The 72,089-nt window shown below is 36.1% G+C and overlaps 1 protein-coding gene and 1 long non-coding RNA gene across 2 annotated transcripts; one reads left to right on the top strand and one right to left on the bottom strand.

Moving 5' to 3' along the window:
- Nucleotides 1–21,099: 21,099 nt before the first annotated feature.
- LOC141374673 (uncharacterized) lies at nucleotides 21,100–25,989 on the top strand. The gene is made up of 5 exons (XR_012381751.1): nucleotides 21,100–21,231; nucleotides 21,574–21,692; nucleotides 22,393–22,544; nucleotides 23,039–23,710; nucleotides 25,562–25,989. It is a non-coding gene; the product is annotated as an uncharacterized lncRNA (long non-coding RNA).
- Nucleotides 25,990–45,670: 19,681 nt separating this feature from the next.
- On the bottom strand, nucleotides 45,671–47,545 carry LOC112840857 (ATP synthase F(1) complex subunit alpha, mitochondrial-like). Its single transcript, XM_073880980.1, has one exon. The coding sequence runs from the start codon at nucleotides 47,492–47,494 to the stop codon at nucleotides 46,562–46,564; it is 933 nt and encodes a 310-aa protein (XP_073737081.1). The 5' UTR covers nucleotides 47,495–47,545; the 3' UTR covers nucleotides 45,671–46,561.
- Between the last annotated feature and the right edge of the window lie 24,544 nt (nucleotides 47,546–72,089).

The raw sequence follows: 72,089 nt of genomic DNA, 5'->3' as shown, positions 1-72,089 counted from the left end.
TACTGACCAAAATGACCTTGACATTCCTCTCAGCTTGACTAAACTTTAGGCAGTTTTCTTTCTGACTATAGACTCCTGACTGCCCTTTTCTTAGAGTATTTAGCTTAGAAAACCTGCAACTGTAAGTTCTTTCTCTGCCTCAAAATGACTTTCTCAAGATTCTGGAAACCATCTCTTTGAAATGTAATCATCGAAGAAGATAGCACCTTTATCTCACAGTTTCTGTGGCAAGGTAGGATCCTAACTTCAAAAAGCAACAATTAGTTAAGTGTAGATTGCCCAAGCACATCGATTAGCCTGCCCCTAGTGTCCTGCAGTATTTTTCCATTTGCTCAGCCCAGAATTTAAAAATCCTCCCACCATTTGTTTTAGCAGAGTTGAGTTCAATCTCTCTCCCCTATTGCAATAGTCTCTCTGCCCTACTGAAATATTCTCCAATAAAATCTCCCTTGACTGTTTAACTGGTCAGATGCAATTTTTCTTTTACAGTACTCAGTTGTTTTTTTTTTTTCCTCAAGAGTGAGACAGATGCTCAAGCCTAATTACTAGCTACTTGTCATTTGCATGTGCATGAATGGCTTTACAAAATGAAAATGTCTGGCTACTGCTGAAACTCTTTTGTAAGAGATGGATTTATAAAGATTGCAAGCTACCTTTGTTTTTTTATGGCTTTAAGATGAATAAGTCAGTTCAGTACTGTTCCAACCTCTTTAACTTGAATACATCTACATAGACAATAATCCCAACACTTCTTTTTGACATATTGAGTATGAGTCCTACTTGCTTCCAAGATTTTTTTTTTTTTTTACCCCACCTCCCCCCTTCAGCCTCAGGACACTATTCTATCCCTCAGTTCTTAATGAATAATTCTGATTGATGCTTACTGAGGATGAGGGTACCAGTGAGAAAGAAGTCTGAATGAAGATATGAGAAAATAATTTGTCCATTATCTCTTTAATGATTCCCTAGTTGTGTCAATTCCCTCCAGTCCTGTAAAACCAGGCAGGAAAGATAAAAGTATATTCCTGCTGATAAAGTCTACTGTGATATGAAGAATGAATCTCATTGTGGCTGACGGCAAAAGGTTAACAAGAAAATGATTAAGTTACATACAAAAGCTTCTTCCTCTTCTTGTGCCTTCAAAGTCTTCAACATAGAAGTAAAAGACTGTGCCAGGAAGGAAGAAGCCATTTATGACTTTCTTGCGGAGATGCTAATATTTTGCTTTAATTTACTAATGTCATGTTCTCTTTTATTTTTATGAACTTGTAAAGTCAACTAAATTAGGAGCAGAAATGTGTAACTAAGGTAACTGCTTTCATAAATCAAGGAAATGAAAAGTAGCAGCAATAAATTAAACAAAATAAGCAAAAATGTACTAGAAGTATATTCACATACGTCCAAAATTTTGAGTATTAGTCTCATTCCCTAAGAGTTCAAGACGTCACTTATAACACTTGCACTTGAATGATGAATGATGTGTATATCACATGCATCCCTCAACTATTTATATCATGTTGTGTATGTGTGCACATATGCATGGTCTAAACAAAGCCATACAGCTGAATTAGTCAATGTCATGAAATATTCTCTAGTGTCAAAAGAGCCAGTATTGATTAAAATTTACTTTTATAGCACAGGAGAAATTCCACATAAGTCAGATTGTTCAGTATTAATGCATACATACTTAAATAGTATACAGAAAAATAATTATTTATGTACCTTTCAGGAAAAAGCATATATTGTACTTAATTAATTTTTAAGAGTAATTAATCTATTGAAAAAAATCAGATATGTTAGCATCTAAAGAGTCTAAAATCTCAATGCCACCAGATATAGATATGACTGTAACATATGTGGGTGAAGCTGTATACTTCAAAAAGAAGAATGATTCAATAAGGAGTATTATTCCAGTTGTAAACTGGAAGAATATACCTCTCCCAGGGCATTCAAATTCATTTTTAGAACCGTCTCCAGGCCTTCACAAGTCTGCTGCCTAGATATGTTACCTTAGCTCCAAGTATACAACTCCTGAAGTATTGGATGACCCTGTTTTCTGCATATGAAATGTAATATTTGTATAACTGACACCAACTTATGATATAAAAGTCTGTTCTAGTTGTAATAGTCACAAGTCAGGTCAATGAGTTGTATTTGAAGTGGTAATTAGTTTGCAAACAGAAGTATAAACAGAATATGAGGCGCCTAGGTAGTTCAGTCCGTTAAGTGTCTGACTCTTGACTTTGGCTCAGGTTATGATCTCAGGATCATGAGATCAAGCCCTGCATCAGGCTCCCCCTGTGGAGCCTGCTTAAGATTCTCTCTTTCCCTCTCCCTCGGTCCCTCCCTCTCTCTCTAATAAAAGACAAAACAAAACAAAAAAACCCTGAACATTTTGATAATTCTCTCTTTGCCCCTTTGGTCACTCTCTCCCATTCCTGATGCATGTACCTGTACATACATACTAAATGCCAATGTACCCATCTTCCCCTATTACTTCTGAATTCTTTCCTTTGGATGTATTTTTTGGCATATAATTACCACATAATCTCAACAAATTCATGACGGATATTTTCGAAATAGATTTTACTTCCACGTCCTGTCGTTTGAAATGTTTGATATTAGATGATTGGTTTGATCTTTAGTATGTTGCAGAAACATTCACCCAAGTTCAAATCATTATTTGCAAAAGTGCTCTAAGCACTGGGACTTCGAAATGGGAAGGAAGCAAGCCTAATGAGTCCTTTTGGGGTTTACAGAAGCAATCAAAAACTTGGAAGGAACAAGAGGCAATAAACTGATTGATAGTCCCTGTGTACTGTAGCATTCAACAGACCCTTGAGGAGCTCATGAGTGTGTATTCTTTCGAATCTATAGGAGGCTTTCAACAACTATTTAAATTATATCTCATGTGCCCTAGCAGCAGTGTGGGAATAGTAATTAATAAATAGCCATGATAATATGTAAATTGCATTTCTATAAAAGTAGATATCTTGCAGCACTTCTGAAAATAAAGACCGATTTAGTTACTACTTAAATCTAATTATAGAACAGATTTTGTTCTCACTAAAACTAGCTTTTATTCTACTAGCTAACATTTTATATATTTTGCCACTTGCCAAACTCTGTCTCCCAGAGCAGTTATGTTGGACACTCCCCCAAAGCTCTCCTAAACAAGAATTAAATTAAAAGTCTAAAAATCTCTGTGTAGTGTGTATCAGGAAACAGCCGCGACATTCCCGGTGAAGAGACAGCTCAATGAAAAGCAGCTACTATCTTCACAATGTGTCTTGATCAATTTAGGACTTTGGGTCCTGGGAGCCCAGATTCATGCCCATCTGGCAGTGCTGAGAGACACACACTTAAATATCAGATGTGCAGCAGAGCTAACATTACCACACAGGAACTAGGCAGTCACTCACTCCTGATTTCCACCCCTCACCAAGTGCAACAGATTTCCCAATTTCGCTGCCCAAAACACAGGAAAAGCAGCAAGGAAGAGGGAGACAAGATGGCAATGTAAGAAGGAGCTAATAAAAGAACCAAATGACTCACGAGCAATCTGGCAAACAGTGATCAGGCCCATTGCGCCTCTAGTTCACAACTCTGAAGACAAAAAGGCTTTATCTTTCCCAAAACAGAAAATGCTCCAATTAGGTTTTTGTCCCTGAAAGCTAGCAGACATTACCACAAAATGCCCCTTACCTTTTCTTAGAATGTAAAGGCAGGAGGAGTTAGTTTGTTCTTGTGTAATTTCAGTGGACTTTATTCTTGCAAAATGTTCTATATTCTTATATATGCATATAAAAATATGAATTTCTCTTCTTTGAGTACAGTTAATTTATTTTGCCAATGGCCCCAGGTATAAAATTTGACAAATATTACCCTTTTTACTAATAGTGTAATAACTTTATAATTTAAAATATGAAATATTTCTCTTTTATACTTTATGTTAACACACTTAAGAAAAAAATAGGTATCACTTTCATTTTCTTATTGTCTGTGGATATGACATTTGGTAGTAACTCTTCAGCATTTACTTTAAACGTAAGAAGTGTGCACTGTTGCCAGGGTGAGGTGATTGAAAAGAAAGGCCCCTTTCCTTGAAATTATTCCATAAAGCATTTGATACAGTTCTAAAGTTTCTTTATCTTCAAGAGTCCCCAGTAGAAGTATAAAAAAACACACACAGTGCAAAATCCTACAACTATCCAGTAAAGATACACAGACTGGAGTAAACTTGAACTAGTTGCCATTTAATTACAAACTCAGAATGAAAATAAAAGTATGGATTTAAATATAGACTTTACTGAGATAAGTCAAGTACTTTCCATTTCTCACTTAATCATGGCAAAACATTTCCTAGCCATCAAAAGTGATTTCTAGCTTTTGATACATGTAATACATTAAAGATATTAGAGGAAAATCTTAAATCACAGATATTCCTATAAATCTGAACCTCACATATATACCTTTTTAAAAGAAAAAATATTTCCTTCCTCCTTCCCTTCTTTCTTTCAAACACATGTACTAACCTTCTGAAGTGCCAGACACTGTTCCAGGTACTTGAAAGACATCAGTGAACAAAACGGTGACTCTTGCCCCTGTGGAGCTTACAATCTAGTCAGTAAACAGACACCTCACGAATACCTGCTGTGTGACCTTGAGCAAGTCACTTAACCTCTCTGTGCTTCAGTTCCCTCATCTGCAAAAAGAGGATGTTAATAATATCTACCTCATGGGCGCCTGGGTGGCTAAGTCAGTTAAGCATCTGCCTTTGACTCAGGTCATGATCTAGGGGTCCTGGGATCGAGCCCTACATTTGGCTCCCTCTCAGCAGGGAGTCTGCTTCTCCCTCTTCCCCTCACCCCACTTGTGCTCTCCCACTCTCTCAAATAAATAAATAAAATATTTAAAAACAAAAAAAAATGAAAAAAAAAACAAAAAACAAAAAAAACAAAAAAAAATGTTTAAAAAGATAGTATCTACCTTGGGGCGCCTGGGTGGCTCAGTCGGTTGAGCGGCTGCCTTCGGCTCGGGTCGTGATCCCGGGGTCCTGGGATCGAGCCCCTCATCTGGCTCCCTGCTCAGCAGGGAGTCTGCTTCTCCCTCTGCCCCTCCCTGCTGCTTGTGCTCTCTCGCTCACACTCTCTTTCAAATGAATAAATAAAATCTTTAAAAATAAATAAATAAAAATAAGAAAATCGTATCTATCTCATAGTATTAAATGAGTTCATATGTATAAAGTGCCTTGCACAGAGTAAGTTCTACATAAACATTAGCTTTTATTATCATTTCTGTCTAACTTGTGCCAATATAAATGTACAAAAAGACAAAAGTATCAAGCTGAACCATATGAAATTGATATTTTTGTAGGCAATGGTGTACAGTTCAACTTATAATTTAAGAGAATGGTTATATCTGGCTACACTTTAGAGATATCTAAGGGAACTTTTAAAACTACTAATGCCAGGGTTCACCTTCTCCCCAACCCAGATCTATTAAGTTACAACTTTGTGGGGGAGAAGCTGGGTATCATTTTTTTTTTTAATTATCAGGTAATTCCAATGGGCAGCCAGAGATGAGAATCACAGCCTTTTTTTTTTTAAGATTTTATTTACTTATTTATTTGTCAGAGAGAGAGAGAGAGACTGAGAGAGAGAACGTACAAGCAGGGGGAGTGGGAGAGGGAGAAGCAGGCTTCCTGCTGAGTAAGGAGCCTGATACTGGACTTGATCCCAGGACCCTGGGATCATGACCTCATCTGAAGGCAGACGCTTAACCACCGACTGAGGCACCCAGGCATCCTGACAGCCTGTTTTTTAAACACTTTATTCCATAGCAAGTAGTAAGAAAATCAGGACAACATGACGTCAAGGAAAGCAGAGGGAAGGAGGAATGAGTGGTCAATGATGCTAAATGCTGCAGAAAAGTCATATGAAAGGGAAATTACCTTACAATAGTTAGGGAGGCATATTCACTCAGGTGTTCCTTACAATAATGATGGTCTCCATTGGAAAATATAACTACTCTGCTTTTGCTCCTGTCCCTTACGATACTCATAAGTGGTCCAGAGTACAGGATTTAGTCAATTATGAGAAAATGTTCATGAGAAATAAAACGGAAACATTTCTGACTCAACTTATCCTGTCACTGCAGCAGAGCCCAAAGTCACAGACTCAAACTTTAAAGAAAAAGTTTGTAATTGAAAATAAAATATATTTAAGTTTTTATTAAGAAGTCTCTGTGTATCACATTTGAAAGTATAAAATAAGTAGACAGCATATTTTCAAAATTCTACCATTCAGAAACAAAATAGTTATGCTGTATTGCAAGACTTTTCATAGGGCAAGAATATCAGCATCTACCAGTCCGTGAAAAGTCTGTTGTGGTTAGCTACTTTAGAGTGTTCTGAGTTACTTAATGGAAATACGGTTTTTACAGTATAATGGGTTATTCTAAGAAAATCTTTATAATGTAAACTGTTCATCATCAACAATATGGAATGTTTATCTAACCATACACTGGGAATCTGGAAAAAGGTCCTCAAGATATGTCCTAAGCCTCAGTCATATACTCAGTCTTGTACTCTCCAACATTTTTAACATGAAGATACAATTTTTAGAAGTTTATAAAATCTATGACCGATAAGGAAAGTTTGAAAGCAACATAATTTGTACAATAAAGATCCAAATAAATCTTGACAGATGTGAATAACAGGCCATATCTAAGAGGATAAAATAAAATTAAAAAAATAATTGCTCATCTGATCCCTGGGCTAAAAGCCTATTCTCTATGTTACGGCACCTTCTGCAGATCTCAGTCTGCAGACATAACATATATTATGTTAACATAATATATTACATGATGATATTCCACAGTAGTTTGAAATTATAAGTTTATCTGTTATTTCTCCAGAACAATACATTTCAATTCATCCTTACACCTCAGGTCATCTATCATTGATCAACTCTTGCAGAACTGAACAAATGACTGAATAAGTTACTACAACAACAAACACCAATTTAAATAGCATGAAAAGATGGCATGAGTGAATCAAAGAAAGTGTAAAATGGACATGGTTTCACCATGGTATGATAGCCACCTTCAAATATTTGAGAGGTTATCATTCAGAAGAAGGCACAGTACCACTCTTTATGATTTTAAGGTAGTAGAACTAGTGGATGTGTAGTATTTACCAGGACATAAATAAGAACCTTATATCAAGAGAAGTGAAAAAAAAACCCTAAAAATCAAAGTTATGGCCATGTATTGTTTTGAGTTTCCTAGCAATGATGTTTTCAAATACATATCAGTAACCACTTATTGTAGAAGGGAATCACTCATTATTCATTTTTTCAGTAATGTGCTCGGCTGTGTTGTGGGTATAGTGCTGTGCTCTAAGCACACAGAGCCTATGGCATAGTTCTGTGCTCAAGAAATATACCACTTAATGGTAGACATAAACAAGTACATAGGCAATAAGAATTATTTGTGACAAATGTTACAGTGTGCAATAATGAGAAAACACAGAAAAGATAACCTCCTCATGGGAGAATAGGAAAAAATTCCTTCCCCTGACTCTACAATTTTGAAAAACTGAGGTAAATAATCTTTAATTTCCTTGAAACCCTGGTTTGTCTAATTCCACACACCCCACCACTTTGAGTATTACCAGCAGGAAAAGTTAGACTACTTACTTACCTAGTTGAAGATGTTTTTTGCCTGAATGATAACCCTTCAAAACTAACTTCTGTTAGTCCTTCCTATGCTGTACCAGCACTACAGTTTTCATTACACACACATATATATAATTTGGCTATTCCTATTGGTTTTAATTATGTTGACTGGCATCTGACAGACAATATTCTGAGGATACAGTAACTCTGCTTTCCTTTTCTAACATAGTGTTATCTCTGAAAACAACAAAAACCATAACTTCACAATTATGTTAAAGGTAGAACCGCCCTAAACCCAATCCCAATCCTTTGGGATTGGGTTTAGGGCCAAACCCATTTGGCATCTCTGCGGGCTGGGAGGAGCTGTGACATACAGTGTGGTAGTCTCTAATGTAGGCTACTTCCCGTCATGGGGAAACTCCTCCTACAGGTTGGTAGGTGGAGTTTTTGACCCTACAAGGTTTGTACTGAACAGTCATGGCAGCCTTTCTCCATGGATTGGGAGGGAAGGGGGGCAACTGTATCCATAATGCAGATGCATTATACCAAGTCTAGGGGTTACCCTGGGGCAGAGGTGGAAGAGGAGAGCCCACGCTCTGCACCTGTGGCTCTTGATCTGTCAGACCCAAGGTCTTGGAAGACACAAGGTCAGGATGTTGTGTCCCTGGGCTTTTAATGTGTAGCTTATTTATCACCGTCCCTGCCTCCAGCTCCTGTCTCTATCATTCCCCTTCAAGGACCTGGGCCTCTGCCTCAGGGCGTTTCTTCCCGTGGCTAGCCTCTAGCTTCTACCTAACAAAAACAATGTGTCTTGGGATTTTTTTAAAACATGGAAAATGCTAAGAAATATTTTCTGTGTCCTTTGTATACTTCTAAGCTAAAACAACATGTTTTACCAAAAATACGAACTGAGAATTAAAATGTAAAAAGCTAGGGCCTTTCTGTGTATACATTTCACAGACAAGTAAATGAACAAATGATAGTTGGGGACAGTTGGGGTCCAACTGACATTTTCTAAATTTAAGAGACAGTTGGGGTCAAATTGACACTTTCTAAATTTAAGAAGAAACCCTTTATAAAAGGTTACACAATCTGACAAATTAGCATATGCCGAAACAGATTTTTATTTGAATTTGATTAGATAAAATATTTAAAATAAAACTATTATCCCTTATTATTCCCTTAGATTATGTAATCTAAAGTTCATTTCTATATGAACTCAGATGACAATAGCCATATTGCTCCTTAAACCTCCTTAGGCTGTTATAGCATATAAACTAGCTCCTTGATAGCTATCATTTTCAAAGTTATAATAAATATTTTAGGACACTGGATCAGATCAGGACACTAGTACTCTGATACAGTAGTTAACTGAACTTTCAGCTACGTCTCCTGCACAACACTGCAACATGAGAAATCTGGCAATTCTTTAAAGCATCCAGAACAGTCTTGGGGACAGAACAGGAACACTCAAGAAAGGTGTGTTAAGTAAGCCATTCATTAAATCTTTTGTTAATCGGGGCTTAACTTTCACTGGAAAACATGGAAACTGTTATCATAAGCTCTGCTTCTCATGGTACATAGATAATTTTAACTCTTGTCATTTTATTTTTTCAGATCTGTATTCTGACTCAGCATCAACCTGCTTTTTGTAAGCAATTACTACATATCTGGGGGCAATGTAGCTGCTCCTGCAGAAAGAAGGGAAGAAAAAAACCTGACAGAACATCATCAAAAGCCTGGAAAAAATGTTAGAAGACTTATGCCTAAAAAATATCAAACATATTCCCATTATGCTGCTTTCTTTAAAAAAAGAAAAGGACAGGAAAAAAAAGTAAATCTGCAGCTCTTAGAATGAAAAAGTGAGAGTAAAAGCAGAGATACAATAAGAAATGAGAGAGCTGACAAAAAAAGGAGGCTCTGAATATATTAAACTGAAGATGAATAATTAAAAGTACCAGAAGGACAAATCACACTTCATAATAACTAATCAGAATTTAAAAATTAATAATTATCTGTGAGCTTTATAATTAGACTAGATATATTATAGAATTCCAGCTCTGTATTCCCGTGCCTTTTGTTAATGCCCAATTATAATGTAAAATAAGTAAATAATAGGGCATTAAATATACAAAATGATGTATATGTACATAATAAATGGAGATATATATGTCAACTATTTTGAATTACCACCTAATGAATATTCCAGAGTATGCAAGTGATTAAGAAAAAAGCCAAATTTGCTTTCATAGATTAACAATGCCTCTAGGATGTTATGTGACAAAAAAAGTAAAACCAGCTATTCAGTGTCACACATAGTGATAAAGGAAAGGAGAATTTATAGGATCGCATAAATACTGAACACAAAAAGGTAAAATACAATATGGAAATACATTAATAAAAATATTAGTAAAGTAATATCCATTTGCAAAATGCTTTAGAATATACACATTGGGTCTACTCAACACAAACGAGAATTTTAATCATCTAATTAAATTGGGACATAAAGTTTGGCAAACAAGAAATAAGGATTAAAAAATATATACCCAGCAAAAATTCTAAATTATCTGGATTTTCTTTCTATGTGGACTAATAAATGTCAATAGCATATTTGCCACATTTATTATCTCTTTGTTGTATACAAACAACCCTATGCCATGTATAAAGAACCTAATTCAGGATTGTCGGTCCTTTCATTTTATCTATCTTTTCTCTAATGCTGAATTATATTACAGATTATAAACTAAGCATCATATTGTATTATGTAATTTTTACTATTTTTATTATAGTAAAACATAATATATTCAGGTCTTTCTTATAAAGTTATCCAAAGATATAAAAAGATTAATCTGGACAATCCAATCATAAAATAACATCCTTTTTTAGTTCACTTTTTCAGAATTGTTGGTCTGAGTCTTTTAAAATTAGTTTGAAATTATCAAGTGCCAAAAAAATCTTAAAGTCAATTTAGACTACCCCTCTCCCAAGGTATTTGTTGTTGTTGTTGTCATCAACATCTTCTCAAACATTTAACAAATTTTAGGCCTTTAGAGTGAGTTTGGTCTATCGAGCATTAATGAAATAATAAAAGGGAAAGATTCTAAAGTTAGGATCTTTCTAAATTATTTCTTACTTTTAAACCAGATTATTATTTAAAATAATTTTCTAAATCTCTACAAAGATAGATAGATAGGTGACAGAAATAATATGCACACTCACCCACACACGTACATGCAGATACATGCACATACAAAAAGAGAGCTCCCAATATACTGAAAGATAGGTCTGTACTCATGAATATGAATGTAATTATTACTTTAATATATAAGACAATGATTTTAGTATATATATAATAAGACATGGTATAAAAGAATATTTCCCCCAAATTTCATGTTTTAGTCCTAAAGAATTATAATCAGGACTAATTAGGAAATATTGGGCACTCAATGTACATTCAATAAAGTTAAAATAACTGGGTTAACTTACAAAACATGCATTAAATCTTTTCCTTTGGAACTCTTATGTTCATTTGTTATTCATCTCTTCAGCATAGCTCTTACCTTTGGATTAATATTTAATTTAGAAGTGTCCTTTCACTCTGATTTATGCTCTGTCCCCTCCATGCAATACTGATGTTAGTTCATAACATCAATCCATCCCATTCTGGGCGTGATCTCTTAGGGTCCCAGAATTTCCTGGTGTATGCATAAGTCAATGGGCTTACTAATTCACAACTAACTTAACTTACTTTGTGAGATCCAATCAACCCAATAGAGCAAACTTACAATAGACTTCCCATGTCCTCCTCTTCCAAAATACCATATTCATCTACTCCCCATATGGAGCAGAACAAAAAAGGTGGGAGAAGACTCTGATGTTTGCCTTTGAGAAGGTTCTTCGATGTTTTCTATGATCAGGCCATGAGCCTCTTAGAGCATCATATATGGGGAGTTCTGAATTATATAAATGTCATATATCAAACAGGAAAACATACATTCTTTATCTTTATCAAATAAATTCCCGAAATCATGGTGGTTATAACCTATCTCAAGACAGCAGGCAAGCAGAACTTCTCTTTGTCACATTTTTTTTAATTTAATGCAGAAGAAATTTATTGTGCAATCCAGAATCAATCAAGGTTAGTTGACCTTTAATGATGACACACTGCCAGATGCCTGCCAGAAAACGACAGAGAGCACAATTTAACAAGCAGTCTATTTTACAAGTTGGGCGCCCACAGAGCTTACTTCAAGTCTAACTTCAGCCCCCAAAATTCTTCAAATATGTTTCAAATCCCACAGACTTCAAATGGAAATAATCTATTTGAACAAAGTTGGAGAAATATGTATATCTTACTGTTGAGTTCACAAGTGATTTTATATATATATATACATATATATATATATATATATATCTCACATATAATCACAGTAACCTTGTGAGATACTCAGAACAGGAATTTTCATTTTAAAAACTAAAAAGATGAAATCCAAAAAAGTTAACCAAGTAGACATATATATACACATATATATTTTTTTTAATCATCAATATTTGTTTCTCCTCTGTACTAGCCCTGCTCTTGTTGAACTTATGTTCTACAGGAGGAGTCAATCACTTAGCTAATTACTTCATCAAATAGTTCATTATGATTCTGAAGGGGAAGTCCAGGCAGCAGTAAGTACAACCACAGCCAGGGTGATGGTGGCAGGACTGTAGTCAGGACTTGGAGGAAGGCTTCTTATGTAAATGACTTCTGAGCTAGCTGATAAAAGGCAGGGATTATCTGGATGAAGGGAACCAGTGTGGAGGAAGCAGTTTGTGCTAACACCCTGAGGTGGGAAGGAGCGGGACATGACAATGTGATAGAACAGAGAGCAGTTGGAATAACAGCGCCAACATCAGAGTGGTGAGAAGGCAGGACAGATAAAACAGGGCTTTGTAGACTATCTTGAGGACTGTGATCTTAAAAAAAGAAAAAAAAAGATTTTATTTATTCATTTGACAGAAAGAGAGAGAGAGGGAGCACAAGCAGGGAGAGGGGCAGAGGGAGAAGCAGGCTTCCTGCTGAGCAGGGAGCCCGATGCGGGACTGGATCCCAGGACCCTGGGACCATGACCTGAGCCAAAGGCAGACACTTAACCAACTGAGCCACCCAGGTGCCCCTTGAGGACTGTGATCTTAATTCTAATGCCAGGAGGATGTCATGAACAGTTTTAAGTGGTAACATTTGCATGTTAAACTTGAATGTTAAAAGCCTCACTGTGGTTACGATGTGGGGTGCAAGGAGATCTCTCAAGAATCTAGTGCAGAAATTTAGGCAAGAGAGTAGTTTCTTGAGTTCGGTTGATATCAGGGAAGAAGAGAATGGGATGATTTGATGCAGAATAGGCAAAATTTAAAAAAAGTAATCATTTTGGATGGGGGAGATATTAGAATGACCCTAAATTTACATGTTTGTGTAGCATGAATAGTGGCAGTACTATTCATTGCAGATTTTAAATATTATTAAAGAACAAGGATTGGAATCAAGAGTTTATATGAGGACATGTTGAAACTGGTTGCTTCTGTGACCTCCAGGATTTGGAGTAAACAGAGCTGGAGTTATGGAAGGAATTTGGGCTAGAAATAAAAATGTGAGAATCATCAGCATGTAGATGGTATATGAACCTGTTTGTTCCTCTGTGGGGAGAATATAAAACACCGATGTTTAAAAGCCAGTCACAAGGTAAGACAGCAAAGCAAGCTCAGTAGGAGCAGCCAACAGAGGCTAGAGGAAATACAGAAGAGTATTAATAGCATTGCAAAGCAAGGGAAGAAATCGGGAAGAGGGAAATGCTCAACATCTGTTACGGAATGCCAAATAGGCTACTGGGATTATCTCTTTATATTCAATTCACATTCTGCCAAAGGAGTAAAAAGGAAACACACACACACACAGTTCACATAAGAGGAATACAAATCGAATCAGAGCGTAAAAAAGAATGCTTAAGCACACCAACTATATCTATACAATGTTTTTAAAAAAACTATGAAACACTTTTTTGTATCTCTATTAGCAAAAGGCAAAAGTTGGAAAGGTTGCAAGAAAACTAATAAATTCATTAACAGTTGTTGTTAAAATTAATCAGTACAATAATTTTAAAAGACAATTTAATAATACATATAAGCCTGAAATTGCGTTGATGTTCATTGGCACAAGTGTCCTACTGCTACGTGGAAAAAATTTAGAAATCCCCAAATGGCAATTACAAGAAATAATTTTGCTGGAGACAAACTCACAGAATGTTAACAATGAAGAAATAATGTATGTAGTGCTAATATCTTCATTTTTCAGATGAGCAAACTGAGACACGGGAAGGCTAAGCAACTTTCTTAAGGTTGCATGGTGGTAAGTGGCAGAGCAGAGATTAGAAAACGGGTGATCTGAACTGAAAGCCTGTCTCTACTCTGATTCTGCCATGCTGTTTGGCACGTTTTCCCTTCTGGGCCTTGCTTTTAGTTTTCTACCTTCTATTTCCCTCTTGTAGCCCTATAGCAGACTCATTTTTTCCCCACAGTGTATGGGGAAATAGTGTGTGGAATACAGTAAGTGTTGGATAGTTTTGTGGAATAAGCACATGAATGGATTCATGAATCTTAAAATAAATGAATAAAGGACCCAATAGCTTACAATTTGCGATTCCCGTTTCTGCCTCCAAAGCTTCTCCTCTACCACCACTGCTCCTGCACCATTACCACATCTTCCAAAATCTCACCAAGTCATCTTCTTCACATCATTCAGTTCTCTAAAAACCTCAGATGCACTTGACTCTGAACATTCGTTGGGCATTTTTTATATATGAGACACTGTGCAAGATCCAAAAGAAATAAAGATGAATTCCATTCAATACTGTACTCAGAGAGCTCACATTCTTTAGGGGGAGGCAAACATGTAAACCTCCTATTTGTGTGCGTGCACACATTCTATGTAATGTTACCTGGAACTATGTAATAGAGTCAGTATCATAACAAAATTATGCACAGGGTACATGAGGACCAAAAAGGAGGATTACTTGGCCTAATCTGGGGGTCTGGGAAGGTGGAGATGATGCCTGAACTGAGTCCTGAAACATCAGTATATATTATCCAAGTGAATGTTAGAAGAGACAAATACATCCCAGGTTAGGAGAAATGGCACAGTATATGGAAATGATGTGTGTGTGTCTGTGTGTGTGTGTGTGTGTGTGTACCTTAAGGATGACAGAGGGAGCAATGGAGGGGGGATGTTCTAAGAATTACTTGGAAAAGAGCCCTAAATTTTCCTAAGATACTACCTAAATGTACAATCCTAGGTGCTGCATCTTACCTACTAGTAAATACATTAATCCAGTTACTGTTCAGAGCTCAAAATATCAGATTTGAAATGCATATTACTTTCAAGAGGATTAGCCTTATGCACAATTATAGGAAAGGCCTGATTTGATGACCTCCATTTTGTAACATGCATCCATTCTTACTCTAAAACTGCTTTCCTTCTTCCCAGAAGCCAAGTGTTTTCATGTCAACCCCCTGCCTAAATATTTTTAACCCACACCCCCACCTAAGTTATTCATTGGCCTAATCAGCTAATATCTTGAAATAATTTGAACATTGGTATTATCACTTTAAAATGGCATATTTCATTTCTAATGGACAATTTCTGTGTTTCAGCTCAAAAATGTTAATCCTACCATGAGTTTATCCCTTTAGGCTAAAATACTTTCACATATAATCTCAGTTGATACTTACAGCATTGTGATAAAAGCAAGGTAGCTATTATTATGCTATTTTTTAAGATGAAGATAATGAACTTCAACTTATTCAAAGTCACAGAGTCCTTGGTACAATCAATACTAAAGCTCATTTTATTTATGTCTTAGTGGGAACATTTTACCCCTGCCACCTTTTACCTAAAGACAGGATTAATGATGTTGCCACTAGAGCAAGCTAAAGATATGTACATTTGAGAGTCCACTGGTTACTTCTTTACCTGATACCAAATAGGCAACCTGCTACTCTAGCTACCCTACCTATCTCTGTAGGTTCACTACTTCTGTCTTGGACGGCAGGCACATAATTTGACACATCAATGTCTTGCTAACAACATCTCATTTAGAAAGAATTATACATTTGCTCTTTGACAGTTTTAATCTTAAAAATCAAACCCATTTGCAAAGACATAGTATAACTTTTGACTGTACCAATCAATGGCCTTATTATTTTTTACTTATGGACTTAAGTCGTGGTAATATTTTCACGAGGTTTTTTTTTCCCCCTTAAGTCATTTTTCCCTTGCCTTTCACTCACAGTGACTGAAAGAAAATTTTGACAGGTAGATAAAACCCTGTGAGGCAAAACCATGGAAAATGTCAAAGAGTACTCACTAGTCAGTCAACAAGAAAAGAGATAGAGGCATAGGGCCCATTGGCAATAAGTGGGCCCTGCAAGATGCCTAGAGAGAATATCTCACTGTCCCTTTCACCCCTTAGGCAAATCCAACAATTATGGTTTCATTTAAAATGGATTGTTCTCATTATTTATCTATAAACAAAATCAAATTCATTACCCCTGCCCCTCCACAGTCCCAACCAATTCTTTATTCTCCATTTCAGTTAATCACATGAGCCTTGCCAACACAAGCCAGAAAACTGAGTCATCATGGAACATTCTCCTATTTTCTTATGCTAAATCTTCCTCAAATGTGTTTCTCAACTTCTTTCCATACTTGTTATCCCAGTTCAGGACCTTAACATTCCCACTGGGATTACTATAACAACCTGAAATTGGATGTCTGAGTCACATGCCCCTTACCTCCCCACCTCTGCCCTGACACCTCAATTATCTTTGACAACACAGATCTTTTCATGCACCTTCTCCTTTAAAAGCTTTTGATGGCTCCCCAGTGTGGCTAAGTCTTAAACTCCTTTAAAGTTTTTATGATCTGGCCCCAATCACATCTCCAAAAACATACTTGCCAGTATCAAATGTACACACCCTCATGCTGGAGAAATAATTTCTGACCTAAGGGCGCCTGGGTGGCTCAGTTGATTAAGCGACTGCCTTCGGCTCAGGTCATGATCCTGGAGTCTCTGGATCAAGTCCTGCATCGGGCTCCCTGCTCAGAAGGGAGTCTGCTTCTCCCTCTGACCCTCCCCCCTCTCATGTGCTCTCTCTCTCTCTCATTCTCTCTCTCTCGGATAAATAAATAAAATCTTAAAAAAAAAAAAAGAATTTCTGACCTAAGCATGAGTCTAAGCAAGCTTTATAGATAGAGAATTAGAAAGTAATCTGTATGCTGAGATTTCGGGGATACAACTTATATTTTCTTCTTGACAAGAGTTAGCCCATCTCAGGCTGTTGTTAAGAGATATATTTATTTAGGGACAGTAATAGATATAGTCAGATTGGTCTTCCCTTTAGCAAATCAGTTGGCTAAGGAGACGATTTAGAATGCATACTCCCCAAGCATTTTGGGGTATGGAATAGTATGCTTCTAGGACATACTTGCTTAACATCTCTCGAACTCATGACAGAGTTTGGGCGAACACTAGTATACACTGTGTTCACATTAAGATTCAAATGATTTCTCAGAAAATAAGGTTTTTGAGGGGGAATAAATGAAAGTGAGAAAGCAGAAAACACAGAAAGAAACCTGAGATCCTGAGGTGCATGTGTGCTGGATGGGGGAGGGGTACAGTCAGTTGAGAAGTAGATGGGGTACCTGACTCTGCATCTTTGAAAACAGAAAGAGGACTTAGGCACCTAAATTCAAATTTCATCCACTTCTTGTACACCCCCTTCCTTAGAAGATTAATCTGAAATGTAAATACTGATAAAATATTATTTAGAATACATGAATATTATATATATAAGTAAAAGTCAAATATTGACCTTTCCTCCTTAGATAGCAATCTTTTGACACTATCAAAAAAATGGATACATTAAGCATGGACACCAACACTACAGTTCTAAAATATTCTTACAGGGCACCTGGGTGGCTCAGTTGGTTAAGCGACTGCCTTTGGCTCAGGTCATGATCCTGGAGTCCTGGGATTGAGTCCCACATCAGGCTCCTGGCTTGGCGGGGAGCCTGCTTCTCCCTCTGACCCTTTCCCCTCTCATGCTGTTTCTCTCTCTCTCTCTTTAAAAATAAATAAATAAATAAATAAATAAATAAATAAAATATTCTTACAGTCTATAAGATCATAGCAGCTTTTATAAGAATTAGCCATGAATAGTTAAATGTAAATACAAATTCATTGTGTGAACCATCTATCAAATTTATCGGTCCTGCTCATTTTGAAAACTTTGCTTATTCATGCCAATATCACTTACACCAATAAATATGCCTTTCAAAGTGAACATTTTCAAAATAAGCAAGTCAGAGGAATTAGATTAGACATTTGAGCACTACTAAAACCATCCTCACAGCATTCTAAGTTTTAGCATTTCCAAGTTAACTCCAGGCAGGAAAAAATGCACATTGTGCAGTCAGTTTCTTGAAAATAGACTGACAGTAAAAACTAAACTAAGTTTTGAACATGCAATTTAATTTAGGGGTCAGTGGGAACAGGCTTGGGCTTAATGTTAAAGCAAATGTTAAAGCAAAATAAACTAAAGGACCAAGCATTATTATTGCTGGGAATAGTTCAACGACAGCAACAAAAAACTCTGAACACTCTACCTTCAAGGAACTTGAGTAAATTCTGGCAATTTCAGGTTTTGCATTTCAGAAATAACCCAGCCCTCATTATTTTCTACTTTGCTGCTTCTAAGCTGGAAGAATTTAGGTCAGAGTTGAGAATGAGTTAGTCATGGTAACTGTCAACAAATAAATCTCTGCCCCATATTTCATTCTTCATGAAAAATAAATGAGTGTGGGGCAGGAAAATTGACAATCTTATAGAGACAAGAATCTGTTAGCACCTGTATTTGCATTTTAAAATTACTTTTGAAGAAACGATAATAGACTTTCTACATTCTTCCCCAAACACTAAAGATGGCATTACATAGTGGCCCATATTTGCTTTCCCATGTCCCTAATAACTAACTATATGTATACTTCCTTCTTAGGCCCCAATATAGGTGAAATCAGCCCCTAGGGCAGCAAACAAACTCTAAGAGAAAATGATTCCAATTAAGCACCACTCTGAAAATGACTTTTTAATCTTTGCATTACCTTCTGTTGTCAAAAAAATATCTGTTTAAAACAGCCTGAAAATACTATAACAACAAGGATTTTATGTTTGCATCACTCTTGGCGTCACAAAGTCAGTGTCTGAAATAATGCTTCATTTTCCACTCCTACTGATTTTACTTTGATTTGCATGGTTTGTGAAAATTTCCCTAATTTGGTCAAAGTCCATTTATTTGCAACAGAAAAAAATCTTTGGAAGAGTAAAAAAAAAAAAGTGTTCTGCAAAAACTTCAGGGCACAAAGACAAAAGGAAGGAACTCTATCTCAGGCAGTGCTGTGAACTTCAGGGCATAAAACACATCTAATTAAAAAACAAGAACAAAAAAACCACATCTAATTTGTCTCAAGTTCAGTACGAGGTTCCACTCCTGGTGAGGAAGAAAGAGACTCTGAGATCTCAGCTTTGTGTGAAATTTGAAAATAGGTTTTTTCAGTCTTGCTCATTGTGCCCTTTATGCTTCAGTTGGGCTGCCCCGCCTTTCCCCTCAACCTGCCTAGGAAAGCTTGTTGGTCACATTCAGACTGTAGCTGTCCCTGGTACTTCAAAGTCTGGGAAGGACCAGACCCTCCATAGTCTGAGTTTCTCTGGTACCAGTGAAATACAGATCATTTTCAAAGTGGATTCCTTAGGTTTCTGGGGATGAAACCTATGATGTGGTGAGATTGTCCACATTATTTTTCTACTATCTGGGATCAGATTCCGCACCCCTCTTTTCTATATTTAGAGTCAGTGGCCATGAAACAGAAAGCTGGTGCATCAAGAAAGAGACTGCATTTCGTGGCTATTAGTGTATTGGTCACCACACTTTCTACTGAAAGTTTCAGAAACCTAACTCAAAATCAAAACAGCAATTAATCTGCTAGTGCATCAAGGAGAAAGGCTTTAAAGACAAGAATAATGGATCCATTATCACTAAGACCCTCCCTCTCTATCCACCCTCATAGCTCAGCTCACCTTGCCTGTTTTTCTTCTTTATATGCTGTTCACATTCTCCCCTCTTCCACACAGGCCTTATTTAGGTAGTGGTAAACAGGCCTCCCAGCTGGCCTGTGAAGACACCACACCAGGTCATGTAACTTTACCAACACACAAATGTATTCACCAAGTTCCTACTATGCGCCAGTCACTGCTTTAGATCTTCGCGATAGAGTCAAAAAAAAAAAAAAAAGAGTTTCTCTTCATGAAACTGAGAAGAAAAATAGTTTAAAAATGAAGATACAATATGTCACATGGTAATGAGAACTATGGGGAAATCAGGAGGGAGAGGGATGGAGAATAAGGGATGGGTACCATTTTATTTTGGAAGATGAAGGAGTCTCATAGAAAGGAAAATTTGTGGGGCACCTGGGTGTCTGACTCCTGATTTCTGCTCAGGTCAAGATCTCAGGGTGGTGAGATCAAGCCCCAAGTAGGACTCCAAGCTCACAGGGAGTCTACTTGAAATTCTCTCTCTCCCTTTCCCTGTGCCCTTCCCTGCCCACATGCATGCTGTCTCTCTCTCTTAAAAAAAAAAAGAAAGAAAGAAAGGAGAAATTTGAGGAGATTTGAAGGAGTTAAGAGAAGGGACAGTGTGACTATGAAAAGAAACATCGAGAAATGAAAGTAGAAGGAGTTTACAGAGAGAGCATGGTTGACAGTTTGCAGAGGACAAGCAGGCCATACACTGTTGTGCACTACATGGGTTGTATATTTATTCTTTGGTCACAAGGTTAAAATCTAATTTTAGAAGAGGAATAATAGGAGACTTTTCTGAAAGATAACAATAATAACCATATACTTGTCTATATTAGGGGATGGATGTTGTACTGGTTCAAACAGTGTCCCTTCCAAAATTCATGTCTAACCAGAACCTAAGAATGTGATCTTATTTGGAAATAAGTTCTTTGTAGACATAATTAATTAACATGGGGACATACTGGATTAGGGTGAGCCTTAAATCCAATGAATGGTGTCCCTATAGGAAGGACATGTGAAAACACGGAGAAACACAGGGAAGAAGGCCATGTGACCACATAGAGAAAGATTACAGTAATGCATCTACAAGCCAAGGAATGCCAAGGATTGCTGGCAACCACCAGAAACTAGGAAGAAGAAAGGAAGGATAGTTCCCTTACCACTCCAAAGGGAGCATGACCCTGCTGACATCACAATTGCAGACTTCTAGTCCCTTGGAATCTGAGAAAATAAACTTCTGTTGTTTTAAGCTACCCAGTCCGTTATACTTTGTTGCAGCAGCCCTAGGAAACCTTTCAGGTTTCCTCTTCTTCCCAGGGAAGAGAGTGCTGAGAAGACAGCACTGGCCTCAATCCAAGGGAGCCCAGAGCTGCACTGGCACGGTCTGCCTGAACAACTTGGTCTGGGGTTTACCTCTCATATATTCACCCACTGTCACCACTGAGTTCAAGTAATTACTGCAGTGCTGGCTAGACATGTCAAACTCCCAGCTCCATTCCCTAAAGTGGGCAGGCACAGCCAACTCATCACCTTGAAACTTGCCCAGGTCCTTCAGTTGGCTATTCATTAGAGGTTAGAGGTTTTCTCTGTTCTCAAGAACAGAGACTGTTCCTCAGCCCTGGTATGTCAGTAGGCAAGCCTTCACTCTCCACAGGTTGGGATGGTCTTGCCCTTAGGTACACTTCATTTGCACAGTCTTTATACTAGCTCTTCCTCCCCTCCAGTGACTCAGCTATGGTGTCCAATTCATCAGCTACAATGAGGACCAGAATTGGGAAATCTTTCATTTCAGCAAGCTGCTTCTCTTTCTTCTGGTTATGAGGAGCTGCTATCCCACAAGGAGGTAGTCATGGAAAGACTTGGAAAGTCATAAGGCAAAGTCATGGAAAGACTTTTTCATGGGAGGAGAACCCAAAGTTTGTTTTCCCCAAGTATCGTTTTGGCACAGGGAACCAAAGGTAGGCAGCCTAGCTCTGCTACCTGTGTGAAGAGTTTGAGGAAGATTTTCAGTGAACCTCCCCACAGAGTCGACAATTCCCCATGTGTGATCCCACAAAATGTGAGGGAAGAGCCCCAATCCCTGCTTCCCAGAGAGCCATAGAAAGTCAGGAGCACAGCTGACATAAGCAGACTGAGGGAAGAGAGCCAACAGATTGGGGCAGAAGGTCTCAAAAGCTCAAGACCCTGGTTTACTAATGGGATTTCACCACTGGGGACTCTAATCTTCTTCAGCTGAGGCCAGATGAACTTCTAAGGACTAAGAGCTATAACCAAGTGTCCAAGTGTTCTTCACACTTAGCTGTGGCTATAGTTAGGCTACAGGCCTTTTGTTCATGATGAACACCAGGAGGGAAGGGGAGTAAAGATGAGGACTCTGAAACTAAAATGGTTTAGTCACATTTAGGTCTATGCTGAATGCCAGCCCCGTGCAGAAAAGCATGCAACAGCCTAAATGAAAAGTTAAAATAAGACTCTAATAGCCACATGGTGTGGGTCACTCAGAAATAACAAACTCATATTTTTGTTGTTGTTGTTGTTTGTAGTTTCCAGATTTTCTAAGAAGAGCTTAGGAAAGAACTAACACATCATTTCCATTTTGTTAGCAAGAACCAGCAAAGGAAGGTGATCTCAAATGAGTCACTAGCAGAGCAGATGTACCACATTTTGTATCCAGAGGCTAACTCAAGTTTAACAGGTAAAATCTTTTTGAAATATGTATGTCCCATCTGCCATTTTTAAAAAGAAAGAGGAGATTTCACATCAAGAAGTATATGACATAAGTGATTTTTCTGAACAGACAGCAAGAGAGAGGAGAAAGCCCAATCCTTTCTTTGGTAACTGTGGAATGAAGACAAGAGAGTTGGTAAGAAATAGATAAGAAGTCATGTAGATCCTGAGCACCCCCCTCTGCAATGAGGTCATGGAGAGAGGACTGCATGAGATAGGGGTTGACAAGAAAACCATCAGATAGACGGGTTTTTGTCCTGTTTTCCATTAGGAACTATAAGGAAAGCCAGTTGCACAGAGCATAACAAAACAATCCAGGGTAGCTACAAGGTTAGGGAGATAAAAATCCTGACCAACCTGCCTTGGTCTTCCTAGAGTCCCATTTGGTACCAAAAATATTGGCAGGCTCATTTGGGGGAAGATTGTGGCAATGAGAGATAACCATTTATCTACAACCTGCAGGGTATACCCAAGGTGAGAGAGCAAAAAGAAGTTATAACCCAACCTCAGAGGGGTCTGTGGAGCCAAGTCTGCAGGAAGGACTCCTGACCAACCTGAGAAAGAACTACACAGGCAGGAGCTCCCAGCTACAGTCTGAGGATGCTAACGGGGCACTCAGCCACCAGCTATGGCCATCACTGCAGAGATCAGAGGAACCAGAAAACCAAGCAAGGTCTTGCAGATATAAATATTGAGATGTGTGTTCCCTACCTTGCTGCCAGATCACATAGCTCCCTGTGAGACACACATCACCTCGGAGAGAAGCAGGGAAGAGGAGAAATTCTGTAAGACCACGTATTCAAAAGAGACAAATACCTGAAGAAACTGAATTTATGAGTCTGAATCTATCCGGGGAATTGAATTTAGTTTCATGAGTTTGCTTGCTTTTCTCTCCTCTTGCTGCACTGCAAGATCACATCAGATGCATAAAACAAAGAAGCCACATTGAGATTGTACATAGGAGTGAGTGCACCTCCGGTCAAGGGAAATCATAATGCATGATACAAGAGCCAAGCACCAACACTGCTTGCATTACTACAGGATTTCTTTAATTCTTCAAGGAAACTTCTGTCACAGTGACCATTTACAGATTGAATTCCATACTTTCAGGAAGCTAACAAACCAAAAATAAAGGTGAGACAAAGAAGTTGTTGAAGGCATAAATTCAACTTCAATTGACAGAAGGATAAGGAACTATCTCCAGATTTATTTCTAAATGTTACTCTTAATTGCTGCATGATTAAAACCATGTTAAAAAAAATTAGCTGTTCCCAATGGGGAATTGTCAGTGAGGACTCAAATGGGCAGGTCAAATTTCTCAAAGGTCTCTCCTTCCAGAGGGTAAGTCGTTGTTAAATACAGTGCCAGCTTTAAACAGTCGGTCTGACCTAAGGAATGAGATCCTCTGAGCTTGAAAGGAGCATGAGCTAATCTATTTAGAAGATTCAGCAACAAATTTTAAAGAATAATTTTCACAAATGGTAACTGTTGGTAGGTGTAAAGATTGATCAGCGGAACATTAAGCTATGTGCTTTCTATATGTAAAATTATTCTCATTTTAGTCAAATGATTTATGTACAAAGGATTACAACAAATGTACACCTTACAAGGCACTCATATTTAAAGCACATGATAATCCTCAGTATGCAATCAGCTCTTTATTCTGTGAATAGAACATAATGGAAAAGAAAATAAGCTTATTTTATGGGACCTGAGGTAATTTCTGCTACAGAGGTACTTTGCTATTCTGTATTTTCCCCCTAGGGCAATACAAGTCATCGTGTTAAAATTATAAATTTCAAGTTAAATGATAATATTTAAAACAGCATAGAAATGTTAAATACAAGGGAAATAAGTATTATGGAAGAGAAATATGCTTCTTATTAGATATGTCTAGGAATGTAAGCTACTCAAGACTTCTAGACATTTTTTTTTCAAAGTAAATTAGAAACACTTCACAGGACTATAAAACTTTTCACATTCTTAAATGTGCCCTCTTCCTGTTGAGAACCCAGAACCTAGTTTCACACAAATTAAATGCAAAACAAATACATGTTGATATAATTCTATTTGTCTTAAAGGATAATACTTCCTTTTTACCAAGTGCATATGTGTATGTAAGTTTCAAAATTAGAAACCTTTTCTCAAACCTATTAAGCCCATGGCTCATTTTCAGCCAACACTAATATGACTTTCCTAAAATTACAGATTTTAAACTTTAAACCCTAAACTGTCATCTGGATTTTGTAAATAAATTAATAAATACAAAAGTTAAAATGCATTAAAACAGATTATAGAGATTTTATTTATAAAGCAGCCTTACTCTTTAGAATTTTCACTTTTTAAACAGAAGTTATTCTCAGGCATTGCTTTGTGTCTGTACTGAGCTAATTTCAGAAACAATCAGCTGTTTGCAGTCCCTTCGCGTGCCTACAAATATCTGTAGGTGTGAAAATGTCACAAACAAAAGGAAAAGTTCCTATATTAAGCCCACACCTTACTGTGAAATGAATTAGATCGGAAGATGAAAATCACAATTTCCATTAAGTATTTTCTGCAGTCAGGTTATTGAAGCATTTATTGTTTTTGAAGCAATGAATTTCAGATAAAAGAGACCCAAACTCTGAAATTATCGGAGTTTTTTTGTTGTCAGTTCTATCTTTGTTTGAAGCCAACAAAAGTCCACCAGCCTGCCTCTTTACTGAGAAGAAAGAGAAAGAAAAGAAAAAAACTCATACTTTTAGAAAAGAACTCCCTTCTTTGATTACGCTGAAAATTAAAATAACCAACAGAGCAGAATTAGTACATGTTTATTTGTCTCCTCTGGTTTGCCCATACCACATTTGCTAATGCTGCAAGGTATGGTGAGTTCAGTTAGTTGTCCTTACTTAGCAAGGGAAGTTTCAGAACCAAGGAAATCTGTAATATTTACCTTTACATGAAAATTATTAGAAAAAAAAATCATTCTCATCTTTTTGATCACAGCAGATGAAATTGAAGATTTAGTACCTGTAATTAGTGAACTGAGCATTACTATTAAAAATGAAGACAGAAGAAAGCAAGGGAAGAGATTATTTATAATTAAATAAATAAAAAGCTCATTTTAAGAAATGAGTCTTCCACCAGCGAATATGGTCAACTCAGTGTCAAGTTATCAAGAAGACAAAACTTCCTGAAACTTCTAGAAACACAACATTTAAATGCTTTTCACATGTCAGGTCCCATTAAGTTGCTGAATGGCAATGTATAAGGAGCTGTCATGCCAGAGAGACAGCCAGCCACCTGTTTTGCATTCCCTGGCCTCTGTAGTAAACGCCTGGGGATCACATTCTTGAGGAAACTCAAACCCTAGAGATTATTACGGAAAATGTATATGTATTTTATAGAAATGATGTAACTCTACCACATTCTCTCTTCTTGCTCAAATGTTAAATAAAAAATTTATTGGAAAAATTCAATCTGGGCTTTATATAAACTCTCTTCTTTAGGGGAAAAGGAGGTGAAAATGATATTTGTTATGAAAGTATGTCCTCAGAAGGAGAGAGATGACAACTTACTACTCGAAATTCTTGTTACAAGCTTGGGCACTGATATCAGAGGCCCCTGATTCAAATACAGTTTCCTACATTCAGAGCTGTATGACTTGGGGAAAGTTACCAAAGTTTTGTGAATTGGAGTTTCTGCTTCTTCATGATTCTTTTTTCTTAAATAGCACTTTCCTTTTAGAGTTGTTTTATAGACTGATGCTTCTATCTCCCCAGCATTCACGTGTTGAAAACCTAATCCCCACTGTGATGGCCGAAAGAGATGGGGCCTTTGGGAGAGGATTAGTCATGAGGGTGGAGCCCTGATGAATGAGATTAGTGCCTTTATAAGAAATCCCAGAGAGTTCTCTCACCCTTTCTGCCATGTGGGGACACAATGAGAAAACTCATCTATGAACCAGAAAGTGGGCTCTCACCTGACACCAAATCTGCTGGTTCCTTGATCTTGGACTTCCCAGCCTCCAGAACTGTGAGAGTTAAAATCTGTTGTCTATAATCTCCCCAGTCTATGGTATTCTGTGACAGCAATCAACCAGGCTAACGCAAGTTGTAATGAACATAATACTAGATTGCTTATGTAAAATGTGTTGCAGAGTATTTAGTATATGTGTGTACTTATTTCTATTATTGTGATAAGCAAATAATTTGAAAAAGGATAACTGAGACAATAATCATTGTGTAATCGATCATTGTTGATACACTGGCTTATACCAAAGGTCACTATAAATTTTATTTTATAAATATATCTGTTTCTGTTACAACTCCCTGAGGACACAGTAACAAGAGCAGCAATGATCAGTATACAAGGATAACAGCTAGTGCTTACTGGTATCAGCTCTATGGCAAGCACTATTCCAGGTATTTTAACAGTTTAAAGTAGAAACTGTAACAACTACCTTTTGAGGTAGATCCTGGCATATTCTCCATTTAACTAAAGAAACTGGGCCACAGAGATATGCACTAATTTAGTCAATCTCACACAGCTGATGTGTTGGAAACTGGAGACCACCCCAGGTAGGCTATTTCCAGAACCCAGGCTCCTTTCTGCTTTCGAATTTAATCGTAAGCAGTTTATATTGACAATAGGATACGGGAATGTGTTTGCTGCAAGAACAAGTATAAATATATGCAATCTTACGTCCAATATTCCAATAGATGAAACATCTATTACAGAGTTATCACTGAGGATTTAACCATACAACTCCCACTGACATTGGGGGCAATTATGCAACTGAGTCACTAGGTACTTTTTAAGCAGTTTGCCCCATCGTGTTATATTAACTTGTTTTAATGTAGGCATAATCCAAGAAAGAGGCAGTAATGTGCAGTGATATGCAGTAATCCAGTTATTTTTAAGCTGTGTTGTTCACTAAAGAATATAATTATTTCTTAATTACAGCAAGAGTCATGTTGACATTATATTTATTTTTTTATTTTATTCTAGCATTAAAAATCTTGGGAGAGGACACTAAAGTGCTTAGTGATTACAATGCTAAATGCAATTCTAACCCAAGCACACATATTCACCTATGCACATACCTACTGACAAACTCATATATTTATAAATAATATGTTTATAAGAATGTAGTCCATTTTAGCTACCCATAGAGTCAGTAAAGTCCAAAACTTATGGATCAAAACTCCTGTCTACAATAATTCTCTTTATGCAATTTCTCAGGTGAAATCTACCTACCTGTTAAGCTAGTAGAGAAATTTCACTGGAAAGGAATTTGAACTCATTCTGTGAATCTTGTCCCTCAAGGCTTCCTGAAAATTTCTTGTAATTTATGAGCTAATGTAATTTCCTAAACTGTTTATAAAATTGCAAGGCAATATTGCACAATGGTGAAAAACATTTGGTTTAGATCAGATGGAAAGGATAAGATTCCTAGCTTCTAGTACTTTTTAGTTTGGTGATTTGGGCAATTTATTTAATCATCTGTAAAATGGGGATAATTAAAATCTAATTTAAAAGAACTAGTGTGTGGATGAAAGCAAATGATATATATACACAAATACTAAAGTGTAAGTCACATATAAATGCTCAACAATTGTAAGCTGCTGGTATTACTAATTTTTATAGTCTTTTGGCTATATATTTAGAGTAATGTTATTATGCTGCAAGTAAATGTGTTATATTTTCTTGGACAACTCTAAGTACAGCAGGTAGAAAAATGTTTTATTTATACTGGATATCCTGCTTTACACTTTCTCCATTCCTTGGCTAAAAACAGAAATCCATTTTTCTCCTAAGGATTCATCTGCAGAATTTGTTTCCTTTAGGCTGTAAGTGATGGTCATCTACAATGAGCTTTTTCTCAAAGGACCTTATGGTGGAAGTGGGATATGAAATAATGTCTCTCCATAAGGTCGTGATTACTAAACGGGCAGTGCATGTTCTCATGCCTGTTGAATTTATGTTGCACAGCCTAAGCCTTTGAAATTAATGTTTTGTATTTTTCATTGTTCTCAAATTATAAAAGAATTCCATTCTGATTTATGATCTATTGTCTACCTGCTAGGAAATGAATAGCTGAGATATTCTTGTTTGGGAAAAAACAGCTATATTTGGTACCACCACCTATGTCATCTGAGTTTAGATCAATGCAGGAGTCTCAAATTTCAAATCCCAAATATTAAAGCAATGAGTCTCAGAACTCATGCATAAATCTGAATGCTAAATGTCACCACGGAGTTCTAGGTATTCTTAATTTAACTTATCTTACTTACTCCATTTAACTTTAGCTCAGGCACTAGAGCTCTTCCCACAACTTACTAGCATTGAGTTGAAGGTGCAATAGAAGAATATTGAAATAAATAGAGTTACTCCTATAAATAATAAACAATTGGGGAATCATTACAAAGTGACATAACTAAGAACACAAATGAACAGAGTATTAATGATGTATCTGACTAAATTTGGCCACAGAAATGATCAGATGAGACCAATTTAAAAAGCCTCCTGGGGGAAAAAAAACAACAACAACGCATGTTTGAAGTTGGAAAGGCAACTGCCAGAAAAGTCCAGGAGACAGAAATATACCATCATGCAAACCAGAAGATTCCACGAGAGAGTAACCAGACATAAACTTGATAAAATACATGTGAATGAAGATAAGACCTTGAAATGTACTTTTAACAAGTAGTTTTCCATAAAAAGATCAGAAAATACCCTTGTCTCTAGTCAGCGTTTATTGAAAATGCAAAGGTTTTTCAAGAGCTGGTGCAGGCTTCTGAACCATGTGTATTTTTTTTTTCTGAAGGATTGCTATAGTATTTCAAAATGACGCACGGCATTAGATCTCTTTAGCTATCCAGTTAAAAAGCAATCAGCAAACCATGTAGCTGAAATTATTCCCCCCACCCCTGCTGCCAACCCGTCCCCCAGAGAAGCCATTTCTGGATACTATTTATTACCTGAATGATTTTACAATGTTGACGAAATTGTTTTGTCAATGCTTGCAAACTTCCATGCGATCAACTAAGGTTTCAGCAGAAAAGGGATTGATTGTATGTTCTTCAATGTGCTAAAGCATCAGGCACCCACAGAATGAAACTTCATTGATTAGAAATTATAATCATACTATGACTTTCAGAAGTTACCCATGTACCCACTACCTGCATTAGGAGAGCAACTTAACAAACGTCAGTTTCATTAGACTTCTGCACTGCATCGGTAAAAGATATCGGACCTTAGCTGAAAACAACAAAACCATTCTTAGATCAATTGTAAAACTCATGCTCCTCAGCTTTCTTGGGTAAAGTTTCAATTTGCTCAGGAGAGAAATGGATTTCTTTTAGATGGAGCTAGTCCCACATGAACTGACAGGTATGAACTAAATGACCCAATTTTGAAGACCTGGCAGAGATAAGGATTTCGGGACTAGAAGTGAACCTGGCACTTAAACGACTTTTATCAGAGATCTATCTTTCGTGCCATTATAATGTGTATTTCATTCAGAAAAATATCTGTGCAGCGATAGCAACATAGATTACTCAAAAATAATGCTTACAGGAGATAGTTTTAACTTAGAATTTAGGAGGACAGCAAAAGGATTTGCTGAGAATGACTAAGTCACAGTCTAGCTAAGAATTGTAAATGACTGCAAAATAACACATAGTATTATATGCAGCCATGATGGATCTCCATCGACGTGTGTCAAATGCAGGTATGTTTATGTGTGTGTGCACACATACTTCTAGTTCCTCCTCAATAAGAAACTAATGGGGCCTGTTAGCAAGTATTTTTATTCACCCTGGAGTCTTCTTCTTCCAGACTCTGCAGAACCACACTTTTAGATTCACTGCTCTTCCTATAACACACCGTTTACTCTAAGAGTACTTGTTTCCTTATTTTAGGACTCATTTCTATTTGCAGAAGTCTTTTGTCATTCTATTTGCTAAAGCTCATTTTGCATACAGACTTCTTCAATGGATTGCATAAAGGCTTTGCTTATCTCCAATGTACTTTACAATATGTGAGCAGCCTGCTTTTCTTAATGAAGCATTGGACGCTTCAGACCCCTATAATTCTGAGCACATGATTTTGCATGGCTTCTCTGTCACAGTCATAATCCTCTTCAGATATTTCACTGCTGAAATAATTATATCTATCCAGCGATGGCAGGTACGAACCTGATTGTGGTCTACACTAAAAAGCAAATCTTCCCTCCCTCATTATCATCACAATGACCCTTCTTGTATTACTTTAGTAAATATCTCTGCGCCACCATCCCCATGGAGAAGCTCAGGGCCATTCAAGTTTAATGACTTTAAACATGCCAAGATGTGGGCTGCCACAGGATATTTTTAATTTTCAAAATATTAAGAGTTTCAAACTTAAGAATCAGGTGTCTAGGAGGAAACAGATAAGTAATAACTAACAATCTTGCCTACAAAATTTCATCTTACAATGAAAGAAGATAAAGATGGCAAAGAAGAAAAATAAATAATATATACCCATTAGTACGAGACCTCATAAAAACACCTATAGATTCATTACAGATTTAGGGCTACCCTTCCCTTATATCTTATCATAAATTAGACATAGTGGTCATACACTGTAAGATAGAGTTGAAAGAAAAGGCTATATATAACACAACATATACATTACATAATATATTGCAAAATCTGGTCAAAGTGGCTGGTTCTAGAGAACATATTGTCAAAGTTGAATGGAAGCTGAACTGTAACCGCCTACAAGGTGTACGGGAGGGGAGGACAGTGGAAAGCAAGCTGATTTTCATCATAAAATATGTGAGATGCAGGATGTAAGATGGAGTTAACAGAAAAGTCCACTTAAGACAGATCCATCATCTAATAGACCCACCTCTTTTAGGTAGAAAATCCTCAGCTTCAGTTTATTATTACTAAATTCAGACCACAGGTATAGTGACATATCTTCAATTCTATTTTTTTTCATTTGTGGTTGTTGCAGTGCTTAAACTTTTTGAATATCGGAACCAATATCCTTGGTTACAGTTACTCACTATTTTTATGTCCAAAGCTAAGAAAATTAACAAATGTTATCAGATCACAAAACAGATAGACTTGTATCTATCCTTTAGACTTATTTTTGTTCATGAATGCAAAAGGCCTGAGGCAACAGATTTTTCTGTGTGATTAACTCCCCAGAGAAAATGGAAGCCTGAAAATCTTTCTTTGCACTTGTGTCGAAAGCTGGGCATTTAAAATGAAGAACATAATTTACTATAAAAGGATTACTGAAATTTTTCATTAAAAGAATAAGATAAAGTATACTTAGAAATGTCTCTTCTTTCAGCTGAAAATGTTTGCCTAATTTATTCAACTATATTTCTGAAAACAAAGTATTATTATACTTCTACATCCCTTCTTTAAGGAAACGTGCATTAATGTCTATTATTTACAGTTATCCTTCTAGTTTTGAAAGCATAATGAAATGCATACTGACCTGAATTAAATGGTTTATATGAAAATGCATTTATTCACATCTCTTCATCCTCATCGTTTCTTGCCTTCAGAGTTATGTTATGGCAGCATTTAATTATGTAAAGCTACATTGCACAATTTCAACTTGACAAAGAATGCAAGGCATTTGGGGTAGACTTACAAAGGAAAATACAGTATGGAAGCAAGAATAAAAGGCAGATAGAAAGAAAATGAGAATAACCATCTGGCAATTGAGAAATCAGATTTTACTTCTGAATCTATTTTTGATGACTTTTTATTTTTCTGTGTGTATTGTTGAATACTGATATAATTTAATGCATACAGGAGAAAAGTTGCAAGAATAGTACAAGGAACCCCTTATACCTTGTGTCAATATTCAACAATTTTTAAGCATTTTGCTCAGTTTGCCTTATCACTCTATTCTCTCCAACTCCTTCTCCCCCTCACTTCTCTCTTCCCCACATGGATGCACAAATACACATATACACATATGATTGCTTCTGAGCTTTTGAAAGTATGTTGGAGACATCATGCCCCTTTACTTCTAAATTCCTATTTATATTTCCTAAGAACAAGACCATTTTTTTAACCCACAGTTCAATAAGCAAAACAGTCAAATATAACATTGGTTCAATACCATTATTTAATTCATAGTCCATAATCAAATTTCACTAATTGACCCAATAATGTCCTTTATGGCTATTGTTTTTCACCTCCACAGGATTCCTCCAGATCTCATCTTCTATCTAGCTGTCATGCCTCTTAAGGGTCCTTTAGTCCTGGACAGTTGCTCAACTTTTCATTGTCTTTCTTAACCTCGGTATTTTTTTTAAAAGTTGAAACAGTTACTTGGTAGAATAGCCCTCAATTTAGGTTGTCTCCTTACAATGAGATTCAGGTTATATAATTTGGGCAAGATGTTATTTACATCCTTTTCAGTATACCATATCAGCAACACGCGGTGTTGATTATCCCAAATTGTTAATGTCAACTTTGATCGGTGCCTGGTTTCTATATTGGGAAGTCACTATCTTTCACTTTGTAATTAATAAGGAATTTTAGTGGAAATACTTTGAGACTCTAAAAATATCCCATTCCTAATCAAACTTTGACTCACGAATTTTAAATCATTTTGATTTTCTAACTCTAGCACTCCTTCTAACATCTATTAGCTAGCATTCTACTATAAGGATGAGCTTTTCTTTCTCCACCATTAATTTATTGATTTATATAAGTATGAACTCACAGAATTTTTCATTATTCAACGACTTATAATTCATTACTATCATTTTTATGCTAACATTGCCCCCATACTTGATGAGTAAGAGTCCCATCAAATTGGCTTCTGTTAAATTATTATATTTTCCCATTACCCCTTGAATATTTTATGGATTTCTAATACAACAAAGTGTTCTGGGATTATTTTATACTTCTCTGCACCAGCTCTGGAATCAGCATTTACTCCAAAGAGGCCTGATTCCTTTTAGTGGAGATTCATATTTAGAAACTAAGATACAGGCATTAAGTAACACACACACATATATTCATGAGTTTTTATTGATACTCCCAATTTCCATTGTTCTTGATACATTCATCAATTTGCTTAGACCTAGAGTTGTAAAAAGTTGAAAAGTGCTTTTCAAAATTGCTGACTCATACCACTAGATTAAGCAAAACTTTTTTTTTTTTTTTTTACGTTAAGCAAGTATTTTTCTAGTTTAAAAATTTACAAATATGCAGGGCACCTGAATGGCTCAGCTGGCTAAGCCTCGGACTCCTATCTCAGCTCAGGTCTTGATCTCCGGGTCCTAAGTATAAGCCCCACATTGGGCTCCATGCTGGTCGTGGAGCCTACTTAACAAGAACAAAATAATTACAAATACACAAATCTTCAGTGTACAACACAATTAGTTGTTACATATAATTATACCCATGTAACCCACACCCTTATCAAAATATAGGTAATTTCCGTTTCCAAGAGAGTTCCTGTGATGGTTCAACTTTATGTGTTGATTTTATTAGATCATAGGGTGTCCAAATGTTTGGCTAAATATTATTTCCAGGTGTGTCTGTGAGGGCATTTTTTTCAGATGAAATCAGCATTTGAATCAGAGGACTCAGTAAATCAGTTTGCCCTCCCCACTATGGGTGAGCATCACCCAGTCCATTGAGGGCTTGAATAAAACAAAAAGGCAGAGAAAGGAAGAACTCAACCCTTCTTGCCTGATAGCTTGAGCTGAGACATCAACCTTCAGCTGCCCTCAGATGTTCCTTGTTCTCAAAGCCTTCTGATCCAGACTAGGGTCTACACCATTAGTTCCCCTGGTTCTTGGGCCTTTGGACTCAGACTGAATTATACCACTGGTTTTCCTGGGACTCCAGCTTGCAGAGGGCAGATAGTGGGACTTCTTAGATGCCATAATGCATAAGCCAATTCCTTATAATAAATCTCTTCTATTGATTCTGTCTCTCTAAAGAACCCAACACTACAGTTCTCTTTTTCCTCCCCTGTGCCAGAAGCAAGCACTCTTCCTATTCTTTTTTACCATAAATTTTGTTACTTGTTCATAAAAATGGATTCATTCAGTATATACCCCATTATGCCTGGCTTCTTTTGCTTAGCATCATGTCTCCAAGATTCATGAGTATTGTTGTTTAATCAGTGGTGCATTTCTTTTTTATCACTGAGTAATATTCTGTTTTATAAACACAACAAAACTCTAATGAATTTAAGACTATCTGATGATTTTTTTTTTTTGCCAAATCCATTAATTCTCTAGTAACAGCATCATTACTAAAAAAAATCATTGGCAAATCTATTTTTTTTTTCTTTCAGAAATACGTGAAGGGTGCCTGAGTGGCTCAGTCATTAAGCGTCTGCCTTCGGCTCAGGTCGTGATCCCAGGGTCCTGGGATCGAGCCCCACATCGGGCTCCCTGCTCGGCTGGGAATCTGCTTCTCCCTATTTCACTCCCCCTGCTTGTGTTCCCTCTCTCACTCTCTGCCGAATAAATAAAAATAAAATCTTTAAAAAAAAAGAAATACATGAAAATTCTTAGGGGAAATGTTCCTAATACAAATTCAAGATAATCCTTCAGTTGAAAATGGATCTTAAGTATGTGATGACTCAGGGAAAATTATCCCTATGTCATTTGCTACAGTGTAGTATGAAAAGAATTGTATTTACAAGAAAAGACCTAAATTCTTATCCCAAAACCAGTGCCTACTAGCCATGTGACTAAGAAAGTCATTTCATCGTCCTGAGCCTAAATTGCACTATGAGTAAATAATAGAAATTCCATCATACATAAATATGAAGACCAAATGAGTTTAATAAACTGTAGTGAGCTGTGCAAATATAAATTATGATGTTTGCTGAAAATATAGCTATCACAGCAATTTTATGAATTGAGTAACATCCCATTATTTTGCATTCATTTTTCTTTTTTTCCAGCCATACTGAGGTACAATTCACTAATAAAAATTGTATATGTTTACAGTGAACATGATGGCTTTCTTTTAAGATTTGGGAGAGGGAAAAGCAGACTCACCGCTGAGCAGGGAGCCCAATGCGGGACTAGATCCCAGGACCCTGGGATCATGACCTAAGCCAAAGGCAGACACTTAACCGACAGCCACCCAGGCGCCCCGAACATGTTTTGATTTATACATACATTGTGAAATGATTACCACTATCAAGCTAATTAACATATCCTTCACCTCACATAGTTATCTTTGTTTTGGGTGGTGAGAACATGGAAGATCTCTCTTAGCAAGTTTCAAGTATGCGGTATAGTATTACTAACAATATTCATCATACTGTACACTACATCACCAGAACTTATTCATCCTGTGTAACTGAAACTTTGTATCCTTTGACCAACATCAAAGGAGTCATCTTCCTCCCACCTCCCAAACCCTAGCAACTACGACTCTACCTTGCTTATATGAGTTTGACTTTTTTAGATTCCATCTGTAAGTGAGATTATATACATTTGTCTTTCTGTGCCTGGCTTATTTCATTTAGCACAATATCCCCAGGTTCATCCATGTTGTGGCAAATGACAGAATTTTGTTCTCTTTTAAGAATGAATAAATTCCATTGTAGAATATATACCACATTTTCTTTATCCATTTATCTGTCAATGGAAACTGAGATTGTAAGATACAATGGAAACTGTATCTTACTTATTGTGAATAATCCTGCAGTGAACAGCAAAGTGCAGATATCTCTTAGAGATACAGATTTCATTTACTTTGGATATACTCCAGAAGAGGGATTACCGAACCATAGTGTAGTTCTATTTTTAATTTCTGAGGAAACTCCACGGTGTTTTCCATAATGGTTGTACCAGTTTACATTCCCACTAACAGTGTATAAGTGTCCTATTTTCCCCACATCTTTGTCAATACTTCTAATCTGCTGTCATTTTGATACCAGACATTCTAACAGGTATGAAGTGCTAGCTCATTTTGGTTTTGATTTGCTATTTCCCTGATGATTCTTTATATTTTGTGGTATCTGTTGTAATATCTTCTTTTTCATTTCTGATTTTTCTTTATTTTTGTCTCTTAGTCTAGCTAAATATTTGTAATTTTTTTTTTATTCAAAAAGCCAGCTCTTAGCTCCACTGATCTTTTCTACTGTTTTTCTAGCCTCTATTTCATTTACTTCTGCTTTGATCTTTATTATTTCCTTATTTCTGCTAGATTTGGGCTCAGTTTCTTTTCTTTTTCTAATTCTTTGAAGTGTAAGTTAGGTTGTTTATGTGTGCTCTTTTTTTCCAGTTTAATGGACAATTGTAAGATATTTAAAGTATACAACATGATGGTTTGCTATATGTACACCTTGTGAAAGTTAATTAGCCCTATCAAGTTAATTAATACATCCATTGCCTCAACATATATAACTCTTTATGAGAACATTTAAGTTCTTCTCTCAGTAAATTTCAATTATATAATACAGTGTTATCAACTGTAGTCACCATGTTATACATTAGATCCTTAGACCTTATTTATCTTATAACAGAGTTTGTACCCTTTTACCAACTTCTCCTTATTTCTCCTGCCTCCTAGCCCATGGCAACCACTTTTCTACTGTTTCTATGAGTTTGACATTTTTTTTAGATTCTACATATATGTGAGATCATGAAGCATTTGTCTTCCTGTGTCTGGCTTATTTTATTTGGCAAAAAAATATCCTCCAGTTCCGCCCATGTTGTTGCAAATGGCAGGATTTCCTTCTTTGTTATAGTTGAATATTACATAATGTATACATAATCACATTTTCTTTTTTCATTCATTTGTCAATGGACATTTAGGTTGTTTCCATGTCTTAGTTATTGTAGATATGCTACAATAAACACAGGGATACAGATAACTGTCTTCAAGAGTGATTTCATTTCCTTTGGATATACACCCAGCAGTGGAACTGCTGGACCATATGGTAGTTCCATTTTAATTTTTTGAGGAAACTCCCTCCATACTGTTTTCCATGCTGATTGCATCAACTTACTTTCCTACCAACAGTGTACAAGGGCTTCCTTTTCTCCACAGCCTTGCCAACACTTGGGATCGCTTATCTTTTTGATGACAATTCTAACAAGCATGAAGTAATATCTCTTTGTGGCTTTTATTTGCATTTCCTGATGATTAGTGATGTTGAACACCCTTTATTATACCTGTTGGCCATTTGTAGATCTTTCTTGGAAAATATCTTTTCAGTTACTCTGCCCATTTTTAAATTGTTTTGTTGTTGTTGTTACTGAGTTGTATGAGTTCTTTACATATTTTGGATATTAACCTCTTATCAAATGTATGGTTGCAAATATTTTCTCCCATTCCACAGGTTGCATTTTTATTTTGTTGATGATTCCTTTTGCTATCCAGAAGCTTTTTAGTGTGATGTAGTCCTACTTGTTTATTTTTGTTTTTATTGCCTTTGCTTTAGGTAACAAACCCAAAATGCCATTGCCAAGACCAGTGTCAAGGAGCTTACTGCCTACGTTTCTTTCTAAGGAGTGTTATGGTTTCAGGTCTATGTTCAAACCTTTAATCCATTTTGTGTTGATTTTGTGTACAGTGTAAAATATGGGTCCAGTTTTACCATCACCATTTATTAAAGAGACTATTCTTTCCCCATTGTACATTTTTGGCTCCTTTGTCATGAACTTATTAACCATATATGTAAGGGTTTATTTATTTCTTAGATCTCTATTTTGCTCCACTGATACGTGTTTGTTTTTAGGCCCCATCATCTTGTGTGTCTTGCTTAATGTTTCAGAGTATACTGACTCAATCAGAATTGTAATCTTCAGTGCCAAAATGTCACCCAGAATTTTGAGGTCAGGCCTAAGGATATCTTTCAAAATAGCAGCAACATTAAGTTTATGCTTCCTGTGTATTTTTTCTTTTATATTTATTTTAGTCACTATCTTCAATCCTCTAGCTCATCTGACATGTTAAACAGATTCTTACCAAATTACTTCCAGAGGTTATACAATGGTATTCAGTTATAATCTACATCTAAAGCACTTTGAATGTACTGTTTTATCTCAATTGATTTCAGTTGATAAAAACTGAGTGACTGAAAAACAGAAAAGAGATATTAATACAGCCTTCTATGCAAGGTGAAGTAACCTCACATTTCAATCTGAGTAATGAAAATTGGAATTAAGAACCTAAGAAACAGAAGTTTGCCAAACTGCAAAGCAAACATGAATTAGTCTCATTGTCATAACTATTCTGGAATGATAAGAACATAAAGTTTCAATAAATAGTTTGCTTAAAAGCCCTGCTCTGCAGTCTCCAGACAATTAAAAGTGACTTCAGGGGCACCTGGGTGGCTCAGTCACTTAAGTGTCTGCCTTCATCTCAGGTCATGATCCCGAAGTCCTGGGATGGAGTCCCACATCGGGCTCCTTGCTCAGTGGGGAGTCTGCTTCTCCCTCTCCTCCCTGCTCATTCTCTCTCTCTGAAATAATTTTTTTTTAAAGTGACTTCAGTCTGCTCATGTTATTCAGTCTCTACTCATTTCCTGCTTTAGAAACCCCATCTCAAAAATCACATGTGTACCAGACCCAATTCTATAAATTTTTTTCTATAACTTCCCTTTTCAAGATCTTGTATTATTTGTTGGCAAGATTATTAATAAAAAACCAACCTATTTCTGGTAACGATTTTCCTGGTGATCTTTGTGAGGGATTTTATAAGTTCATGAGGCTCCACTGTGACCTGTCCAAGACTCTTCTCTTGCATAACCCAAGATGACTGATTTGGGACTCTCTTACACTTCCAAGACCCTCCCAATTCACTCCTATCAGGGACTTATCTTAGGCTGCTGTGGTGGATAAATTTCCAGCAAGAGGTATGAATCTGATCTTTATATAGGAAACCCTCTACTCCAGTCATCTTGTATCCTTAGAATTGGTTCTTCAGAAATATTTTTAGATCTCATTAAAATTAACAACTTGTTTTCCTTGGTGAAAACTGCCTACTATCACTTTTGTCTCCTAATTTGTCATGTCCAAAGAATGTAATTTTCTGATGTGCATTTATATGAGGAAACTCAAAAGGATAGAAGATAGACATACTTCCTACTAAGTCTGTTTACCAAAACTGCCCTGAAGACGAATGAGGAAAAAGTTCCCATTAGACTGTTTTCCTTCCTACAACAAACATTGCCGTGAGTCACCCATCAAAACTATTATGAACCCATCTCTGTGTTGTCTTGTGTTTGAGGAACCTACTCTTGGGAAGATTGCTTCCTAACAAATTCTGCCTGTCAGAGGCCACTAAATGTTTGGTTGGTGTCGAGAGATGGCCTGATCATCATGATGGCATGAGGGAGACTCAAGACATGGAATATTTTCACCAGACACTTTTAATCAACTATATATATATTCCCCATGGGTTTTTATAGTAGTAAAAGTAAACCATCTCCTAAAATCATTTGTAGGTTTTTATCTGTGTTCACATCCCAATCTCATTTCATGTACCTATCCCTCTAAATGGCATAACTTTTTTTTTCTTACCAACGGCAATTTGGAATTAGTAGCCATTTTGTAAAACATTTAATATATCTAACATTGTGTATCTTTGAGGTAAACAAGGAAAGAAAGGTAATAAGATTCTAAACACCCAATAATTATTTTTTTCTTTTTTCCCCAACTTTATTGGGGAATAATTATATATTATGCACAAATATATATTTACAGTATACAACATAATGTTGTAATGATTTGATATACAGACACATTGTGGAATGATTACCAAGATCAAAATAATTAACACAACCACTGTTGTGTGTGTGTGTGTGTGTGTGTGTGTGTGTGTGTGTGTGGTAAGAATGCAAAAAGCAAAAAAATAAATAAAAGCAAAAAAATAAAATTAAAAAAAGAATGCTTAAGCAACTTTCAAGTATACAATACTGAATTATTAACTACTCAATAATCATTTTTTTAAGATTTTATTTATTTATTTGACACAGAGGGAGAGCACAAGTAGGCAGAGAAGCAGGCAGAGGGAGAGGGAGAATCAGGCTCCCAGCTGAGCAGGGAGCCCAATGCGGCACTCAGTCCCAGACCTGAGCCAAAGGCAGCCACTTAACCAACTGAGCCACCTAGATGCCCTCAATAATCAGTTTTTAATTGGTATGCAGAGATCTTTAAAAGAAATACAGAGTTGACATTAGCATCTTTAAAAGTAATTTTGGCAAAGGTTAAAGAGAAAGTCATTTCAATCTTGGGGATACTACTCTCCACAGACCCTTCTCTTTTACTTTATCTTGAACTATCTTCTCCTTGTCCTTCTGCCACTCCTTCAACCTCTACAAGAATGATTCTCTACAAGGATTCTAAGAATGTTCTTTTCCTCAGGAAGTTCCTTGGAAAAAATGTTCTAATGTCCCTTAAGATTTAATGATCCTAAAATCAGGCTTATGTAGATAGAATTCAACATTTGTCTCAGGCTAAACTTCATGTTTAAAAATTAGCTGATCTACTTCCACAAAACAAACAAATCAACAAACTTGTATTTTGATAGGGTTCGCATGAAATAGATCAGCTAATTTTTTATATTTAATTCAAAGGATCTATAAAATCCAAAATAATTTGGAAAAAGAAAGTAAAATTGGAAGACACTATTTGATTTTAAGTCTTACTATAAAGCTACAGCAATCATGTCAGTATGATATTGGCACTATGATAGACATATAGAGCAATGGAACTAACGAGTCAAGAAATAAACCAACATATATATGGTCAATTGGTTTTTATCACCACATTCACCAAGATAATTCAGTGGAGAAAGAATAGTTTTTTCAATAGATGGTGCTATTGGTGGTTTTCAATAGATGGTGCTATAACTGGATAGATATGGGAAAAAATTAACTTTGAACTTTCCCTCATACTATGTATGAAAATTAACTCAAAGTTAATCATATATACAAATGTAGAAGTGAAAACTATAAAATGTCCCAAATTAGATGTAGTAGAAACTTTTCTGCTGGCATAGGTTACACAAGGATTTCTTTTAACTTTATTTTATTTAAATTCAATTAATTAACATATAGTATCCTATTAGTTTCAGAGGTAGAGTTCAGTGATTCATCAGTTGCATATAACACCCGGTGCTCATTACATCACATGCCCTCCTTAATGTCCATCCCCCAGTTATCCCATCCCATCCCCACCTCCCCTCCAGCAACCCTCAGTTTGTTTCCTATAGTTAAGAGTCTCTTATGGTTTCTCTCCCTCTCTGTTTTTGTCTTATTTTTCTTTCCTTTCCCCTATGTTCATTTGTTTTGTTTCTTAAATTCCACATATAAGCGAAACCATGTAATTGTCTTTCTCTAATTGACATAAGGATTTCTTAAATAGGACAAAATAGCATAAATACTAAAGAAAAAAACTGATAGCTTGTACTTTATCAAAATTTAAGGCTTCTGTTTTTTGAAAGGCACTGTCAAAAAAATGAAAAGGCAAGCCACAGACTATCATAAAATATTGCAAAACATTTATCTGATAAAGCACTTAATCTAGAATATATATTTTTTTAAATCTCAGTTCAATAATATGACAACCAACCCAACAAAAATGAGCAAAAAGTTAAACAGCCACTTCATCACAGAAGAGATGTGAATGACAATTAAGCATGTTAAGATGTTCAACATCATAGGTCTCTAGGGAAATACAAATTCAAGCCATGAGATACCACTACATATCCACTAGAAAAACATTTTTTAAAGATTGAAAATATAAAGTTTTGGCAAGGAAGCTAAGCAACTGGCATTCTTCTAGAGAGTTTGGCAATTTTTTATAAAGATAAACATACACTTACCATATAACCCAGCAATCTCACTCTAGGTATTTTTCCATAAGGCATGGGAACATATTTACCACAAAGATTTGTATAACAATATTCAAAGATACAATCTCTGACTTAGTTGTTTAGATGGCATTTACTTAAAGACTGAGCAAAGAAAACGTCAGGTTAGGTATGCAGTAACCATCTTTGTTTAGTCTTTAGAATGCAATCCCTTATCAAAGGCTTAGCACAAATTTTGAGAGAAAGTCTTGGCTTTCTCTAGAGCTGGCCAAATTGCCAAAGAATAAGAGCTATACAACTTAGCAATGTATGGTATAGAGCAGATATGCCTTGGGGTCATACATGATTTGGGCATGCTGTTGAAAAGGGAAGATTTCTAATGTCTGATGCTCTCACCAAAAATAGGCAGTTAATACAAAAATTATTAGAATCTCTTCAACTGTCAAAACAAATATGTATAATTTAAAGTTCAGAGTAGAAAGTACAAACTGGATACATGACTATCCAGTGAAAATTCAATCAAGTCACAGATATTAGCCAAATATGTATTTTTTTTAATTTTCTAGTTGCCATAATAAAAAAATTGAAAACAAATGTATGATTAATTCTAATAATATATTTTATTTGAACAAATGTGTCCAAAATATAATTTTAGCTTATAATCAATATAATATTAACACTATACTTTGCGTGTTTTTTTATTAAGTATTTAAAGATGTACTTACAGTACATCTCCGTTCAGACTAGCCAAAATCCAAGCGTTCAATAGTCGTATGGCTAATGCCTACTGTGTTGGACAGCAAAACTCTAGATACTGCTACTAGAAATGCTCTGGCTAATCACTATTCCAAACAAGCCCCCTTAAGATAAATTGGCAGATAGGGGATGCTCAATGATTAAGGGATAAATCTATGAGTTCTTCCACAGAACTTTTTATAAAAGCTGATAATTCAGTCCTAAATTCTGAGAAAAACATTGTGAATGACCTGGATGAGTAATCCATAAAGATAAATTTTGTGATGCCAAAACAGTTGATTGTTGGCACCTGATAGTCTCCAATGGGCATTCATGAAAATTCTTCATGAAAATTCACATTATGAAAGAAAAAAATTGGTGACCACAAAAGAAATTATGTTGGTGAGTGATGATGTGGCTGGTAATTAGTTAATTAGAATTAGTTAAGCTGAATGTAAGCTGAATTAGTTAAATATTGTAAATATTGTAAATTAAATATTACTAATTCAGTAAATTATATACTGAAGTTAAAGCTGCCTTTCCACAGCATCTCTCTTCTTGGCTACTGCACAATCCTCAATTTGAATGTCTGGTATTTTGTAAAACTTAGCGGAATGACTACCCTTGAACCTTGTTAGAAAGAATTTTATCAAGTACCGTTGACTACACACATAGTAATCAAACTTCAGTGAGTTGGTATGCAGGTCCATGTTCCACAATCTAAAGTTTAATTCCATTTCACAATCCAAACTCTTGGGTGACCTCCCAATAAGATGTCCAATAGTCTCCAAATGTATATGACATCATAAAGCAGACAACTTCCACCAGGAATTTGGATCAAGTAGATGGCTTCTTGAAGTCAACATTGTCTGTTCAAAACTCACTTGACACAATTCAGATGACCAGAAACACAGGTAATCATGTTTTAATCTGCATGATCTTTTTTTCTTATTTTCTTTTCTCTTTGTTGGCTTAAGGTTCTTGATGGTTCTGATTACCTATAGCTCCTTCACTATTGCTTCCTAAATGTCCCTATTATTATTACTGTTTTTATTGTCCTTCATCCAATAACTGGCTATGATTTACTCATGATTTGGCTAAAAGATACAATTGAATCAAAAGTCAAATTATTCCCAATTTTCTCTGGGAACCGTCCAGCATCCTCCAGTACTAGTCCCATCTGAAGCATCAATTGGTTTCATGTATACTTGCTTTCAACCACTAGATGGCAAACAGAACACTAAATCAGACAGCCTAGAGTCTAAAGCCACCTATTACATTATACCTAGCATTGTCAGTTTCAATCTCCATCAAAACAAACCTGAGGCCTTTTATAGGAACTTAACTTTTTAACTAAACATTCCCAAAATGAGAACTTGGTGAGGAACAGAAATGAATTGTGTATACAAATGTTTCTGTAACTTTCCTTTTTAGGCATTATTGAAATTCTGTTCTTAATAGCATTCTCCACCATCCCAGAGAGACTGTGAATAAACCCAGCTTATTTTTTGATACATAGGCTTTGCTGGTGAACTTTATGAGAATTTAGATAAATTATTCCTTTGATTTCCTTTTAGTTTATCTAGCTGGTGTGTGCCTATTTTTGGCAGCTTAAAAACAGAATAGTTTTATTTTCTAATTTTTAGAAGATAAAAAGTTACATTTGCTGAAGTTGGTTGTCCTTCGGCCTAAAGTATATCCATCACCACGTCCTCTAGAAATCTACCACACACACACATACACACACACACACACACACACACACACACACACACACAAATATTTTCCATATTGGCAAATCATTCTTCTGCATAGTTAACCCAATTGTTACCAAAATGGTAACCATAGGGAAAAGAGACATTAGAACTCAATAGTGAAAACTCTCTTCGGAGAACACAACCGTGAGTAAACTGAATCCATGAAGGCATGAAAATGCCGTAAGACGGTAAAGACGGGGAGAAAGTGATGTTCAAGAAAGGTCTGGATATCTGACTCCTTTGTTAGGCAAGCCCTGCTTTGCTGCTCTGAGACTACACAGTTTACCTAATTTACCACGCAAAGCCATTTATAAATAGATCAAACACAAGCTACAAAAGGAAGCTAAATCATCCACCACTCCTTTAGAGGCCTACTCTACCTAAAAACAAACATCATTGAATTTCAGTTTAGCGTAGTAGAAAGTGGAAATAACAGAGAGCCATCATGAGCCTGGCGCTGCCTCCTGACACAGAGATCTGGTGCCAAGTTGCTGAGTGATTTCAATATCAGTGTTGAATAATCATTTTCATCATTCATTTTAAATGAACAGTGACATGTCATTAATTAGTATTAATCAGGAAATTACCACATAAGCACAGAGAGAATGGTGGTCCACATATGGCTCATTAGGCTTATATAGCTCAAGACATGAACTGGAATTTCAGACTCACTATTTACAGAATTTTATAGAAATAACTCATTTCAAATATTTCTAGCATAATAGGAAAGGTTAAAAATAAACTTTAAGTAAATCTTCTTAAAGTAATGAAATGTTACTTTTAGCCAATAACTTTGACTATTTGTTTGTTTTTTTTAACCACCAACCGATATGGAACCTTTATTTTTAAGGTAATTTCTGTATATCTGGAGTATGAGAGTAATCCTTTTACAAATGGAACTGGTTACTAGAATAAATGATGACAAAACCATAACTGGTTATTTCATGTGAATCCACAGGAGTTTAAACTTCAAATCCAGCCAAGAAGTTTGTTATAATCTCTCTCAGCTTAGCATCTGACTGTTCTGAGATCTTTCCATCAGTCCTTATATTGCCCAACAGGGCCTGGTGCTGGCTGATAACATGAGCCAGGAAAGCATGCTCAAAATTTGTGATCTTGCTGGGCTCCAATTTATCAAGATACCCTCTTACACCAGCATAAATAACAGCCACTTGTTCTTCAATAGCCATGGGAGAATACTGTCCTTGCTTCAGCAGCTCAGTCAGTCGCACACCACGACTCAAGAGTTGCTGAGTGGCAGCATCGAGGTCAGAACCGAACTGGGCAAAAGCAGCAACCTCACGATACTGAGCCAATTCCAGCTTCATGGACCCTGCTACCTGTTTCATGGCACTAGTTTGGGCAGCAGATCCAACACGGGACACAGACAAACCAACGTTAATGGCAGGGCGGATACCTTTGTAGAACAATTCTGTTTCCAAGAAGATCTGTCCATCAGTGATGGAAATGACATTTGTTGGAATGTAAGCAGACACATCACCAGCTTGTGTTTCTATGACTGGTAAAGCAGTCAAGGAGCCACCACCAAAAGAATTATTCATTTTGGCTGCTCTCTCTAGCAGACGGGAGTGTAGGTAGAACACATCACTAGGATAGGCCTCACGACCAGGGGGTCGGCGGAGCAGCAGAGACATCTGACAATAAGCAACAGCCTGTTTGGATAAGTCATCTTAGATGATCAAAGCATGTTTGCCATTATCTCTAAAATATTCTCCCATAGAACAGCCAGAATAAGGAGCCAGGTACTGAAGGGGAGCAGCATCAGAAGCAGTAGCTGAAACCACGATGGTGTACTTCATGGCATCTGCATCTGTAAGTCTCTTCACCAACTGGGCAACAGTGGATCTCTTCTGACCAATAGCAACGTAGATACAGTATAGCTTCTTCTTTTCATCAGTTCCATCATCGAAACGTTTCTGGTTAATGATTGTGTCAATAGCAATTGATGTTTTGCCAGTCTGTTGGTCACCAATAATCAGCTCACGCTGACCACAACCAATTGGCACCAAGCTATCCACAGTCTTAATACCAGTCTGCATTGTTTCGTGCACAGAGATTCGAGGAATGATCCCAGGGGCTTTCAGGCCAACTCGCCTACAAGTTTTGGAACCAATTGGACCCTTTCCATCAATGGCATTACCAAGGGCATCTACAACATGGCCCAACAGCTCCTTGCCAACTGGAACATCCACAATGGCTCCTGTTCTCTTCACAATATCTCCTTCCTTAATTAGTTTATCATTTCCAAACACGACAACACCAACAGTGTCAGGTTCCAAGTTCAAAGACATACCCTTTAAACCTGAAGAAAACTCTACCATTTCTTCTGCCTGAACATTTCTCAGCCCATGTACATGGGCAATACCATCACCAATGCTTAGGACACGCCCCGTCTCTTCAAGGTCAACAGAGGTATCAGCTCCAAGAATACGCTCTTCAAGGATAGAGGACACTTCGGCAGTGCCAATCTTCTGAAGATGAGTGTTAGAGGCATGGAGGTTCCTTGCAGCAATGAAGGAGGATCCCAAAGCATTTTTGGAGACCAGTCCGGCCCGCCGAGGGAGGGTGCGGGCCACGGCCGCCGCGACGCGCACGGACAGCATCTTTGCACGTTCTTCTTGGGTTGTTTCTCTGCAGCCGCAGCCTCTGGACTGACTGGGCTATTTGTTTTTCTAAAGGAGAAAAAAATACACTTTTCTTAGCAAAAGGACTATAGATCAAAGAATAAATGTCACATATGAAAAAGAAATCCTATCAATAAATGAATGTCTGTATATGTTATTTTATAAACTGTATTTCTCATATTTGTAGAAGGCAAAGCAGGATAATATATAATAAATAGTTAATTCAGAACTGCAATTTAACCATTACTTTGATCCTTTTAACTGATTTTAAAAAGAAATATTGCCAAATAAGAATAACAAAAACATGTCTATTTCTATATTTTCTGTGCATCTGAGGTCTTTGGCAGACATTTTCTTGAAAGTAAATGAAGTGAGCTTGCCATTTCAAGGAAAACAGCTGATACTTAGTGTAAAAATTTAAGCACCATGCATGATAACATGCATGGGTAAAAGATCTATTCAAAGAGCAAGAAGAGCCAATTGATTTTAATGTCTCAGGGTATACAAAGTTCTTTGATATGCTTTTTTAAAATTTTATTTTATTATGTTATGTTAGTCACCATACATTACATCATTAGTTTTTGATGTAGTGTTCCATGATTCATTCTTTGCGTCTAACACCCAGTGCTCCATGCAGTACATGCCCTCTTTAATACCCATCACCAGGCTCATCCCCCTACCCCTCTCCCCTCTAGAACCCTCAGTTTGTTTCTCAGAGTCCATAGTCGCTCATGGTTCGTCTCCCCCTCCGATTTCCCCCCTTTCATTTTTCTCCTCCTACTATCTTCTTTTTTTTTTTAACATATAATGTATTTTTTGTTTCAGAGGTACAGGTCTGTGATTTATCAGTCTTAACACAATTCACGGCGCTCACCATATTCCTCATATCAGTGAGATCATATGATAACTTGTCTTTCTCTGATTGACTTATTTAGCTTAGCATAATACCCACTAGTTCCGTCCACATCGTTGCAAATGGCAAGATTTCAGGGTTTTTTGATGGCTGTGATATGGTGTCTGATTGCATATTGCGACCAACCTTTAAGAAACGAGCAGTTCCAAGTGGTGGTTGCAGCACTAAGAAAAGGTGTTGAAAATAATCCCAACTTTTTCAACTCTGTACAGACTTTGTTCATATATTTCAATGGAAACAACATATTGCAACAGATTAATGAGACTCCACATGTCTTATTTTTCACCAGCCATTAAATAAATTTGTAAAACTGTAAAACAATGTTGCTTTCCTTGTGGCAGGCCAAATTCTTGAACAGCCCCAAGATTCTTGTCCCCTGGTGTAATGCCCATTAGAGTCCCCTCCCCCTGAGTGTCGGCAGGACCAGTGAATATAGAGGCATAGTCACTCCTGATTAGGTTACATTATATGAGAAAGGTGATGGGTTAGTGATGCCCCTGGTTGTTACATTATGTAAGACTCATGGTAGACTGAAGAGAGTCTCTCTGCTAGCTTTGTAAAAGTCAACTGCTGTATTATGAGAGAATATACATACAATATGATTCCATTTCCACAAGTTCAAAAATAGGTGAAACCAATCTATAGTATTAAAAATTATAATAATCGTTTTCCTTACAGGGGCAGGGAAAACAGTGATGGGAAGGGGGCAGGAGGAAAACATCTGGGATGCTGGTAATGTTCCATTTCTTGTTCTAAATGCTGGTTACATTAGGTTGTAATTTACAAAACTTCAAGAAGCTATACTAATTGTGATTAGTGTCCTTTGAAGTACGTATGTTTTATATCAATAAACAAGTATGCTTTACCACCTTCCTCAAAAACCAGTGATACTACATGGGACAAAGTGTGTTCGATTTCTATTGCTATGTAATAAATTATCACAAATTAGGAGCTTAAAATAACATATACTTTCATCTCACAGTTTCTGTGGATCAGAAGTCTGGACACAGCTTAGCTGAGTCCTCTGCTCAGGGGTCTACCAGGGCTGTCATCAAGGTATCAGCTAAGATGAATTCTTTTCTGGAGCTCAGAATCCTCTTCCAAACTCAAGACGTTGTTGATAGTATTTATTTCCTTCTGACTGGATGACTAATGTTCTCAGCTCCTAGAGGCCACCCTCAGGGCCCTGCTATGTGGCTCTCTCCATAGGCGGGCTCACATTACCAGAGTTTCCTTCTTCAAGGCCAACAGGAGAGTCTCTTCTTCTGAGACTACATCTTATATAATGTGACCAAATCAAGGGAATGACATCCCATCAAATTTTTAATATTCTATGGGTTAGAAACAAATCACAGTTTCTGCCTGTACTCAAGGAGAAGAGAATATAATAAAGAGGAAGGAATTCTTGGAGGTCACTCTAGAGTCTGTCCACTACACAGAGTATCAATGACTGCTGGGTTTTTTTGTTTTGTTTTGTTTTTCTTTTTTAAAAAAGACTATTCTTTATATAGCATTTCTCCAAGCCCAGAAAATTTCACTTTGAAGATTTCTAAAAATTACTTTCTCTCTTGAAAAGCTTTAGGAAGTCCTTTAGAAAATTTCATTATAGCTGAGTATGTATCAAATGATGACTAGTTTTTAGAATAATAAGTATTAAAATCAGCATACCCCTGCTGTGTTAATCAGAGACTTCTGGGTTGTTAAATTAGCATAAATTATATGAGTAAGTATTTTTCCTGGTCTTTTTGATTCTCAACTTTGGAGATTCTATAAATTTTTCTTTAACTGGCATTTATTTTATAAGATAGAGTATGAATAAATTCTGCATGTGATATCACAGATAATAAAATATACCAATAAGACCATTAACTAAAGGGCTCCTAACAGTGTCTATTCAGTGTTTGGAAAGTAATCCAACAATAAATTATTTTTTAATGTCTCATTCAGTTAATTAAATTATGAAAAGAGTTCAATTTCAAATGTTAAATATATTTAAAAGAATCACATCCAGACTTGAATTTTTCAAAGCACTTGCCTTCTGAAATATAAGGCAATCAATCGTTCTACACAATGATATTTCCTGGGAACATAAAGACCTCAAGATTTAAAAAAGAAGGAAACAATATGTGGCAATGATAAGCAATCAATGGAAGAGAAAGCTGAGTTATTCAACAGAAATAAAGATATGAAAAGTTTATTATTTTGCCACTACTCCTAACTCTGTTCTTCTTATATCTCACTTTCTCATTAGTTTTCAATATACTTTTTGTTTATTGCCCTATCTTGGGAGCCTAGAAGAGTCAATATCTGTACATACTGAGCACTCAAAAATTATTTGTTGAATAGATGAACATATGAATGAATAAATGTATCCTCTTTCTAGAAGTTCTAACTTTTTATTGCCTAATCCTTTCCAAGTTTTTATTCTTTGTGTCCTCACATGGGCTAACTCAGCTTAAAAATCTGAAGGATAACTATGAAAAATGCAAAGAACTTTCCATTGATTTAATGAAGAAGGGAAAGAATTAAGACGTAGATGTAGATAGAAAGATCCTCTGGCTCAGCCTGCAGGGGAAGTAAGCCCTGAATAAAGAATAAAGCCCTGAAAGCATCAGGAAGAGATGAAATTCAATGCTATTTTAGGTGGAATAGAGGGTTTGAAAGAGCCTCTGTTTTTACATTACTCTGGGCTGCTGGTTCGGTTGCTCCTGCTAATGCCGCATGGCAGGTGTGCAAGCCCCACTTTCAAGTCTGATATTTCACAAGATCAACTGGCATTTAAGCTCCTCAGGCTCTCCTCAGGAGTCATTCAATGAATATACCGAAGAGCTTTTGGATCGCTATGATTCTTCAAAGGTCAAGTCGTAAACATTTAACAGATATGTGATGATTAAAAGGACTATTTACCATAGATGGTTTAGCCTAAAAAAATTTTTTTCTAAGTTTGATTACAAACTCTTAAGAACAAAACAAGATAATGCTGCAACAATCTGCCCAGACTGAATTATTTTAGAGTTTTGTGATTAACAGCAGGCTCTTATTTTAAATACCTGAATTCACATAAGACACAATTGTTTTGATGTACTTTAAATATTTTTGTCTAAGTTCAGATTTTCACTATTATATTTTGAGCATATGTTGGGAATACTAAGCATGAGGGGCTGTTGATAGATTTATTTTTTATAACAGCCTAGCTTTTTTACAGCAGCTTTATTAGGAAATATTTTCTGAGAGATTTGATTTTATTTCAACCACCTGATCTAATAGGTATAAAGAGTCACTGAGTTCAGAATTCTCAGAAGGAAAAAGGTCCTCTGCTTATTAGAGATGATAAATACTGGTTAAAAGTGGATGTCAATGGTAACATAATCAGATGAAATGACAGTACTGGAGTTCTCAAGCAAAATTGTCACTCATTAGGGCTTCGACAGTTTGGCGAGGTTAGCCCTACAGAAAAATCACTAATGGTCACTGGCAGACAGAACCTTCTGACTGGATCTGAGCCGATAGCTATTTAGAAAGTATCATCTTAGATGTCCTAGGATAAACCCAAACGAAACTCAAGACTGCTGAATCACATGTAAACTTTAGGAAGCAGCTTCTGCTGTTGACTTTTGTTTTCAGTCATAAGCAATTTTGAGAAAAAAAAGCTTTGCCAGGAGATCTGTTTCTTGGTTAGATCATCATATTCATTCATTCGGCATGTATTCACCACATACTGCCTACCAGGAACTGAGAGAAATGTGAAGAAAGTATCCCTGAATTCCCAGAGAGTTATAAATAAAATAATCAAGATAGAAGGCAAAATATAAATATGATACACTAAAATGACACAAAATACAAATTAAAGAAGAAGATATCAAAGAACAGAGAATAAGGAAATTTAAACAAGAGGACTGCAGGAGGGAAAAAAAAGAGAAAATGTATCTGGATAGGAAAGTATCTGAAACAAAAATTCTTACAAAAAGAGAAAAAATTGTAGAAAAGAGAAATAAAATCCCTGAGCAATATAATCATTTGCATGTATAGAAATACTCAAATATCCAACTAAGCTTGTCAACTTTTAGCCAAAGGTCTGACCTGTAAAAGATTAATAAATAATAATCTGGGAATATGACCTTCTTACCCATTTAAGACAACTTCACATTTTGACTGAATGTATTCAATCGAACAGCTGGCTAGCTAAGTTAAAGAACTGATTTTACTAGTTTCAGTGATTGTTTTTTATAGTTAATGGATTAGGTATATTAAATCAGCTATATCAAAATCTATATCATCTTAGTATAACAGAGACTTCTTTTATAGTGACTACATTAGTGCATAATCAGAATAAAGAATTATAAAAGAATTATAAACCACTTGACCCTCTTTGAACAAAAAAATAAGCAAATTTAGTGGTGGAATTTAAAATATGCCTATACAAAACATTTTTATTAATGTCTTTTACTAGCTTAAATTTAAGAACAAAAAAGTGTGTGTCAGTTGTTTCTATGTAAAAAACTTCAACCTCCCAGTGGCATACATGGATGTCTATTTTCACGCTCATACATTTTTCAGATCATCAAAAGTTCCAGTGAGCTAGACTGATCTCAGCTGGGACAGGCTGGACTCCAGGCTTTTTGGGGGGGGTGAAATCTGCTCAACATGTTTCATACCCTGAGGACCAGGCTGATGATACAGCAACTATCTGGAGCATGGAATCTTCATGGCAATTATAGGAGAGAAAAGGGTGAATGGAAAAAAGTGATGCCTCTTGCTATTTCAACTAAAACTCAGCACAGTATAACTTCTACCCACATTCCATTAGCCAAGCAAACCGTACGGCCAAGAGGGCAAGGAGAGTATATTCTGTGCACAGATGAAAGCACTGCATTGCTACAGAAGAAAGGATAGATAATAATTCTATGAAGAGATGGAGTAAGAGCCTGAGAAACTCTAATCCAACCTATTACAAGGTGAGTTTTGTATAACATTTGCTAACTTACATTATTTCTGCTTTTTATTGGACTTAAGGAAAACAGATTTGAGATGGGTTCCCTTGGACAAAACTCAGGATCAGAGGCACTCATCATCAAGACTATTAGGTGAATTTCAAGAAGACAAACCCTTTGAGATGTGGAAAAACTCTGGCACTGATAGCATTTAGGAATACTGAGCATAATCACTGATTTCTCCTCCAAATATCTTTGTTGGTGCTGGAATTAGCTCAACCATCATAAACCAGTTTCTGTATGTTAGGAGAATGAATGAGATGAATTATATCAATGGCTGATTGGGCTTGGTTTTGTTAAAAAAAGGGTATGAGTAAAAACATATAAACTGTTCTGGATTATATTATGAACTATAAATGTTACTTCTTTGAAATTTTTTATTGGTTAAAGTGTGAAATACACATTTTTAACTAATCTAATCCACCTTCAAATGATACTATACTGCTTCACGTGTAATGCAAGTACTTTATACCAGAGTATTTCCAATTATCCACCCCTCCCCCATCCCTTATGACATTTCTGTCATTCACTTCACTTATCCATATGCTATAATCTTCCAGTGCATTGTTACTATTATTAAACAGTTATCTTTTAGGTCAATTAAGAATAAGAAAAGTACAGGATTTATTCTGCCTTTCTTTATTCCTTCTCAAAATTCTTCCTTTCATTATGTAGATATGAGTTTCTGCCCTATATCATTTTCCTTTTCCCAAAATAACTTATTTTGAAGTTCTTATAGGGTAAGTCTGCTGGTGATGAATTCCTTCAGTTTTGGTTTTTCTAAAAAAAATGTTTCTCTTTCACTTTTGAAGGAAAAGAAAATATAGAATCCTAAGCTGATGTTTTTTTTTTTTTTTTCTTTCAACATTTTAGTTCATTCCGCTCTCTACTTGCTTGCATGGCTTCTGATTTAAGTCTGTTGTAATTCTTTTCTTTGTTCCTCTATGGGTAAGGTGTTTTCTTCCTCTGGCTGCTTTTAAAGGTTTCTCTTTTTCTTTGATTTTCCACAATTTGAATATGATCTGCCTAAGAGTAGTTTTTTTGTCCTTTAACCTGCTTGGCTAATTAGATCTGTATGCAGTATCTTCCTACCAATAAAATACTTGAAAACCTATAGAAATTAACATCACGGGATCCTGGATGGCTCAGTCGGTTAAGCATCTGCCTTCGGCTCAGGTCATGATCCCAGGGGCCTGGGATCAAGTCCTGCATCAGGTTCCCTGCTCAGCAGAGAGCCTGCTGCTCCCCCTGCTTGTGTCCTCTCTCTCTCTGACAAATAAATGAATAAAATTTTTAAAAAGAGAAAGAAAAAAAAGAAATTAACATCATAAAATGAGATTGTGTCTTCCAAAATGTGTTGAACTTGATCCAACATCTCTCTGTTCTACATCTTTTGACCAAATAATAATTTTTTTTCATTGAATCTCTGCAATTGTGTTTCTGAGTGTGTAGTCCAGAACCAGTGGTGTGATCAGGTGAGACATCTGGTACCTAGACATGTGAATCAGAATCTCTGGGGGTAGCTCCAGGAACCTATGTTTTAAAAACTCTGTGTAATGATTACAAACACTACCATCATTCTATATCATTGATTGTCAAGGTGTGGTCCTGAACCAGCTTGTTTTAATAAGTCTTTCATGTGATTCTTATACATGCTAAAGTTTCAGAAGCATTGCTCTGTACTATGGAAATAATAATAATAATAAATATGTACTTAACTTTTACAAAGGTGACCTTCATTTCCCAAAGAATCTCAAAGCTATAATAGATCTTGCTACTTTTCTACAAATCATTTCAAATTATCAGAGTGGTAACTCAATAAATAGGAGGTGAATAATCAATAATATATTTAATTTGTTGCTCAATTGTTTTTCCTGCTTCCATCAAAATGACTATTTATATAAGGTGATATCTCTGTCTTTATGTTCTATATTTCAATGTATTATTTACTGCCAATTTACAGAAATGTTAACTATTTGACCACATAGGGAAACAAATGTTTCTCAAATACATTCTGTATAAATTATCTTTGGGGGAGGGAAGTCCAAACTGAAGTAAGTGAATATCAATTTTTTTAGTCTCTTATCCTAAAATATAAATTTCAATAGCTTCCAGTTTTTAAAATGTTCAAGAAAATATTTTGCATTGCAAAAGAGTTTCCCTATATCTCACCTTACTTTTATCTCAGTGTACTTAAACCTATATAATATCACTATCTATAAATCTTTAAAAGGGCAAACTACTTCTTTAGGTATTATAAGTATTTAAGCTCTTAACTATTTAATAAGCGGGCTCCATATAAATAAAGTACTTAATGACATAATAGATGAGTTTAAATGAGCTACAAAAAATGTACATGACATAATGGTTTTTAGTAATTTTGTTAAATCCCAGCTTCAGACTTTTTTTTAATTAATGAATGAGGAAATCATTTGACTGAAGTAGTACAGTACTACATCAAACATGGAAAAAACAGAAATTATGATTGTATTCTTTTTGGTAGTTCTCTCATTCAAAATTGGTATGTGAGTTCATGTATTATTCTCTGAACTATTAAATAGTTTATGTGAAACCGTCTTCCCTGACCTATATTCAAAGATAAAGAGACCATTATAAAATTATAACTAGGGATGCCTGGGTGGCTCAGGCAGTTAAGTGTCTGCCTTCAGCTCAGGTCATGATCTCAAGGTCCTAGGATCAAGTCCCACATCGGGCTCCCGGCTCAGCGGGGAGTCTGCTTCTCCCTCTGCCTCTCCTCTTCCCCCTGCTTGTGCTCTCTCCCTCACTCGCTCTCTCTCTGACAATAAATAAAATCTTTAAAAAAAATTATAACTATCCTATTGGGTAACTTTTTGAAACAACACTATTACCTTATTTATTCATCTAGTAGTGATGTACATTTTTTAAGCAAAAATCTGAATACACTGTGAGCTTATGGCTTTATCATTTCAATGTATTTTACAGATCAACGGCCATTTATTAAGGACATCACAAACTCAAAACTGTGAAAATGACCCTTAAATAAGTTTGATAAACAAGAAAAATTAAATTTTAAATTTTAACCTATAAGCTGACAGAGAGTTATTATCCAAGGATGTCTATCTACCCTTTGAATAGTAAAATTCTCTAAAATAAATTTAAATTACAAAGTATTAACAACAGAAAGAACACATGGAAAAACTGAATTACATTAATGTAACAAAAGCAATATGGATTTTTCTTTTTTTTCTAAAGATTTTATTTACTTGTTTGACAGAGAGAGACACAGCGAGAGAGGGAACACAAGCAGGAGGAGTGGAGGAGGGAGAAGCAGGCTTCCTGTGAAGCAGGAAAGCAGGACCCCAGGATCATGACCTGAGCCAAAGGCAGATGCTTAATAACTAAGCCACCCAGGTGCCCCACAATATGGATTTTTCTTTTAGGTTCTGAAATATATCAACACTTTAGGGTGAAATTTTATGTATGTTAATCCTATCAAATAATGTGAGCATGTAGTCCTTTTAATTTGAATTTCTCAATTACCATCTACTTGTCCTACTGCAATATATAAAATGCACCCAGGGCAGCCTGCATTATAAACTAGGAGGCATAAAAGTCCATACTATACACTGTAACATTACATTGATCACTTCTCTAGAGGAATTTTTCTGACTTCTATAAAATATTCCAGAGCCAAGATTCCAATATTATAAACAGGGCAAGAGATCCATGCTCTAGAAGCAATTCATACAGGGGTGCTTGGGTGGCTCAGTCAGTTAAGCGTCCAGCTCTTGGTTTTGGTTCATGGCATGATCTCCAGGTAGTGAAATCAAGCCCTGCATTGAGCTCTGCACTCAGCAAGGAGTCGGCTTGTGCTCGTCTCCCTCTCCCCCTCCCCCACTCACTCGCAGGCTCTCTTTCTCTCTCAGTCTCTCTCCTCTCTCTCCCCCTCAAAAATAAATAAATAAAATATTTTTAAAAAAGCATTTAGAAGCAATTACTACATTTCTAGATGGTAGTTTCATATAATAAAATCTTATGCAAGTTTTTAAATAATATTTTAAAAGTTGACACTTATGTTTTATTTTTCAAAGCATGTGCAAAATCTATCTTTAGAATATTTGGTGGGAGAAGAAGGAGTTGATATTTTTGGTATCAGTCCTGAATTCTATACATAAAAATCTGGTACCTTTCCATTTAAGTACTTCACTATTAGAAGAAGACAGAAAGACATATTATGGTTTCAATATTCTTTTCTTTTTTCTCCCCATTAACATCAGACACAGAGATTCTGTGGTAAGGAAGAGAGAAGCTCTGTTGAAGAGGCAGAAGGCAAGGCCAAACAAACCCTGAACAAGTTAGATAAATCCCTTGAGGATTATCATTCACTTAGGAAGCTTGTAGAAAAAAACAAAAACCAAATTTTAAAAAAATAGATAAAAGTTACTAGAGATGAGATTTAAAAAAAAACCTAGCGTCTGTAATAGAATATCCATTTTGCTTACAAACAAATCATGTCTTTGGCAGTCAAATCTGAATGAAAGACATACTCAGATTTAAAAAAAAAAGTAAATTTTCCATTTTGCTATATTGTAAAGGAAACTAAGGCTGAATAAAAATCAGGGGAAGCCATATTTGTTTAGCATGAAATAATATCTATTAAATATCCTTCTGTGAAAGATACACAGATATATATCTCCCACTTCTACCTCCTATTTTGTAATCATATTACAATTTCTATATTGTCAAAATTTAGAATTTTATACTTTTTGTTAAGGTCATAATTTCCCCAGTTTTATGTATTTAAATGATGTAATTCTTACTACCATTGTCTTTCTTTACATGTTTAAATTCATCTCCTGATATGCTAGATTTCGTTTTCTTTCTCTTAATTTTTTTTTTTTTTTTGAGAAAGAAGAAGAGTGTGAACACATGCGTGCAAGAGAGTGGTGGACGGGCAGAGGGAGAGCAAGAATCTTAAGCAGGCTCTGGCTGGATTTCACGACCCTGAGATCATGACTTGAGTTGAAATCAAGAGTTGGATGCTCAACCAACTGAGCCACCCAGGTGCCCCTTGTTTTTTTTTGTTTTTGTTTTTTTTTAAGAAGGACTTGTGTTGTTAATAGTTTCTGAATTCTTACATTTTGAAAATGTTTGCTACTTCACAGTTGAAAAAGTTCTTAGAGCACTTTCTTTTGCTAATGATTTTACAGCCATGCTCTATAGATGGGATATATAAAGTACACAACCAGATTCATTTATTTTACTAGCAATGATAGCTAATTATTTTCCCCAAATGTCTATGGTATTTTTCCTCTATCTTTAACACAGTAACGTTACCAAGACATGTTTCAGCATAGAAAATGTTTAGTCAACTGATAAAATTCCAGATCAATTACTATCTGGAGAAAATTGCATATCACCAACTTTTTTTTTTTTTTTTGAGTAATGCTATACACTGGGCAAAATGCTATACGGGGTTTCATGGGTAAGTTACATCAACTAGGTGCTTTGGGGTTGGCTATTTAACATATTGTATATGATCTTACGGTTCTATTCAGTTTCCCATAAAACAGTAGCTTTCCTCACTGGACTAATAATCCATCTTTTAAAGAGTCACATTAATATGGTTCAATCACAAGATGGAAACAAGGAAAAGTTTAGGCTTTTATTGCCATAAAAGAAAAAAAAAAAGAATGGTGAATACTTTTAATTCAAACTTTTTTCTATTTTCCAAGGTTTTTGTGCCGGCGAAATACTTAATCAAAAACCAGCATCTATGTGCCTATAGGCATTATACTGAATGTTTTGTAGGGTAATTTATACAAACTCAGGTGGTACCCATAGTATATGCACATCTATAAAACATTGATGAAACATGTGAGTTGCCCAGACTCTTATTTTCTAATTTTGGTACATTTCTGTTTACTGCTCATCGTTTGCTTTCACCACCCTCTTTTCCTATCTCGCTGACTTCCTGCAGAAAACATAAAAGAACTGGTGTCTTTTATTCTTTTAAAAGAACCACCGTCTTCCCTACTTATAGTACTCACACCATCCATCACCTGCAAAATCACCACAGAATTTTAACTAAAATTTTATTTAATGCAAGCATAAAATCATAACCTAATGGTAGCAAATTCTATGTGATTCAAATAGTGTCACCTTCAAAAGTTATTACATGAGGCTGACAGACAATGAAAGAATGCCTGTGTACAGGGACCACATGCAGGGTGTGTGTAATTTCATATGTACATAATTTTATATATTTTAAAAAGCTCAGTATCTTTTCTCCTACCTTTTCACCCCATAAGGTTTTATATGCTCTATAGCCTTGTACTATATAATGGAGAAACAGAACACAAAGTTTCAGGAAGTTGTCTATATATCACTTTAGTTTATTTTGAGGAGTAAATGTCTTAGAAATCTTTTTGCAGTTTTATCTCCCTCTGAATCTTACTTGCTACTCTTTACTCAAGAGGTCAGTGTATAGTCAAATCTCATTTGCTACATCAAAAACTACTGATGTACTATATGCTGACTAAATGAACATAAAAGAAAATAAAAGAAATACAACTTTAATGGGTATCCATGGAGTTTTGTAGAATGAAACTTAATTTAAAAATATACCATGAAGGCTTGCTACAACCCATCATCCAGTTTCATTCTTCATCTGCTTGCTATTGTAAATGAGGTTCTGGTATAAGCTGTAAAGTTATTTTTACTTTCTTATTTTTGGCCCCAGGATCTAATAACATCATTAAAAAGAAGAGCAAAAGTCACATCCACTAAAATGCTGAAATTAAAAAGACTGATAACCCGAAATGTTGGTGAGGATGTGGAACAGAATTCTCATATATTGTTGGTGGGGGTATAAAATGGAAATCAATTTGAATAAAGGTCTGGCAATTTTTATAAAACTAACGGTACATTAACTATTTTACCTAGCAATTCCACTCCTGGGTGCCTACATAAGAGAAATAAAAAGATTTGTAAATCAATGTTTATAGTAGCTTTACCCAGAATAGCCCCAAATGTAAATAGCCCCGGTGATTATCAATGGGAGCATAGAAAACAAATTATGGCCTATCTCTATATCAGAATACTCTCCAGCACTTAAAAGGAACAAACTATTGATTTATGAAAAAAAACTGAGTGAATCTTAAAAACGTTGTGCTAAATAAAAGAAGGGTTACCATCCCCCCCAAAAAATCTCATTTGCTACAATCTGAGAGTAGTGTTCCTCAAATAGGAAAAGTATATATAGGAAAAAAAAGTATGCAGAGAAAAAAATATGAAGGAAAAAAATTATATAAACTCAAAAGTATTTTCACAAAGTCCCTAGAATGGCTTCCAAAGAAAGGTCCTTTCTCAAAGTTAGTTTGAAAATGAGACGAAGAGATTTCTCTTAAATTGCAAATAATCAAACCACCACCTGACGGAGCTATTTTTTCCTGGAATAAAATTGTTAAGCTCTCAGCCACTTTATGTGTGCAACCTCTGTCAACTCTTTGGAGTTAGTTTTGTAACCTACAATAAGGCTTTTAGCAAGCACAATTTGAAAAAAACATGTGGAAATTGTAAAAAATGAAATGCAGAAGTTCTTTATATTAGAACCACGGGGAATAGAAAGGTGCAGGGAAAAGGAAAAAAGACACAGTTGCAGGAAAATACGAATGGTAACAAACAGTCTTGGAGTATTCAAAAAATAGATTTTCTATTTTGACACTGACACCAAATAGTGAGAAATTTTTGATTCTCAAGGAAAATGTCATAAAGCCTCATTCAAGTACAGAATAAGGGATGGGAGGAGAGAGAACAGAGACTGAGCTGAAGTTCAATTGAAAAAGGAGCTTTATATATCTTTGTTTTTCATTTATCACCTTAAAATATCTACTATTCTTTGGGAATTTAAATTCTCATATTATATTACGTTTTAATACAATGTCTTCTGGGTTTTCTGGATTAATGTGCTTGAAGAAAGCAGTAAGAACCTAACTGTGCTAACTAAATACATTTGGCGTATTTCTCTTGGCTTGAGTAGGAGAACAAATAAACTCAGCTAAAACAAGAGATAAACAGTTAGTCACCATTTGGTAACTCAACGTGTCCAATTAAATGGACTATCATTCAAGTAAAGCAGCTAGTATCTTGTTTAACCAGCATTAAGGGAGTTCCTATTCTATAGGATGTTCTCAGATATTGTGTCCCTTATGGGAAAACCACCAGAAATTTTGTACACATAGCTGCCTTTTGAATTTTGCAGTTAAGAGGCTAACGCATATTTTGTCTCTCCTCTTAGAAGTTTTTCTGGAAGTTACTCACTTTATCTTCTCCATATTTTTGTAAAATTAGGGTGGAATGTTTTCTGCTATTCAGTCGCCTCAAGGTGCTGTGTTTCATATGGTTTAGCATGGGGTTTATCTGGTATTGGTTATTACTAAAAATATAAAATATCAAAAATCATCAAATCATGGATAATTCACACTGGTTAAATAGTAATTTAAAAAAAAATGACCAAAAGGGGAAACCATAAATAAATAGAATTAAATATGCTCCTTTTCATATACTTCAATTATTATCTATCACTACTTAATTTAGATCAGGTATAAAATGAAAATTCACCCCAAATCTTTCACTGGACTCCAACATTTCTAAGCTCTATTCTTTCTGTCTGCACTTCACCTCTAAGTGTCTAAGTGGAAAAGTGTGACACCTCAGTAGTCCATTTTATTTATTCTCCCTGATTAATCTGCTGATGGAGGTTTATCTAAAGTAAGGCATTTATCTGTGGTCTTATTGTTTCCATTTAGCTATAAAGTGCTTCAGGCCTTTTTATCCTTTTGATGAAGGGTAGTTGCTTCTTTCTTTCCTTTACTCAGTTCCTACTCCCACAAAACACAAGAAGGCCAGAGACCTTACAGGTTGCATTCAGTCTGGGATGAGATTTATGCCCTTCGCCACCTTCTAGACATTCAGACCCCCCTCATTTGGAGCTTATTGCTCGCAACCTTCACTAATTACTTTGTACAAAATTGCTGAAGATAACTTAATGAACCCAGCCATTCTTAACCACTTAAAGGAGCTTTGCCTTTATCTTTTTACAAATATCTGAATAGTTCAGAAGAATTTAAATAAAATTATAAAATGTTACCCTTGCCCAATTTGTCAAATTAAAAATCTACTGACAGCATTTAAACTACTTAAAAATAATTTCTTTTCATATATTTTCATTATTTATACGAAATAGGTAATAAGTAATACATTTATTTTTGAATTGGCTGCTTGAAATTCAGTTTTTCAAGTATCTCTACCCGCCCTGCTTCCCCAAGTGCTATTAATCTTCTCTCCTGTAGGCACCAACTCTTCCGACTCCACAACTCTCATTCCCATGGTAGGGCTCACTCCGGTACCACATGCTAGTGTGCATGTTGAATGACAGATGAGGCAAGACAATGCTTTCTATTTGGGAATTCTACCTCTTCCCAGTAAATCGCACAGCATTCTGATAGTCCATTGTACCAAGAAGACTCCAAAAGGTCTAGATGAACTTTTCTTTTATCAAGGGTGGTCCCTGCTTTCACGTGAGTAGCAGATCCTGCTCCCATACTCTACATGGGCTAGCTCCCACTAGACCAAGGACAGTAGTCATCACCTTCCAAAGAGAGTGCCCACCACCCAGAATTAGGAAAAACTCTTGCCTGAAAACATAGTCTCTCAAGTATTAGATGAAGATCATATCCCATAATCTCCTTAAAGATACCTTCTAGGTTTCATTCATCTTTATGACTCCCATAGTATCTAATGTAATAATTGACATGTAAAAGACACTCAGTAAATACATGCTAAATATATAGATTGGATACTTGAAGAATCAGAGTAAACTTTTTAGTACTTAGAGGCAACAATGATGATACCTTCCATGATTAAAACAAAACAAGGGGCGCCTGGGTGGCTCAGTTGGTTAGGCGACTGCCTTCGGCTCAGGTCATGATCCCAGGGTCCTGGGATCGAGCCCCGCATCGGGCTCCCTTCTCGGCAGGAAGCCTGCTTCTCCCTCTCCCACTCCCCCTGCTTGTGTTCCCTCTCTCTCTGTCTCTCTCTCTCTCTATTAAATAAATAAAATCTTTAAAAAAAATTTTCATTTAAAAAAATAAAAAATAAAACAAAAAAAACCCACATCATAAAAACAGTAAGAGAGCACAATTCAGTAAGTGAAAAAACTTATTATCTTAATTGAAAAAATGTGAAAGAAAAATATATGCATTGCATTAGTTTTAGTTTCTTGTTATTTTCAAAACGCAAACACACATACAAAAAAATAGCATTCATGTAAAAGAAGTTTTATGCAGTAGTTCTATTGACTTTTGTGTCCTGATTGTTCTTGAAAAAAACACAGGCACACACCCACATGCATACACACACACACACACACACACACTCATAAGTTAAAGCCCATAGATCACAAATGCCATTGAGGTCACCATAGATTAAAGATGCCGCCAGAATCTCTGGCTCCTTTGCTGCCTTCTCATGAAGAAAAATAGTGTTTTTAAATTTTCTTAATCAAGTTACATTTATCATTTTCCTGCTCCCTTTCCTTTCTGTTCTCAATATAATCCTGTCATCTTTAGAGTTGATGTCAATGAACTTGAATTTTTCTTAAGTCAGACTCCCAACTAAGTGAGATAAATGAAATCAATATTCTTCCCTTTACAGGTGAAATGAGTTTGGTAACATATGTAGTACTGTACCTTCCTCTCCTTTTTTCTCCTTTGTACTGCAATCCATCAATGCATTGCTCTTGGCACCTGAATGAACACATCTTAATATGAGATTTCAAGCAACAATTCTTTCTAAGTATAATGAAATATTTCAGTCTTTGTTCTTAAAAACCCACTCCTAGATCTATGTTCTTTGCTCCTCCACAAGAATTTACTTCTATTATTCTTACAGGATTCTTAGTATTCACAAGTGATTAGTCAGGTCCTTGAGTTCATGAAATATCTGATTTCTCCATACAAAAGTCTAAATGCTATTCCACTCTCAGGGCTGACTGAAAAAAAAATAGGACTTTTGGAAAGGGGATTTCCTATTCAAGGCCACCATGCTTCATGGTTTTGCTCTGTATCACGAAGCACCTGTTTGCCATTATTCATGAGGCTTCTTCTATTAATTCAAAAATTCCCTCTGCAGTAGTCCTTCTTATAGGAAAAAAGTAACTTTATCAGATTGCTTGGTGATGCACTTTTGAATTATAAAATGCTATGTGATTTTTTTAACCGTTTCAATTCTGTGAATCATTATTATTGACCTATTCTAATTTTACATACTAAGTACATCATATGTTACAACATATGCTGATTCAACCAGGTAATAAAAGAAGAATTCAGTAAGGAAAATGTTAATTCATGCTGATTAAGAAATAAAAATCATTTTATTTCCATATACATTCATTTTTCATACTCTTGAATAATGATAAGGATTAGTTTATATTGTCTAGTGTTTGCCATAAGAAAAATATGGAAGACCTATCAGCCAGAAATGCACTACACAATAAATGTATGTATGGGACTAAGGACTGAAAATATTCTGGATGTTAAATTAATAAATTGGGGGAGACATTAAGAAAATCAAATTAGGGGGCACCTGGTTGGCTCAGTTAAGTGTCTGCCTTCAGCTCAGGTCATGATCCCAGGGTCCTGGGATCGAGCCCCATGTCAGGCTCCCCAGTCAGTAGGGGAGTCTGCTTCCCCCTCTCCCTCTGCTCCTCCCTCACATTCATGTGCTCTCTCTCAAATAAATATAATTTTTAAAAAAAGAAAATCAAATTAGATAAAGAGACAGAGACTACAGAGTCTGTAAATTATGTTACTATGTGGGTGGCAGAAGCCAAGAACACAGGTGAGTTTCAGTCAAATGGAGAAGAGGTCGTGGCTGAGACAGAACTTAAATGGCACCATTCCTAGCTACAATTCATTCCCCCAATCCCATGCTCACTCCAACTTTCTAGTAATCATATTATATGTGAAAATCAACAAGCAAAGGAAGTAAATAGTAATTAGTAAGTAGTCGTGAAATCCACGCTCTAACTGGCTTGGAGGGAAGTCTGCAGAGTGGCTTCAGAGGGGTTTGTACCCTGGACAAAGATGCCATCTAAACGGGACAGATGTGTGAATACCAGAGGATTTTATCAACCCTGATTAAATTAGTGAATTCTTGAGTATCTCAGATCTCTGGTTATCTCTCTATGTTATCAAAGTAGATAAATCTTTACCTACAAATGTTGCTTCACCTGTTGTCTATTACTAATTGGGGGGAATAAAAAGGACTGTGAAATTGCACAGTCCATTCTCCAGGTCTGATGGTTCTGGCGAACTGACCAAGGATCTAAGGAATGAGATTGCCTACTGTGGATTATTTTCCCTGACACTCATGCCACCCATAAAGTTTGCACCCAAGGGGATAGGATAGCATAGCAGGATGACAATAATGAGATTACAACGTCTTCTCAAAAACTTAAAGGGACCAAAACTAACCAACGGCAATAAAACAGTAAAGCAAACTAAGCACGCTCAACACTCCCATTAAGAAAAAAGCACAACCTTTTTTATTATGAACTTTGAAAACTGGAATTTAAGAAAGAGAGACAGAAGACTCAAGGAATTAATTCTATGCAAATACATTTTAAAACCTGGTAGAAATGGATTGTTTTTGAAAAAGATATAAAATATAACTCTTGCCAACTGCTTATAAACATTAGCATTTATAGATTTTGCTTGCTGGTTGAAACAGCAACAGGAAGTTGGCTTCCACCTCCCTTCTGCCTTCACCATCCCTCATGGGCATATCCATTTTCCAGAAAATAATTTAAATCCAGAGTCCTAGCTACAAGGGAGTCAGCCTTCATTGGAGGTTTTCCAATCTCTTCATCTTGAAGAGGAAGCCAATCGATGTGGCTCTAGAGCCCAAGCTCTGCTGCCTCCAATGTTTTGGTGCTACTATTAACATTTAAAGAAAACAATTATTTTTTCCTTTTCTCCTTTAACCTTATATACATGGTGTCAATTATCTAAATAAAAAATGAGATATTCTACCGATATTAATTTTCAAATATCTGAAAACTAGGGAATACACACAAAAATATAAGAAATATTTATTCATTTTCTCCAGTGTACTAATGGTAGACATAGGCATGCAGTAATATTTTTATTTTTAATTACGTGATATTACTTCCTGGTCTTTTTTTTTTCCCTCGGATTTACCTTAAGTCTGAAGCTAGAGAGAGATGCTACTGGGACACAACATCTTGACCCTATCCTGCAGTAGATATTGGAATTGTGTCAGTAATTTCTTACAAGGTAGTAGGCACAGAACCAGATCCCTGCAACAGTCAAGTGGCCCAGTTGCACAGTGGGGCTCTAGAGAATGGTATATACCCTCTTGAAAGTGCTGGGAGAACTTCCCTGGTAGAATCCCCACTCCATGCATTTATATCATGTCACCAATTGCTGCCGCATGTACCTGGGGACACCTGAGAACTCATAGCTCTATGCCATCTTCTCTCTTTCACTTCTTACTCTATTGCACAACTTAAGTTCTATTCTCTCTTCAGTGAAAAAACCTCACAATCTTTTACTCTGATTATTGGTGTCTTTTTGTCATTCATCCATTTTATTTGGGACAATCATGCAATCTGCAAATGAAGAAATGAGATCTCATCAGACATTGAAAAGATCCTGAATACAACTGGATTGATTTTTAATACAGTTTTCAGGGGATTTAAAAACAATACTTTCAAACTAATGATATTATTATGAAGAAAATCCTACTTTTATTAAAGTAATAAAGACCAATGAATTAATTTTACAGCCCATTTCGAGTCATTTGAAATACTTCACAATATTTAATATTTTGCTCTTCCCAGTATAACTTTATCCTTTTTTTGCCTCTTTCTCAACTTCAGCCCAACTTTCTAATTTCCAATAGATAAACTTGGTTCCAATTCTTGCTCTTTTTTCCTTCTATAACCCAGATAAAATAAGGGCCTGTGTGGGTTGGAACTAGTTATGCATGATCTCACAGCAATTGTTAAATGAAGTCTATCTCTCTTAGGGGTACTTAATAATTCAACAGTTATTTCTCCAGATTACCAACCTGAGGGTACCAACAGATTGTGCGAAGAAGAAAAAAACTGCATTAATTCTTTGAAACAAGCCTTCCAGCTTCCCCAGGATCAAAATGGAAAGAAAATAACCTGAATTTTCTCCCACTACCAACTTCATCTTGTTGCTGTATGACAGTAATGTTTCTGGTTGGCTGGCTGCCCACATCTCTCCCAAAGAATTCTTACAGCATTTCAGCAACTTGTTCGCTATTGCCACTGCTACCCAACAATTATACCTGTAGCCACTGAGGGTTACTCAACCCAAAGATGTCTTCCACCCTGAATAGGAAACTGGGTGCTGAGTAATAGCCATGAACAGCAGGTTAAATCCTTAGGGCAGGTACAGAATGGGAGGAACATAGTTTCTCTTGGCCTATTGTCTCTCCAGGTGCCAAGAGAACAGGTAGGGACAATGAGGATCTTCCTAGATGCGGGAAGATACCAATAAATACCCTCCCTACGTACACGGATAAAGAAAGCACTCAATCCCTGTGTAGTCTGGATTCTTTTTCCAAAACGAGGTATATATAGACAGGAATTTTTAGCCTTTTAGGAAGAAAAATTGCATTGTGTTATGGGTCACTTGTTATGCAGAATACATTGACCTGAGTATTACCAGATATTTATAAGGAATAGAGAATGATTTCCTTCAGAACAATCAGACCCCCCCCCCCCCACACACACACACACACACACAAATAACCAATTATATGTTAGTAGTGTCCAAATCATAAACTGGGCCGACACTTTTTATAATCAGCTTTCACAACTCTGTAACTAAACTGTTAATAGTTGATGTGGTACCTTATGGACAACACAGATTCTCTAACAAATCCTTTCCATTTTAGGCTACCACCCATTTCTTACTTTTTCCCTCTGAACGCTTTCCTCTAAAAGAGTACTGGCTGTTTCTTTCTCCTAAGCATCCACTCACTGCTCAGCCCACACCAATCTGCTCTCTGCCTCCATTATCCCACCACTGACCTCCACACCACTCCCTCCACCAGGCATATCTTAGTCCTCACCTTATTGGGCTATTCATTAGCATTTGTCACCCCTTCTTCCTTCTTAATCATTGTTTTGTCTGCATACATGTCACTTCACTCCTGTTTTCTCGCCTTTCTGGCTACTTCGCCTTAGTCCCTATTATCGGCCAGCTGAACTCTAAATCTAAAACTGAATTTGAGACACTTTTCTCATTCTACACGATTTCCCTAGGAGACCTCAACTACACCCTTTCCTTAAACTTCTACTGTCCTCTAAAATGCCATAACCAACCAATAAATACCTCCTGCTCTGAATGTCCTCTGAAATCCTGGCCCATATATTCAACAGGACATCTTTGTTTGGATATCCCAAGTCTCAGCAGATTTTTAGTGGATGAATGGTGTTGGCCTGGATCTCCCAAATCTTCCTCAGAGGTAGAGTGTCTATAGTAGTATATGCCCCTCTGAGCCTGAGGAAGTGTCAAAGAGTGAAGCCCTTCAGGGAACCTTTTTTCCTCCTCAAGGGCTCAACCACCAACCTTTATTTTCTCTAAACCACAAGATGAACAGTCTTGGTTCACTCTCTTGATCTTTTCTTTCAGTCTTACATATATGGCCATTGTAGATACTGAGTTTAAAAACTGAATGCTATTTTGATCTATATTACACATGTCTCCTATTTACCATGCTCATTCTTTAGAACTACTCTGGCTTTCCCTTCCATCCTGCCCTTAAGAAAAAAAGTGCCTAACCTCATTGCACTGTTCACTAAAAAGTTTTACCAAAACGTTTCAGCTCACGCATAACGGTGGCATTAAAAGTTCTGTCAGTTTAGTAATACTACAATTGCAAAGAATGCCATGGTATAATGATCTCCACAGCTATCAGTAAAAGTTTGTTTCTGACAGTATTCCTTCAATATTTATATATTTGTATTTACTTCTTGGTTAATTATATCTATGTACTAACATATTGTATTATAGATTAAAAACACAAAAATACACATTTTCAAATGAGTTAGATTAAATAACAGCATTTTAAAATAATTTTATTATGTGTTTTTAGAATTTTCTAACAATACAGTAAGAATTTTGCTCTCAATAGAATATGTTATTGATAATTTTCAAAGTAAAGCTATTGACTCTGCTTAATTATTTTTTGAAAATTTTGTTTTAATATTTAATGACAGAACAGTATGAATGACTATTCCTATGCTCATGTTATTTTAATATTTGATTGAATAACTTCCGTAGATGAACAATATATTCTTATAAATATACATAAAATCAAATGAAAGGAGCTCTTCATGTGCTGAACTGACTAAATCATGACTTTTTTTAATTCCATCCACAAGTCATGCAATAGTTTTGTAACTGTCTAATATATATCCCATATTAACAACAATAACAAAAAGCCCTAAAGCAAAACATTATTTCCCTTTGAGATAGGAAGCAAAATGAAGACACCTTTGTCCAATCTTTTTCAACATTTTATTAGCAATTTAATTAGTATAATAATACAAGAATAGCAATAGCAGCAAAGAGACACGATGAATGGAAAAGAAGAGACACAACTGGCCCTATTCACAAGTGATATGATTGATATGATTATGTATACAGAAAATGTAATAGAGTCTATCCTCAGTGTCTATCATCTTACTTTTTTTTTCTTTCCCTCTAATGGTGGCGGGAAGGAAAAAAAGCCACTGTATCATTTGGAGTTCCTCAGATAAACAAAACCAACTGAAACCCATGGCTTAAAAAAATTGTGTGCTGGGGGGCAGGGGGAGCAGCAAGTTTGAATACACAGGGCAGACCAGAAGCCTGGAAGCTCAGGCAAGAGTTGTTGTTCCAGTTTTGAGGCAGAATTCCTTCTTTTCCTAGAAACCTCAGATTTTGTTCTTAAGGCCTTCAACTGATTGGATGAGGTCCATCCATATCATTGTTAGCATTCTCCTTTACTTAAGTCAACTAATTGTAAATGTTAATTACATCTACAAAATACCTTCACAGCAACATCTAGCTAGTGTTTGAGCACACAACTAGGCATCATAGCCTGCCGAAGTTGACATATACAATTAAAAATCACATTTACCAAATGCTTTTTTTACAAAGTCAGTATGACACTGATACCAAAATCTGACCAAAATCTGACGATAAAAACAAGGCCATTATTTTAAATATGTTGCAAAAATCCAGACTTTGGGCAAATGGAATCAAGCAATCCATCAGAAGAACAACACATGGCCACAAGTGGAGTTAACTCCAAAATACAAATAATCCCCAACTTACGATGGTTCAACTTACAGTTTTTCAACTTTATGATGGTGCAAAAGTGATACCCATTTAGTAGAAACTGTACTTTGAATTTTGAATTGGATCTTTTCCTGGGCTAGCAATAAGATACTCTCTCGTGATGCTGGACAGCAGCAAGAAGATGCAGCTCTGGGTCAGCCCCGCAGTCTTGATGGGAAAACAACTGATACACCTACAACCCTTTCTTATTCACATAACCACTCTGTTTTTCACTTTTGGTAGAGTATTCAATAAATTATATGAGATAGCCACACTTTATTATAAAATAGGCTTTGTGTTAGATGATTTTGCCTAACTTTAGGCCAATGTAAATGTTCTGAGCACATTTACAGTAAGCTAGGCTAAGCTATGATATCAAGTTAGGTGTAGTAAATGCATTTTTGACTTAACAATATTTCCAACTTACAATGAATTAATCAGGAGGTAACCACATCGTGAATCAAGGAAGAACTGTATATGGATGGTTTAACATTAGAATATGTCCTGATATAATTGATAATAACTGCTTACTCCATTAATACTTAACACTGCCCTAAACTACCCAGTGCAATCAGACAACAGAAATAAGAGATCAAAAACTGAGAGGAAAAAACAGACCTTAGTGGCATATGATATATGTCTAGAATAACAAGAGAATCAAATCTTATAAAGTATTAGAATAAAAACAAATTACTGTGACTGATTACAAAAATCAGTGTGATGAAAGAAAAGATACCATGTACAAAACAACAAAAAGGAGATACTTGGGAGTAAATTAAAAATGGATAAAGGGGGGTACCTGCATGGCTCAGTTGGTTAAGTGTCTGACTCTTGATTTCAGTTCAGGTCATGATCTTGGGGTGGTGAGACTGAGCCCTGCCTAAGGCTCCATGATGAACATGGGGCCTGCTTGGGATTTTTCTCTCTCCCTCTGCCCCTCCACCCCCACACTGCTCACATGTATGCAAGCTCACTCTCTCTCTAAAAAAAAAAAAAAAGGACAAAATCTAGATAAAAATTGAATTCTACTGAAGAATTGAACAAATGAAATAAAAATTGTTATATTTGTTTACATTTAAGATGTCTTCCTCCCCCTTCCACCCAAAATTACCTAAAATTGATCTGTATTCATGGCCAAGAATTAGAAATGGGAAGACCATGTTCTGATAAAGGGAGGTGTGTATGTGGTAACACACATGAACATAAAATGTCACGAGAAAGATTTGAGCTTCACAGTTTATAAT

Source organism: Callorhinus ursinus, unplaced genomic scaffold (assembly GCF_003265705.2).
Source record: "Callorhinus ursinus isolate GAN/ISIS: 27379988/994484 unplaced genomic scaffold, GSC_fseal_2.0 scaffold2, whole genome shotgun sequence".
Classification (NCBI taxonomy): Eukaryota; Metazoa; Chordata; class Mammalia; order Carnivora; family Otariidae; genus Callorhinus; species Callorhinus ursinus.
This window is presented reverse-complemented; position numbering and strand designations above follow the sequence as displayed.

Bases quoted from the DNA above. Each gene is read 5' to 3' on its own strand.
- LOC112840857 (XM_073880980.1), bottom strand. From the start codon at position 47,494: ATGCTGTCCGTGCGCGTCGCGGCGGCCGTGGCCCGCACCCTCCCTCGG.